Source organism: Macrotis lagotis, chromosome 7 (genome assembly GCF_037893015.1).
Source record: "Macrotis lagotis isolate mMagLag1 chromosome 7, bilby.v1.9.chrom.fasta, whole genome shotgun sequence".
In the NCBI taxonomy this organism is placed as follows: domain Eukaryota; kingdom Metazoa; phylum Chordata; class Mammalia; order Peramelemorphia; family Peramelidae; genus Macrotis; species Macrotis lagotis.
The window spans coordinates 118862188-118934276 of record NC_133664.1 but is presented as its reverse complement, the minus strand read 5'-3'; positions in this window follow the sequence as shown (position 1 = coordinate 118934276).

The following is a 72089-nucleotide window of genomic DNA, read 5'->3' as shown; positions in this document are numbered from 1 at the left end:
AGAGAGGTATTAGGTTTCAACTCTAGCTTCACTCTCAAAAGACAATTTTTTAAAAAATTCTTACCTGAATTAAATGCAGACACTGAGAAAGATGGAAGAGCATTCATATATGGAGGAACATATACACATATGCATACATATGCAATAATACAGCAACATGGTCATATAAGACATGCACATGTACATAGAAATCCTAGTCCATATACATACATCTGAGTAGGAAAGGAGGCAGAGGGACCTGGAATGTGTAATGGGTAATTCTACATCTTATCCACTTCCTTAATCAAAAACTCTGACTTTCCACTCTATCTGGACATAGCTGCCATATGACGATAGAATTTTATTATTCCCATAGAATTTTGTTATTCCCAATATCTTGTACTTTCCCTTTTCCTCCCTTCCCCTCCCCTCCCCTCTCTGTCCCCTCCTCTTCTCCTCCCCTTTCCCTTCCCCTTCCCCTCCTCTCCCTCTTTCCTTTTTCCTTTCCAGAGAGGAGGTTGAATTTAATGATTTTAGAAGCCAGACAAGAGAGAGTTAAGAAGAGAGTGAGAGGGAGGGAGATAAAGATACCTGCTATAAACAATTTTCTTTAAAAATGAATCATTATTCACTTAAAACATGGAGTTCCAAATTCTTTCCCTCTACCTCTTCCTCACCCATTGAGAAAGCAAACAATATTATATCATTGATATCATGCAAAACATACTTCCATATTAGCTATGCTGCAAAAAAAGCAAGAAAAAGAAATATAGTGAAAAGAATATACTTCATTTTTCACTCAGCATCCAACAGTGTCTTTTGAGAGGTAGCATTTTTCATCATGAGTCCTTTAGAATTCTCTTGGATCAGTGTCTTCTTCAGAGTAGCTAAATCTTTCACAGTTGATCATCATTACAATATTGTTACTGAGTCAATGATCTCCTGTTTCTGCTCACTTCACTCTGCATCAATTTATATATAGATTTTCCAAGGTTTTTCTGAAACCATTCTCATCATTTCTAATACTATAGTAGTATTCTATTGCAATCATGTTACAGCTTTTTCATCCATTTTCCAACTAATGGGCATTTCAATTTCCATTTATTTGCAACCACAAAAAGAGCTGCTATAATTATTCTTGTGCAAATAGGTTCTTTTTCTTTTTTAAAAAATTGTTTTGGGATATAGACCAAGTAATGGTAATGATGGGTCAAAGAGTATGCATAGTTTTATAGCCCTTTGGGTCTAGTTCCAAATTGTTCTCCAGAATGGTTGGATCAGTTTACAGCCCCAACAATACTATATTAATGTCCCTCTTTTTCCATATCCCCTCCAGAGTGTGTGTATAGAGAAATTTCTAAGGAAGTTTAGCTTCAAAAGGGCTTTATTTCTTTCTATACCTGTTTTTTTCTTCCATCACAAACTCTAATCATCCAGACTTTAGTACTATTTTTAGTTCATTAGTCCTATTTTGATTTCACTTCCTTCTCTCCCTAATCTTAACTATATAGTTAACTACTTCAGTGCCACAATGGCTTCTGCTCCAAGTCCTTTACCTTTTTGTCCTATCTCCATTTATCCCTTGCCACATTCTAATTCTTATTCCCATCCTCCATCTCTTCCACCTCTACTCAAATATTGTTGAAAAGAGCTGGGAGAAGTCACTCAATTTTGCTCCATGTGTTGAACCTCAACTCTAGCTTCACTCTCACAAGACAATTTTTTTTAATTCTTACCTGATTAATTCCCTTATCTCATTTCCCATGTCTAGAGAATAGGTTTGGAATCCAAATCTGTCTTGAATGACTTCCATGTCTCCTCTCCCTCAATCCTCTTAGCTGAGGATTTCACCTCTTACTTTACAGAGAAAATTGAGGTCATTCAATGTGAGATCCTTTGACTCTTCTTTCTTTCACCTTAAAATCCCTTGATATCATCATCTCTACTCCTATTTTTGGCCAGTCTATGATAAGGAGTTGGTCCTTCTTCTTTCCATGGCCAACCACTCTATATTCCCCCCGGCCTTGAAAAAAGAGACTAGATTTCCTCTTGCCTAGGTTGGAAGTGCAGTGACCTTTCATGGGCTTAATTCAATGGTTGCTCAGCATGGAAAATTATTAAATGTCTGAGACCAGATTTGAACTCAGGTTCTCCTGACTCCAGAGCTGGTGCTTTCTCCACTGCACCAAATAGATGCTGCCTCTTTATAATTTTTCACTTGGTAACCTCATCAATCCTCATGTGTTAAATGATTATCTCTGCAGATGACTCCAAGAGTTTTATGTCCAGACCTAGACTCTTTCCTGAGCTTCAGTTTCACATCATCAACTGTCATTGAATAATTCAAACTGGATATCCCATAGGCATCTCAAATTCAGCATATCTGAAACAGCAGAATTCATTAGCTTTTCCCTCTAAACTCGCTTCTCTTTTTAACTTCTCTTTTATTGTAAAGAGTGTCACCATCTCTCCATTCTTCCAGGTTTATATCTACAATATTTCACTCACTTCCTCACTTTCCTTACCCTACATAGCTAAACAATGATCAAATCTTGCTATTTTTTGCCTCTACAACTTCTAGCACAGGTCTTCCATTCATATAACCATTACGCCAGCTCAGGTTCTTACTACCTCTCACCTAGACTATGACAATGGTCTCCCAATTGTTTACCCAGTTTCAGGTTGATTCTCTCTATATATTTATCTAACTCCTGGCTATCAAAGTAACTTTCCTTAAACACCAAAATAACCATATCATTCCCTAACTCAATGAACTGTAGTGACTCTCTGTTAGCATTATGATAATATATAGACTTTAAAAACTTTCCCAACTTGACCCCAATCTTCCTTTCCAATCTTTTTCTTTATTACTCACCTTCCCACACTCCTTGTTCCAATAAAATTGGCCCTTCCTCCATTCCATTTCCTGTCTGTGTCTCTGTAGGTAGCTAAGAGGAATAGTGATAGAGTTCTGAGCCTGGAGTCAGAAAGACCTGACTTCAAATTCATACTTAAACATTTATTGTTATGTTAATCTTAAAAAATCACGTAACCTCTGTTTTCCTCAACTATAAAATGGTGATAATAGTATCTACCTTCTAAGTTTGTGAGGGCCAATGGTACACAGTGTCTGGTATATAGTAAGTGGTATATAAATAATAGTTATTATCAGCTATTATTATCATCTGTGCTTGCTATCCCCTGTTTGTGAAATGCATAGCCTCCTTACTACTACCTCTAACTTCAAGATGATACTTAAATATCATCTTCTACATCATCTTTCTTGATCTGCTAGTACCCTTCCTCTCAATCTACTTTGTATTTGTCTTGTATTTATTCTGTATAAACATATTTACATACCAGGACATCTCTTCCCTCTTGGAGCATTGTAGTTACTCTTGTGTAGGTGAGGTAAGATGGGGAGACTGGCATATTCATATTTGTACATGTTATCTCATCTGATAGAATGTCAACTTCTTGAGAGGAGAAATTAATTGTTTCATGATTTTTTGTGTGTGCATGTCAAAGTATATGCTTAATAAATTCTTACTAATTAATTGACTCCCCCTCCAACTATTGACTTGCTGAGTGACTTAGGGTGACTTACCAGTCTGTAATGGAAAGATCTCTGGTCTGGGGAATCTGGAGACAAAAGGTCTCATTGTGACTTTGCTACAATGACCTTGGGGAAGTCATGTCAATGATTGATGTTCAATGGTCTTATTTGGTTTTCACTGGATCATCTTTCATCTTCCTTCTATTCCCTAATATGTTGTGACTTTGTAAAATAACAAATTTTAGAATAAAAAAGTTTTTGCCAGTGTTTTTGAATTTCACATAGTCACCTGTCTTTGTAGTTAGATGTTGGAGTGGGAAGAGCAGTGCTGTTTTTTAGGGGGGATGCAGGCCAAAGGTCACAGCAGAACTCAGAGTATTTTCCTTGCTGTTTTTCTGACATTTTTGGGAATGCAAGTATGAAAACAGGATGGGAAAGATAGTATGGAGTTGTGAAAAAGAGAGGGGGACTTGTAGTCAGGAAGAACAGAATTCAAATCTCACTTCAGACACTAACTCAGTAAGTCATGGAACTATCCTCTGTCTCAGTTTTCTCATTAGTAAAATGAAAGACATTAAATTAAGATGACTTCTGAGGTTCCCCCCCCCACAACTTTAAATTTTTGATCCTATGATGTAGGCATCTGACCCCACCACCCTAACCCTTGTAGCTCAATACCCCAGAGTCAGAGAAGGAATTTGAGAGGGTTATAGAAAATTGTGCAGACTGAAAAACTAGAGTTCTGCCCTTGAGGGGCTACTGAGGCCCAGATTTGGGCCTCTCCTCTCTGAGCATGAGGTCCACCTTGTAGAAGACCTGGGGTGGGCATGAGCTCAGTGTCTAGACTGTAGCAGAGTACCACCCCTTCTTCCAGGAACAGGAACAGAGGGAGACAGCCCTGTTTTCCCTCCACTTCCCTCTTCCTAGTTGAACAAGGGAAATCAGATAATTAGGAAAAGAGGTGGAAAGTAGGCTGCTGGTAGTGAATGAAGAAGAGCAGGTGAAAGGGAGAAGGATTTGAATTTTAAGCAAAGGCTGCTTGAAAGGAGATTTCCCCTGGCACCTCTGTTGCTTTTTCCAGTCGGCACTAATTGGGCCCCATCAGCAGGCTCAGTAGAGGAGCAAGAAATGAATAGGCCACAGAATGAAAAGAGCTGTCTCTTTTTCTGAAACAGGTCTCCAGATCCAATCCGTGGCTTCGAAGGGGCCATTTCAGCAACTTTAGTAGCAGGAACAGGCCACGATAACAGCATTACTGGCAGAGGCAGTGGCAGTGGTGGTGGCGGCAGTGGCAGCGGCAGCGGCAGCGGCAGCAGCGGAGCAGGAGCAGTGGCAGCAGCAAATGGTTGGGCGGCTGCTGGGATTCTGGGGGAGAACTGAGGACAAAGAGAGAAGAATGGGGGGATGGAAGAGTGATGCATGGACTTATTCAGCAGTCTCTTCCTTCTTTCCTCAGGAGAGTGTTTCTCCAAAGCTTTTTGATTCAGAGAAGTTGAGAGGTGGGGAAGTCAGGGTCCTGATTTATACTATGACATACTACTTCTTGTTAGTCACCCCAACCTTGGTTTCTTGGAAAAGTGGTCAGCAGGAAGTCCTTGAGGCAACATTGAAGGCAATCAGTCAAATATTTATTTAGATAATAAGAACACTATGCTAAGTACTGGAAATACATATTCAAGCAAAAAGAAAGATAGTGTCTTTCCTCAAGGAGCTTACATGCTAATGGGGGAAGACCAATATGCTTTTGATGGACATTCTCAAGAACCACCAGGTTTTTATGGTTAGACTTCTTGATTGGGAGACCATGAGCCTTGATCTACATTGGTTCGAAATGACACACTTCCTTTCCAGAAATAGCAAGAGTGTAATGATTGGGATGCCCACTATTTATTTCTCCCAACAGATCTCCACCTCATAATCAGAAGATGGGGAATGGGGATGTCGAACTGGGTGGTGGGAAACCTATGAAACTGACTACTTCTAGGATTCAGTGTTTTCCTCTGGATAATGAAGGAATTAATTGATCTAAGTCATCTCTAAGATCTTATTGACTCTAAAATACTTGGGAGTGTAATTCATAGATTATTGGAATGGAGGGGAATTGAGAGATTTTCTTTATATCAAGACCCTCATTCTTTTTTTAAAATATAAATATTTTATTTGTAGCCATGTTAAACATAGATTGATATTGAATGTGTTGTGAGAGAAGAATCCGATTCAAAAGGAAAAAAAGAAAACATTAGAGATAACAAAAATGACATAATATATGACAACATTTAAAAATTAAAGATAATTAGCTTTGGTCTTTATTTAAATTCTACAGTTCCTTCTTTGAATACAGATGGTATTTTCCATTACAAGTCCCTTAAAATTGACTTTGATTATTGTACTGCTGAAATGAACATATCCATCATGCTTGATCATCACTCCATGTTGTTAATGTATATACTGTTTTTCTGGTTCTGCTCATTTTACTCAGCATCAATTCATGCTAGTCTTTCCAGGATTTTCTGAAATCTCATCCCTCATGATTTCTTACCAAACAATAGTACTCTATCACATACATACAATTTGGTCAGTCATTCCCCAATTGTTGGGCGTCCCCTCATTTTCCAATTCTTTGCCACTACAAAAAGAGCTGTTATGAATATTTTTGTACATGTGAGATTTTTACCCTTTTTCATGATCTCTTTCAGGATACAGACCCAGTAGGGGTATTGCTGGATCAAACGGTTTGCACAGTTTAACTGTCCTTTGGGCATAATTCCAAATTGCTCTCCAGAAAGGTTGAATCAGTTCACAACTCTACCAACAGTGCATTAAATGTCCCAGTTCCCCCACATCCCCTCAACACTGATCATTATCCTTTCTAGTTATACTATCCAATCCGAGAGGTGTGAGTCTAAGGATCCTGAGAGATACTTTAATTTGCATTTCTCTAATCAATAATTTAGAGTAATTTTTCATATGATTGTAGATAGCTTTGATTTCTTTGTCTGAGAATTGCCTTTCCATATCCTTTGATCATTTATCAATTGGGGAATGACTTTTTTTTCATAAATTTGACTCAGTTCTCTTTATATTTTAGAAATGATTCCTTTGTCAGAAACACTAGTTGTAAAAGTTGTTTTCTAATTTACTACATTCCTTCAATTTTGGTTGTAATTTGGTAATTTGTAATTTGGTTTTAATTTAATATAATCAAAAACAATTTTTAATGTCCTCTATCTCTTCTTTGGTCATAAACTGCTCCCCTTTTCATAGTTCCTGTTCTACTAATTGGCTTATAATAGTACCTTTTATATCAAGACACTCATCTTCCAGATTCAATTCAATTTGAATTGTATTTGGTAAAGAAAGAGTTTTAGTTTTGAAGAAAGACTTGTGCTCACTTCCCATCTTTGCCACTTACAATTTAATCTGACTGGGACCACTCATCAGCTTCTCTGAGTCTTATTTTCCTCATTTGCAAAATGAGAATGTTGAACTCTGTGGTACTTTCTAGTTCTAAATTTATGATCTTATGAAGCTATTAAACATCTGAAAACTGTACTAAGGTGGCAGTGAATAGAGCACTGTCTTGGAAGGTAGGAAGACCTGACTTAAAATCTGATCTCAGACACTAAGTGTGCTACCCTGGATAAATCATTGATTGCCTCTCCCCCCCCCCCAAAAAAGAAGAAATTGGGGAAACAAAGAGGGAAAAACAATCTCTGATATTGATGAACTTATATTCTTCTGGAGGATATGAAATATGAATTGATGAGTAAACATAAGATAAAATGAGGAATGGGAACACTAATAATTAGGGTATCAGAGAAGACTTCCTGTAGAAGATGGCATTTGGGAGACTCCTGAAAGAAGTAAAGGATTTAATAGGCACAGATGAAGCAGTGTATTCTAGGGTTGTGAGAATTTATGGAGGTGGGATCAGGAATGTTAAGTTTAGGGAACAGTCTGGCAGACTAGTTTGGCTGAAATGTAGAGTTTGTGAATGGTAAACATTTTATATGACTGTGGAAATATAGGTTGGAACCTTATTGTGAAGGGCTTTGAAAGGCAAAGTGAAGAATATTTTACCTTAGAGTCAATAGGGAACCATTGCAACTTCTAAAGGAAAATTATTTGTGGAAAGCAGGCTTAATAAAGTGAAGACTGAAAATAGTGAGACCAAGTAAGAAGCTATTGCAATAGTCCAGCAAGGAAGTGCTGAGAGCCTGAACTATGTTGGTGACCATAAGTGTAGAGAAAAGGGAACAGATGTTAGAGATGTGGAGGCAGAAATGACAAGACTCAGTAACTTATTCCATATATATAGGGGAAGGAGGGAGAGGATGGGAGAGACGAGAGAGAGAGAGAGAGAGAGAGAGAGATAAGATTGTGACTAACATGATGATGGTATCCTTCATAGAAATAGAGAAGTTTGAAAGAAAGTTCTACTTAGGATATGACTTAGACATGTGTTTGAGGTATCAGTGGGACCTCAGGAGAGAGATGAGTCCTGGATCTTTAGATTTGGGAGTGATATTCATAGAAGTGATAATTGAAGTAAAGATATCTTGAAGAATATGAGTTTGGTGTGTATATGTGTGTATGTGTATGTATGTGTGTATGTGTACATATATATCAAGGGAGAGGAAAGAGGAAGAGGAGAATGAAGAGAAGGGAAAAAGAGGAGATATGGAGGAGAAGGAGAAGGGTAAAATGGTGACTTAAGAGCAATAGTTGAGGTGCATAATCCCATGCTCACTGGGCAGAATATGAATGACAATAAAGGAGAAAAGTCTGAGGAATGATGAGAAGGGCAGGAAGGGATTCAGGACATTGTAGTGTCACGAAATTGAGGGGGAAAATATCTATTGAACCATGGCAGAGAGTTCAAGGTGGGCAAGGCGTAAGAAGAGGTCACTAGATTTAGCAATTAAAACATCTTTGGTAACTTGGGAGAGAGCAGGGTTAATCTCTTGGTAGGGATAGAAGCTCTATTTCAAGAAGCGAGTAGTGGTGAATTAGAGGCAATGAATATAGAATTAAAATGAACAAAATGTAGAATAATAGTTTGAAGAGGACGGCAAGATCAGGGGAAGGGTTTCTTTGGATATAAGAGGCCTGGGCGTGTTAGCAGTAAGCGTGAAAAGAAGCAATAAATATGGAAAGATCTAAGAGGTGCTGGAGAAAGGGAAACCTCTGGGAGGAGGATGACATAATTTTGGGAGGGGATATTATTAAGGATGTAAAATGGGGACTGGCCATGACAAGAAGGGCCATCACTTTTTCTGAGGAAATTACTGGAGGGGAGACAGGCTCAGAGATGTGAAATGTCTTACCCAAACATATAACTTACCTATAAGGTTTTCTTGTTTCCTTCTGCCTCCATCCCAGCCCTGCCCAGAGGTAGGGGTTGGGGTTAGGAAGTGAATTGAAGTTTCTCCTCCAAAGATAAGAAAGAGTAGAATATGATAGAACAGACTTTGGATTTGGAGTCAGGACCCATGGCTTAGGATATTGACTTGTGTGACCTTGGGCAAGTCAAATAACTGCTCCAAGTTTTCAGTTCTTCCTCAATAAAAATAAGGTTTGATGAGATGATTTCTAAAGTCCCTTCCAACTCTATGATCTGGCATGCCATCTGTCCAACTGCAGCTCGTCACAATGTGGTAGCTCACTACTCCTACTTCTCTTTTCCAGTGTTGGGGCAAGTAGGACTATGAGTATTCAGTAAATCTTCTTTTGGCATTTGGGAAAGTGCCCGGATGCATGTTCTGATGCTGTTGTTCAGCAGAAAGAAAGAAGAGAAGGAAAAGAAAAGGGAGAAGATATTGTTTGGGTACAATCTGTGTTTGCAATTTTCCACATCGGTTCTTTTTATGAACACTCCAAAAACAAGACAACAGCAGTGGCTGATTCAATATGCGCCATGCTGAAAAACAATAAGAAAAAAAAATAGGGGTTTTTAATAAGCACTTGGAAAGGCTGTAATTAAATCTCGGGCTCTGTTTGGAAAACAAGAATCTCATTTAGTGCTTTTGCCCTGGTGCTCCCTAACATCTGCACCCATGTTTTCTGTTGGGCAATTACGGAGTCCCCCGTGGGTTGATTAACAAATACAGGTGCAGGGACTAAGCTTAGGAGGGAGATCCCAGGATGAGGGAGGGACAGAAGGGGCTATTGTGGGGGAGAGGAGTAGGGATAGACTTGGCTCTTCCCCCATACAGGTGTGGAAGAGGCCTCTGGGAGCTGGGGAAGTCAGGGTTCTGCCTAGAACTAGGGAAGGAGTTTGTTTGTTTTTTAGGTTTTTGCAAGGCAAATGGGGTTAAGTGGCTTGCCCAAAGCCACACAGCTAGGTAATTATTAAGTGTCTGAGACTGGATTTGAACCCAGGTACTCCTGACTGCAAGGCCGGTGCTTTATCCACTACGCCACCTAGCTGCCCAGGGATGTGCTTTTGAAGAAGGATATTTTTTATGGTAAGACTTCAAAGGGACAGAGAAAAGGTCAGGATAACTGTGAGGGTACCTTCTAGTGTTAGGATTTAAGGACTTTCCAGGAGGTGAATTAAATTTTCTGGGAGAAAAAAGAGACAGTAGCCAAGATTCAAGAGCAAAATTGAAAGAATGATCTAGGTATCAGGGATTGCTCATAAGCCTGCTCCTTTGAAGCAAGGCTATCAACAGGTTAGTATGATGTCTTCCCACTTCATCCATCTCATAATCCAAGCTCTGGACTCATTGAAAGTCAATTTTCCTTCTTATTCCCCCTGCTTCAGTTTGTGTCATAGCTCTCATGGAGTCTCAGTTTTCTCCTTTCTTTGCCTCAGGGATGCAATCTGGAACTCATACTCCTATGAGTGTGTTCTTGTGTGTAGCTTCTCATTGGGAATAACTGGTGGGAGAAGTGAATGCTAATTATTAGCATGGAATATTGTTCTAGGATTGGGGATGACAGAAAGGGGTGGCAATTGAATACAAATTGACCACCCAGGGGCATTGGTGATGGGTAGATGTTTGGGGATTGATATGGTACAAAGAGACACTGGTATGTCTTGAGAGACTGAGTGACTAGGCTGTATTAGGAAGATGGAGTATGGAGGTAGATCTAGGGCACTTAGCAGTCTCTGAACTTGTGATGTCTATTTTGGGATGAATGACCATCTTGTCAGGAAGTTAATCCCCAGGTTGGGCTGGGAGGATCAATTACTCTGGTCCCCTTTGCCTGCTTGCTTACCAAGCCTTCACATTCCTATGATTCCAAACCATGGTAATCTGATTGGTTACTCTGGTTACACATTCCTAGGAAAGTGACTCTTACTCCTTGGGTCTCAAAGACAAGAAAGGTTGCTGTCTAATGTCCTGGAACTACCTTGTAGTTTTGAGATCCTCCTACTCCCCTTGTTGCATCTCTTCTTTCTAGCAGAAGCTGAATCCAACCTCTTCTCTACCTTCTATCTTTCCATGTTAAGGATGCTGAGGATGGATTTTCCCTGAGCCAGTTGGATGACTTATTGTTTGGTATACTCTTAGCAACTCCCAAGCCTGAATGCCAGGGTTTCTGTGGAAGTGCTTCAGCTTAATAGAACAGCCAGCTGCTTCACCTGCTACCCAGTGTAGGCTCCACTAGCTTCCTGAATTAAGGAGAGGACAACAAAACTTTTTCTTTCTTTCTTTCTTTCTTTCTTTCTTTCTTTCTTTCTTTCTTTCTTTCTTTCTTTCTTTCTTTCTTTCTTTCTTTCTTTCTTTCTTTCTTTCTTTCTTTCTTTCTTTCTTTCTTTCTTTCTTTCTTCTTTCTTTCTCTTTTCAGATAGTGGGAGGGAATTCTGGGGAAACCAGCCAGCCATGTTTCTCATTGCAATAGTACTTCTCTGAATACTGATCCAGCCAACACTGCTGCTGCTCCTGAGATTCAGCAGATATAGGAAGGATATTGTCTTCCTTCCTAAATCTCTGGAAGATGGAAAACAAGTAGAGGGAAAGAAGATGGCTTCCTCCTAAATTAATTTATATTCTTAGAGCACAGCTCACTTAGCGGTATATCCTGCTATCAGTAAGCCAATGCAAATAGTGATATGCCAGATGAAGTAGAAAGTAGGTCATGCCTATAATTCAGGGACAGCCTACTTGGCGCAGCCATATGCAGCAGAAACAGTTAACCATAAATCCTTTCCCCAACCTCCTCCAAGCTTTTGAAGGACCCTGAGAGGGCACTGAATAACATGATTGAGAACACATCTCCTCCTCAGTCTCCTGGGCAGCTTCAGTTGCTAAACAGGCACCATCTGCCACTCACTCTCTGTGTGACCCTGGGCAAGTCACTTCTCTTTATCTATAACATGATGGGGTTGGATTACATTATTTCTTAGTTTTGGTCTAGCTCTAGAAGTCTGCATGCAATTTTGCATTCTCATTTATTCTTACTAGGAGAAAGGAGGGAGGATACTGGTTAAGATATATACTGGCTGTGAAACCTTGGTAAGTCACTTAAGCCTCCAGTAAACTGGGTAACTTTCTATTTTTGTGCAAGGTAAAGGGGTTAAGTAACTTACCCAAGGTCACACAGTTAGGTAATCATTAATTGTCTGAGATTGAATTTGAACTCAGGTCCTCTTGACTCCAGGTTTGGTCCTCTATCTACTGTGCCACCTAGCTGCCCCTAACTTTCCAACACTATAATTACAGAGAAGGTATCAGCCTGACTTGGTCTTAGAGGAAGTATCCAGTCCCCATCTTAATCCTATCCAATGAGGAAAAGAGCAGAGATTGTTCTCCTTTTATAGAGTGGTTGTATCATACTCATGGTCAAAGCAGATTTCCCTATCTATGATCACTGTTTTGTTATCAAATCTAAAATTTAGGCTGTTCACATGAAACATTGTGTCATTAAAAACTGTGGAGATAAAAGGGAGCCAGGATCCTTGAACCTCAATCCATTGACTTTCTAGGTTTAGGGTATTGACAATGATTTCTATTTGTTTAAGTGGGTATGGTTGAAAAGATTAAGGATTAACCTCCCCTCCTTTTCATATTTCTGGGGTTCACAGTTAGAATTAACTGTTACCCTGGGTTAGTAAAACTTGCTGCTTAGGTTTTTGCAGGTTGAATTATCTTGGCATTGAATGCTAAGTGCTCTGCTGTTAAGTGCTCAGTTCAATGGGCATGATCTATGCCACCGTGGACTTATGTTATAATGAAGAAAACACATAGATATGGACCTCAAACACATATACCAAATGATGATATCTGTAGAAAGCTGAGGCTATACAAAAACCCATGATTAGGAGGTCTGGATTTAAATTAATTTCACTTTTCTACTTTCTTCCCCCTGTACTCCTCTCCCCTCCACCTCTTTCTCTGTTGACATCCATCATCATTGACAGAAACACACACAGAATTCTCCCAAGTTATTGTTTTGTGATGGCATCTTGGCTGGTAAGGGAATGAAAGGGTGAGAAGTGATGCAATAAGCCTAAAACTGACTCCCATCCAGAGTTATGACTATCCTTTGAGTAGAAGGAGATGAGGGGAGGGAAGAGAGGAGGGGAAAACTTTTTATTACATGCTGGCTATATGCCAGATGTTGGTCTTGTGCTCTACAAATATTACATTTGATCTCATTTGAGAATTTTGAAAGCCTTATTAGGAGACATAAAGGGCAAGAAGAATATTACTTGTTCTAAGGATATTTAAGGCCTAGGGCTTCATATACTAGGATATAAGGATATTCTGTGGAAGTGGGGCCATTTTAATAGCTATTACCATGACTATTGAAGTGCTTCCCACCCTTGCTATAGTTTCCATAGCAGGGGTTAATAACATTTGTACCTTGAGGACCACTATCAGGTCTAAATAATCCTGGTGAGTTATCAGAACAGGGAAGATGGGATAAAAAAGAAGGTGGAGAAAAAAAAAAACAAGAAATGGGCACAGATGGATATGGTGGTATTAATAGCTTGACATGATCCACAATACTATCAAGATGTCTAGTTGCTCCAGTGAGTACAATGGTAGGATTCCATCCTATCTATACCCATCTAGAAGCAAATTATCCTTAGAATGTCTGGAGCCAGGATAGTTCTGATTCTTCACTTGCTTGTCCCATTTTAAACAGTTGCTCCCCCTTCCCCTTCATTGTACGACTGAAGAAAATCCAATAACATTGTGTCCTGGTTTCCAATTTTACTATAGTGTTCAGAATTTTTCCTCAAGATTTTATCCCAAATTACAGATATTTCCTTTTAAATTCCAACTCATGTTTAACTTTCTGGTAACTTAGGAGTCACATGTTCCACTGGATCGTACTACTTAATGGGCATTTTAGTGGGAGTCTTTTTGGGTACTCTCTGGGTTTAGGGTCCTAATAAAAAATGTGAAAATTTGAAGATAATTTGGAGACCTACACCAATGCCCTTAATTTGCATATGAAGGAACTGAGGCTCAGAGAAGGAAAGTGACTCTTAGGTATTCCTTTTCTCTGCCTTAAGTCTCCTTATCTCTCCTCTTAATAGAATATTTGGGATAATGGAAAAAATCTGAGTCATTCAGGTTAACTTTTCCTGCCCCAATTTGGAAAGTTCTATCCACCCGCTAATCCCCTCTTAACTGGGGCAGAGACAACAAAGAGTATGCTTTAACCTTGCTCCATCCTGAGCTCAGACCTTTCAGCCTGTCAGGAGATCAGCCCAATTTCCCTCCCTCAACCCTAGCTCTGAGGCAAGCAATTACACTGAGGGGTTTGTGAATAGAAGTCTCAGGGCCATTCCAGAATCAAACCTCTGTGCAGGAGATTCGAATAATCCCTAGCCCATCACCTGCAAATTGACATTCTGGCAGCTGAGTGAGGAGGACAAGTCCCATAAGAGACACTGTATACTCTTATTTCAGAAATTGAGTCTATTTTGCTGCAAAGCACCCCTGGTTTCTCTATTCTGAGTCCTGAACAGTCCACTCTTCATCTTCCTCTGCAGGATACCATGTTCAGTTGACATTGACAGTGTAAGGAATTCTCTTACCCTTCATCTCCTCATTGCAAGTGAGACTCAGATCCATTTTGATCCCCCATAAGTAATATCAGGAGCAGCTCCAGCCCTTAAGTAGTTGTTTCAATATTTAGCTCCTTTCCTAATGGTGGAACTCCTTTGCTCAGATCCCTTTGTCTAACAACCTGATCTTTGATTGTTCAGACTATTGGATCAGAGGTCTAACTCTTGGTTCCCCATAGTTGAATCCTTGCTCTTCCCCATTTAAGAGGTCCCTCGGTGAACTGGCCGAACTTCCCAAACTTGACTCCTTACCAGATTGGATTCATGATTCTTATGTCTTACCTGACCTCTCAGTATGGTGAAGTAGAAAGCTTTTGATAAGGAGACACATGATCCAAACTGGCTTAGTTTGGATCCTGAATCTAGCACTTTTTGAGTGGATGACCTTGAATAAGTTAGTTCAACTTCAATATGCCTCAGTTACTCAAGGATAATACTTAAATGATCTACTTCATTGCAAGGATTTAAAGATAAGTATATAAATGAATGTAAGATATTATTAGTATTATTTTCATCTGCTTCAGTCCTTCTAGGATACATCACCATGGTATGGAGGTGGTCCCAAAGGCTATGCCAGTAGAATGGCAGTTCTGGCAAGTCTCACACAGATGGAGAAGTTTCAAGCATCGTTCTCACAACAGACTTTGTGCATGCTATCCAAGGAACAACTTAGTTAAGATTGGAGAGTCTCTTCACCAGAAGGTCGGCCACCAGGTGATGAAGTTTTTTGGCCCAGTTACTCATGAAACAATCTGCTAAGATAGAGAAGGGTTGCAGTTGTTCTCAATGGAATAAATACTCACACCTATTCATATCTGTGATTAAATCATGGATACTTTGAAGTTTTAAAATTTTATTATTAGTCTCCAGGGCACTTGACTTCTAGGGGTAAATGGGGGAGAAGCATAGGCATTTAAGTGCCTATGAGTCAAGGACTATCCTCAGCTCTTTACAAGGACCATCTCATTTCTTCCTCAACAACTCTCTTAGGTAGGTGTTATTCTTATCCCTACTTTACAGCTGAGCAAACTGAGTCAAGCGGAGTTTAAATGACTTAACTAAGGTCATGTAGCTAGTAAACGCCTCAAGCTGGATTTGAACTCAAGTCTTTAGAAGTCTAGAACAAGTGCTACCAGTTGATTTGGATGCCTTTAGTGTGATCAGGTAAAGAAGGTGAAGTTGTTTTCCCTTATATCCTTGTCTTGTTTGACTCTTGTTAGAGTGCCATACCTTTGATCACTGTGAAGCATCTTTTTCTTTTATGATCTATAAGTTGGGTTAGAATCAGAGAATGGGATAGATGCTGAATCAGGAAAACAGTTGTAGATTGTGACTTCTTTCTTTCTTCAGTCATCAAGGGCATGCTACAGAAGTCACTTCACCACTCTTTGCCTTAGTCTCACTGTTGGCATAGAACATAATCTATTGTATACCTTCCCAAGAGTCTGGAATATAATGTTGTTGAAAGGGGAAGGGATTACAAGGAAGGGGAAGGGATTACAAGGAAGGGGGAGGTGAATATGTGTTTCTGTACACCTTGGACTTTTCATGTAGAATCAACTTGATTTAGGATAATTAGCACTGTTCATCAACTTAGAAGATGAGTTAATTTCCTGGCATTGATGATTACCCTGGACAAGGAACTCAATCTTTCTAAGCCTCAGTTTCCTCTTCTAGTAAGATGGAAAAACAAAATTTATCATATAATGTGAGGAAAATGATTTTTTTCCTCCTATACACCTTAAAATGTTCTAGAAATATGACCTTTGAAGCCATCTAGCTTAATCCCCTCATTTTACAGAGCAGGAAACTGAGGCCCAGGAAAAGTTAAGTGACTTTGTTAAGGGCACACAAAAATGAGTGAGAGAGGTAGAATCTTAATCCAGGTCCCTTGACTCCAAATTCAATATTCTTATCTTCAAAAAATTTGAAATCTTCCTATGAAGACTGCTCTAAGGGCTTTGGAACATTTCCTTGAATTAAACCCCAAATCCTTCCTCAGATGACTTCTTTCTTCTTTTTTCTCTTCCTGAATTCTAGCTCTGAGGATCTAGGAAAAAGTTGAAATTTCCTTGGGAGTTAAGATGGGACTAGTGATAATGAGAAGATATAAATAGAAGAGATAGAGAGGCGAAGAAAACCTTCTAAAAAGGTACTATAAACTTCTGTAAAACCTATTTCTGGGTTCTCAGAGGTATTCCCCCCCCCAGCCTATTCTCTTTTTGAGTGATTTCTATGACAGAGATATAGAAAAAGAGGAAGGGGGGAGAGGGAGAGAGAGAAGAGATTGTGTGAGAGTATTGGAGGGTGGTCATTAATTTTGTGCTTCAGACTGGAAATGTTTTACGTAAATGCACATTTATAACCTATATCAGATTACTTACTGTCGCAGCAAGAATAAGATAGAATTTGGAAACTTTAAATAAAATTTTTTTAAAAATCTGTAGCTTCAGCTCCTCCTATTAGGAGTTCTGAATCCTTGGAAAATAGCTGGGAGCATTAGTATCTGTGGTCTTGGCTGGGAATTTGGAAGTGAGAGTAGTTTATAGAACATTCAAATTTTCTGTTCAGCTTCAGCTACAATTGGAGGCTTCTTTGTTCACTGGAGAGGTTATTTTTAGCTCCTTGCCTTGGTTGAGCTTTATCCTGAAGGAAGGGATATGTAGTTTCTTTGAGCAATGTCTCTGAGGGACCTTTTCCTGTGGTCATTGAGTACTGTCTAAAGATGTTATTCCATCATTACTTTGTAGGGGGCACAGAGGCAGGCAGGTTTCAGTTGAATTAAATTTAATAAACATTAATTACCTGTTACATACACAACATCATGAAAGATGTTGGGGATAAAAAGCATGTGAATTGGATTTGAGTGAGAGGGAGCTGTACTAAGTCCCCAGCCTCACTTTCTTCTCCACTGGGTCCAATGGTCAGATATGAATCAGATGGAGATGACCTTGAATGCCAGACAATCAGGGTTAAGTGATTTGTGGCAGCTAAAAATTGGAAATTGAGGGGATGTCCATCAATTGGGAATGGCTGAAGAAGTTGTGGTATATGAATGTAATGGGATATTGTTGCACTATAAAAATGAAAAGTGGGATGATTTCAGAAAAACCTGAAAAGGCTTATATGAACTGAGACAAAGTGAGGTGAGCAGAACCAGGAGATTGCTGTACATAGTAGCAGCAATATTGCATGATGAAGAACTTGAATGATGGTTATTTTCAGCAATACAATGATCCAAGACAATCCCAAAGGACTCATGATAGAACATGCTATCCACCTCTAGAGAAAGAACTTACTTTGTCTGCATACAGATTGGAGCATACTGTCTTTGCCTCCTTCCTTCCTTCCTTCCTTCCTTCCTTCCTTCCTTCCTTCCTTCCTTCCTTCCTTCCTTCCTTCCTTCCTTCCTTCTTTCCTTCCTCCCTCCCTCCCTCCTTTCTTTCTTTGTTCTTTTTGCTTGAGTCTTTTAGTATAAAATGAAAAGAATAGAAATGGTTTATATGTTTGCACATGCATAAGCTATATCAGATTGATTGCATCTCAGGGGTGAAGGGAAGGAGGAATGAAGGGATAGAATTTGGAACTCAAAGCTTAAAACCAATACATGTTAAAATTGTTTTAACATATAATTGAAGAAAAATAAAATATTATTAAAGCAGATCAATATATGGTCTACAGGAATCTTTATATATTATTTAATGATCCCTGTTTCTATTTGAATTTGACATTATTGCCATAGAACATTAAGAAATTGACTTACAAGTGATTGTATAGCCAGTTATGTTAGAGACAGGGTTGAACTCAAGTCGTCTTTGCTCTGAAGTCAGTTATACACAGTTCCTATTAAATACAAAATACATGTTAAGAAATACAAATTAATTTCAAGAGATAGAGAGCACTAATAGCTTGGGTTATCAGAAAGGTCTCATATAGAAGGTGGCACCTGATCTATGATCTGAAGGAAGCTTTATATTTTAAGAACTGGAGGTGAGAAGGGAGTAGATTATAGGTTTGAGAAATAACTTGGGTAAAAGTACAGAGTATGTATACTGAATAGCTAATAGACCAGTTTGCCTAGAACTTAGAACTCCTAAGTGGAAAGGATGAAGGAAAGTGGGTGGGAGCTAGATTGTGGAGGTCTTTAAAGATAAGATTATAAATTTTGTACTTTATCCTAGAAGTGGTAGGGAACCATTGAAGATTTTTATGTAGGGGATGGATATAGTCAGATTTATACTTCAGTCATAGGAATTTGGTAACTATATGGTATATAGATTAGAAAGGCAAAAGGGGTGGCACAGTGAATAAAAAACTGAACCTGGAGTCAGGAAAACCTGAGTTCATATCTGGCCTCAGACACTGATTAGCTATGAGACCCTGGCAAGTCCTTACCCTGTTTGTCTCAATTTCCTTATCTGTAGAAAATGAACTGGAGAAGGAAAAGGCAAACCACTCTTAATATCTTTGCCAAGAGAACCCCAAATAGATCATAAAGATTTGGACATGAGTGCAACAAGTGAACAGCAACAACAAAGTGAACAACAACCACAGCAGCTGCTGTAGCATAGAATGATCTAGGGGAGAAATGAAAAGAAAGACTTGGGCGGGGGTTTCACAGAAGACACAATGAGTTTTCAAATATTCTCTTGCTTTAGGACATAGTTGTCTAATAGCATAGCTGCTGCCAGAATGTTGGGATGTCCAGTTTAAAAGGATAAAATAACTTCCCTGGAGGTTAGGTGAGGCTACATCTGCTCATAGTGTTCTTTAAGTCTTCTTATAAGTATAAGAATACTGGTATTAGGCATTGTTGGAGAACTCAGGGTATACACAAAAATTTATTATGAATGGGAGAGTTAATTCTGTGATTCAGTACAGAGAGTCATGGTTTGTTCTCTATATTGTCAGATTAAGTGTTTGCAAGGAATTGTCTAGACTCAGGAATTCATTTTTTATAAAAGAATCAGTGCGTGTTTAGGGTGGAGTTTTATAGTTGTACAGTTTTGATCAGATGCAGTTTAACTAAGAGGGTGGGGGCAGGAACCTAAACTGTACCTGCAAAAAGTACCTGGGTCAGATTTGTAAAGGGGAGTTCCATCTTACACGGTAGTTAGCTTCTAAAGCCAGCACATAAAGTAAAAATAGTGCATATCAAAAATTACTCTGGAAAATTCTTCAACTTACTCTTAAAGTACAATGCATTGTTAACAGTTGTAGCTTGAAAGGGGTTCCAGTCTTTTAAAAGAAGGTATCTGTATTTATCAAAGTGCACTTGGATCTGAGATGGTTGCTATGGGAACAATTGAATGTAAATTTAATTTTCACAATACCCGGGCTAAACTTACTACAATACCCAGCTAAATGATCAGTAGAGAAGTGAGAAGCAAGACTTCTATTCAAATAGAAGAAAAATTTTAAAAAATGATAAACACTTACCTGGCAGGAAAACTTTCCATTAAGACAAAAGTACCCTTGAAACAACTCTACATAAGGCATGATTATATTAGGGGGTAATTGCACCATCAAATAGCCATTTCTTCTTCCTTCAGTGCAAGGCAGGTGAAGTCAAAAAGAAGTCAACTGGAACATTAACCCAGACTTTCTTTGGGATTGTACATCTGCTTTGTGTCGACTTGACAGGGAATGCTGGGAAAGCCAACTAAACATCTTCCTCTTGTAAACTCTACCAGTCTTAGCAGAATGGATAGATTATGGGTATGATGAAGAGGAGAAATAGGGGTGTGCTGAAATTAGATCAAACTGATTCTGGAAACAATTGTTAAATTTTCAGTGAGAAATCGGCAAAGACTACAACAAAAAGACTTCAACAAAAGACTTGATTTATTCTTTTGTTAAAATGTTAATAATGCAGATCAAACTACTCTGAAAAGATGGCTGTTAAACATTTACCAGTAAATCCCTGTTCTAGAACTTCATTGAGTGATCTACAGAAGTAAAAGACACAGATGGGAACTGAAATTAACTTGGGGAATAGCACACTCCTGTCTTTCCCCTTAGACTAATTCTATTGCAATACTTTTTTGGGGGAATGGTGAGTAGACTGGTTTGCACAACTTCCATTATATTTCTCTTTCCTACTAATTGAGTTCAGTTGAATTTGCATAAATGAAAGGGACTTGGGGTGGTAGGAACAAGCAGATCCAGGTCATGTCATGTGTTAAGTGATTTGAAAGTCACATAAGTCCACAATAACTGTAGGCTTAGTGCTATCACGGTAATTCCACCACATCCTCAGAATATTTTGGGATATTTTTATGACAGTTTTGATCTATACAAAGTGTGTGTGTGTGTGTGTGTGTGTGTGTGTGTGTGTGTGTGTTTACACATGTGTTTATAGTGTAGTGGAATAGGGAAATTCAGAAAAAATTTCTGAGCATTGACCTCAAATTTTCATTTAGCCCTTACCCCTCATTTTATAGATTGGGTCATATCCTGGTCATTCATATGGCCCCATAGCATTCAAAGGAAAAAACTTGGGGAGGGTGCAAATATTGTCAAAGATGCATAAAGCAAGGGCTCTGATGGCTTCTGAAATAAATGGTGGTAAGAATGAGGATGGTATCAAGACTGAGAATTTTTGGGGCCAGCAGTTTCATGAAGTCTTTTGTAAATATAAACGTTGACAGTCTATTTGCTGATTACTGTTTCTATTTTAGTCAGAAATGGCTAATATTTTATTGAATTCTATTTATTGAATTCTATTATTGAATTCTATTCTATAAGGAATTATCCATGGAAAAGACTGAAGTCAAAGGGCTTTTCCTTCCTGAAGGTTAGACTGATTGAAGAAATGGTTGTTGGTAAAAACAAAGGGGCAAAGTTATTCTAGTCTCCATTACATCTTCCATCAAAGGGGAGAGTGTACCTTCAAACCTGAAAACCTCCAGACCTGTTTAGAGGATCTATAAAGTATGAGATAGAATTAAAGGAACAATAAGGAAGAAAGATATGACTACTAATGGAATGCAACTAGAAATACAGCACTATGACAAAGAAGGTGAAGGTGGATTCCATTCTTCATTCTTCATTTTTATTTTTCTTTTCCCTTCCTCCCTCCCCCAACATCAGTTTCTCAGTGATGTGTTCCGAAAAAAAAATATTAGAGGATACACTCCATAGAGAAGGAAGATGAAGTGATGAGGAGACAGGACCCCTTTGTTCTCCCTTTTCTCTAATGATGCCTTTAAATTTGCCCTTTGTCATAAAGAGTTAAAGGTTGTATAAAGTGAGAAAAGCAGTAGATGGCAAGCACAGCCATTAAAGCTTAAGCTTCCAGACTTTATTTCATCTTTCTGTTTTTGTTTCTGTCTTTGAGCTTCCTTTTTCCTTTTCCTGTATGGTGTAGTTACTCTTAGGATCAAGGATTGGATAGATTCTCCCTTCTACCCCTATCTTCCTGATGCCCTTTAAGTTGATTGTTTTTTCATGGAAACTCTTTTTCTGAGCTGTCTTTGAAGGCAGATATGATCTTTCAGCAGCCTGTGGCCTTCAGGCTAAGGACTCCCAAGTGGACCCCCCTCACCCAGGCAAGTTTCAGGAATGGTTTAATAGGATTCTGGAAAAAAGTTATGATTTTCCATCTTCTTTCTATTAAGTTGTAATAGGCATGTGTTTATTTGGATTTTTGTATTGGGGCCAGAATTCCTCATACAAAGAAATCACTTGATGGCATGCATATTTCTTTGTGAGCTAAGACTTTCCCAAAGTAATCAAAATATATTTTAGTCCTAGTGGGCTTGGTAAATATAAACACACTATTAAAAGGAGAAATCTGTGGGTTCCATCTGCCAAAATGTTCTATTGCCAAGCCCAGAAGATTTCTTTATAGATAAAACTATTAATCCTGTAGAATCTTGGTGATTAGACCAAATCAAATAGAATTCTAGGGTTGGTTGGGCCTTATGATACCATATTTTCTAAATGTAAGCTTCTGGATTTGAACTTACCTTTTTAATTTCATTTTGCCTAGTGTGAAAAAGAGTGATTAATTTATTCAATCAACAAGCATTTATTAAAACCCATAGTAAATGGTAGATACAGTTCTAAGTACTAGGACTATAAAGCAAGAGGAAAAACAATTCCTGCCCTTGAAGAGTTTCCATTTGATTTGGGGAAGCAACACATGCATAAATAGGCCTACATAAATTATATACCATGTAGATGCAAGGAAAACTTGGAAGAAAAGGCCTTAGCACCTTGGGGAAGGTGGCCTGAGAAAGAGTTCCTTCAAAAATTAGAATTTGAATTCAGTCTCTAGGGAAGTCAGGGATTAATTATAAGAAGTGGCAATAAAGAAAGAGAGTTTCAAGTATAGCCACAAGCCAGTACAAAAGGTATAGAGAGAGAGCAGATAAAACATTGTTTCTGAACAGCAAGTATGTGCATATGGCTGAGGATGTACTTTGCTGAGGGGAATAAAGAAAAGATTGGAAGGGGAAAGAAAAGAATATAAAGAACTTTACATATTGAAAAAATAGTTTATGTTTGATTTTGGATATAATAGGAAGTTATGTTTATTTGATTTATTTGATAGGGGACATGGTCAGACTTGCATCTAGGAAAATTCCTTTGACCATTGTATAGATGTTGGTATGGAATGGGGAGAGACTTGAGTTGGAAGACTACTAGTTAGGAAGCTGTTACAGTGATTTAGGCAAGAGATGACGATATCCTAACTATGGTGGTAGCTGTATTAGTGTAGAGAAGGGAATGTAAATGAAATACTTTTTGGAGGAAAAAAGCTCAGCCACATGTAACTGCTTAGATTATGTGAAGTGAGTGAGAGTGAGGTGTTGAGAATGGCCCCCAGATTGGGATCCAGGTGATTGGAAGATGATGCTCTTGATAAAAATAGGGAATTTAGTTTGAAATGCCTATTGGAAACTGGCCATTGAAAATGCCCAGAGTTGGGAGATGGAATGTCTTGTTTGAGGAACTGCAATGTCGGTGTCACTGGATCTCAGAGTGTGTGTGGGTATGATTGAAAAAGACTAGAAAAGTAGGAAGAAGCCAGGTTATGAAGGGCTTTGAAAACCAGGAAATTTTGTATTTTATCCTAGTGGTGACAGAGAACCTCCCTGGAAGTGATAGGGAACCACTGGAGTTTATTGAATAGAGGAGTGATGTGGTCAGACAAGGTTAATTTGATAGTTAAGTGAAGGATGATCTGAAATGGGGAGAGATGAGGCAGGGAGACAAGCAAAAGATTATTGTAATAATCTAAGCATAAATTAATTAAAAACTCCTGTAAGATACCTCAGGCTAGAAACATAGCCAGGAAAATATGAGGAAAGTGAGAAGGTGGCCCTTAGTGGCAGGGAGTAATGTGAAATGGGGCAAGGGCTGATGGACAATGAACCATTAGAAGATTGAGTTTACTGTAAGGAAGGCTTCTACTGACAAAGTCAAGTTGCTTTCAAACAAGTCCCGGGGATGAAAACTTGAATCAGGATGGGCCATGATCTGTAGGGCTAAATGAAGGGGCTATCTCAAGTTTGGAGTAATTTTCTTACTTTCCTTGGATATAGAAGGTTAGGGGATTATGAGCTAAGGTTTCCCTTGGGTATATAGGTTTTTCTTTAAGGCTTTTCTGAAAAAGGTGGGGGTCAAGGCTTAGGCATTCTGCCATTGACTTGCCTTGTGGACCAGGTGCTTTTTTTGGACTTTTTTGTACCTCACTATGGACCTGTGAATATTATAGATCCTAAAATCTCTTCCTCAAAATGGCTGTGGAGATGAAAGAGTTCAAAATATCTACTTTGAACTTCTTATTCCCTGTCTTTGGAGAATATGCTCCTCTATACTTTGAGGAAAGAGATATATTATTTTGCATCGCTATATCCCTAATACACTTAATAGATTCCTGTTAATGTTTGTTGAATTGAATTAGATAAGATAATAATGCTAGCTCAGTAGTACTATATAGAAGTTTGACTTGGTTTCCTTTTCTTCTCTGCAAGCAAACCAGTGAAGAAACTGGAAATTTGTGATTATTTCTCTGGCAGTCCAGGGACATTGGCTGGAAGACTGGGGAAAAGGGACACTTGAAAAAGGATCCAAGAACCCTCCTGTGGCTAGCCAATGTGAGAATTATTTTCTTTTTTTTTTTCTTTGCTTCTTCAGGGTTGCTATTGAATTCTCCCTTCTGCTGCCTCAGGCACTGGCCATGGTGCTGAATGCTGATGATGTGCGGAAAGCAGGGTGTGGATGCAGCCCTCTGCGGCAGGTGATTTTTGCTGGTGCAGCAGCTAGCTGGAGGTATATAGGCTGGAGGAAGACTATTCCCATGGCCAGGTGGTGAGAGGTGTGAGGTGGAAGTAGTGACTGGGGATGATGATGTAGGGGTTAGCTGGTCCATCTTAGAGGCTTAAAGAAGCCCTATGTTACAGGGCAGCAGAATGATAGGGATATTCGGCAGGACTTTATCAGACTAACACATGGAAAATTTTGATGCTTAAGGGTAACTTCAGCTCTTTCTTACCATCAACTTGAATATTATATTCCCATAATATTAGTATCTTTCCTGTTTCCTTTGACACATGACATATTTATCCCCACCATCAGGCTTTTGATCAAACTGGACACACCAGAACAACCTTTCTTTTGATTTTTTTAAAAGATATTCACATCAACTTTATTGTTTTTATTTTTTTTCAATTATATAAATATTTTATTTGTTTTCCAATTATATACAATAGTAGTTTTTACCTATCATTTTTGTGTGAGATTTTGAATTTTACTATTTTCTCCTACCCTACCTTCCCTCCCCCCTCCTTCATCACAAAAGGCAGTCTGATAATCTTTACAGTTTCCATGTTAAGCATTGATCAAAATTGAATGTGTTGAGAGAAAAAACATATCCTTGAGGAAGAAATAAAATATTAGAGATAGCAAAATTATGTAGTACATAAGAGAACTTTTTCTTTAAAAATTGAAAGTAATAAAGTTTGGTTTTTGTTTAAGCTATACAGCTGTTTCTCTGGATACATATGTATTCTCCATCACAGATACCCTGATTATTGCACTGACAGAATGAGCAAGTCAATTAAAGTTGATCATTGCCTCCATGTTGCTGTTAGGATGTACAGTGGTCTTCTGGTTCTGCTCATTTTACTCAGCATCAATTCATGCAAGTTTTTCCAAGTTTCTCTGAAATTCCATCCCTCCTGATTTCTAATAGAACAACAGTGCTCCATAACATACATATATCACAATTTGTTTAGCCATTCCCCAATTGATAGATATCCCCTTGATTTCCATTCTTTGCCACCCCTAAATAGAGCTGCTATGAATATTTTTGTACAAGTGATGTTTTTACCCTTTTTTTTGTGATTTCTTTAGGCTATAGACCCAGTAGTGGTATTGCTGGATCAAAAGTTCTTCTGATTTTCTAAACCTTAAATATAATTTAGAGCTTGGTTCAATTTACTGTCCTTTATAAGCCCTTTCCTATGCTTCTTCCTACATGATGTGCAATTCAAAGAAAATTTATTTAGTACTTTGAGGTAGCTTAGCTCAATTTCTTAATTTTTTCAATTGAGTATAATGAAACACAATATGTTAAGTGACTTGTCCAAGGTCACATGCATAGTAAGTGGAAAAGATGAGATTTGAACTCAGATTCCCTGGTACTAGATCCACTATGTTTTTCACTCTACTATGTTTACTTATCTTTTGAATGATGGGATTGGGTTAGCTCACCTCTAGGATATCTTCTAACTCTAAAATCTTTTTTCTGGGTTCATAATAACCTTCACCACAAATCTGGTCTATATACTGGAGTTTTCTATAGCTACTTCTTGTAACTACTCAGTTAACTCCCAACTGACAGATTCTGGGTTTTAAATACCTAACTCCTTGCTAGTATATAATAGGTATCATTAAATATCCACTGACTCATTTTGAGTGGGAGTGCTTTTGAGTTTGATTTTTTTATCACTATAATGCAAAGGAAAGAATACTGAATTTGGGACCAGAGGGTCTGAATTTGAATTTCTACTCTCCTACTTATCAATTGTGCATCCCTGGACAAATCATTTGACCTTTTGGAGCTTCAGTTCCCTCATCTTTAAGATGAAGGGTTTGAATAGGATAATCTTAATATTATAATTCTATCATTCTGTATTTCCTTCTTATTGGAGGCATTATTGACTAGACATGCCAAGCCTTGGACTATGTTCAGTGTAAAAATTTTTGACCATATTAAAGAGACTGTTCTTAAAATGGACAATTTGCATTGGAATAGGGAAAATATGTTTCAGTTGGGGATGAGTATTATAAATGCATGTTGAAGGAAATGAGACTAGAGGTCAGAAATCAAAGAGACAATGTTTGAGTAAGGTTGGGGTCATCTCATTATTTTCAGAAGTGCACCATAAAAAATCAGAGTTATCTACCCTGCTGAGAAGCACAAACTGCTTGCAGTATAAAATGGAAACCTGCCAGAGGATAAGACTTTTGTGGATGCATGGAACGGGTGCTTGTGGTGTTGGCATTTGGCCATGTCCTCCTCAGAAGACGTTACCTCACTGTCCCAGTTCTTTGACCTGGATAGCTAAGCATAATCAGTAAGTGCTGTCCTTTGGAGAAATCCAGTTTCATTGTTTCCTGTAGGTGGGAAGGGTAGAGAAGGGGCTTCAAGACCAAACATGAATCCCTTGGGGTCAATTTCCATGTAAGGGTCCCCGGTTCATAACTGTGACTATTTTTCTTCAGCTATCTCTCCCAGGGTCTCAGAAGTGCTGCTATAATCACTAAATAGAAGAACGTTTTTTCATGGTTCCTGGAGGAACTTGCAAGTGTTTGATGTTTGTGGGGATAAAGAAGAAAAAATGCATCACAGTCTCCAACATGGCAGGGCCGAATATTAATCATCTGTCAGCCAGAAGTCTCAGAGAGCAGAAGGAAAGCCTGAGTGAATGAGCAAGACACTGAGAGATAGCACTCAAGGAGATAGAAAGGATGGGCTAGAGAGGAAAGGGAAAGGAGGAGGAGGTGGCACAATGAAACAGAGCAGAAGGGAATGTAAAACTAAAATAAAATACAAGGCAAGCTGGGGGAAAAAGGGAAAGGAAATTAAAGTGAATGAGAAAAAGATAGCGAACGAAAGACAATATGAACTAATGGATATGAAAATGCTTTGAATACTATAATCACAATATGAATGTTAGCTACTATTATTAGTAGTATTAAAGGGAGGCAGACAAGCAGAAGGAGAGAGAGAGAGCAAAAAGATTGAAAAATGGAGAGAGAAGAAAGAAAAAAGAAGAGGCAAAAGGACATGAGGGGAGGCAGGCAAAGGCATACATGCACATGAACTAAGAGAAAAAGACAAAGAGGAAATGAATATTCCAGGACCATAAGAAACTGGGGACTGGAGGCATTGTGGCATCAACAGAAGGCAGAGAATGTAAAACAAAAGACAACTTAAGCCATTTTCTGGTCTGTGAAGTCACCCACAGCAGCACAATGTGCTGGGAAATGATGTCTGCCTGTGATCATTGTTTACTCAGAAAGCTGGCTGACATGAGATGAAATTAACACAATAGGATGGAAAATTGCTAATAAAACAAAAATCCCTGCCGTTAGATTTTCATAGCCTAATTATTCAGCTCACTCACTAATGGCACGAGACATTACCATGCAAATTTGCAGCCTGCACATGTTGGAGAAAAAGGGATCAGGGGCACTTACATTCTTTTCAAAGGAGATGTTTCCCAGTCCGAAGTAGGGTGGATGCCAAAGAATGGGCAACTAGAGAAGTCAATTGGTCACATGCTTTATGAATCCTGAGTAAGAGTTAGAGCCCTTGGAAGTATTATTGAATCCTAATTAAAATTGCCATTTCTGGTCACAATAAGGGCCATTTTGAAGATAACATTACTTATAGTGATGACCTGTGGTCAAATCATGACAAACTCAATGTGTCCAAATAAGTATACTTTAGACTCATGGGATTCTGGGGTTTGTTGAGTCTTTTACTTACTAGTCTTCAGCACTGATAGGAGAATGTGATTTGTATTATATTAATTAGGACTTGTTGCTATGTTTCTTTGTAAATGTATCCTTAAAACATTGTCTCCGTGTGCATACAATTTCCCTATGACAACCTCTTAAGCTTTTTGAAGGTGGATGTAAGGTTCTCATTTTCTTAGTGTCCCTATTGCATTTAGAATAGGGCTATTAGCTCAATGCACAAGTGACTTTATTTTTTGAAGCTGGCTTCCCATACAGGATGAAAAAATTTGCAAGTTTAAGGGTGCTTAGATATCATTTGTCCAATTCCCTTATTTTTCAGATGAGGAACAGAGATACAGAGATTGTGACTTGCACAAGGTCACACAGGTTGCAGGCTGCTTTGCTCAGAATTTTTCTGCCATCCTACATTATCCTCATATAGAGGGCAAAATCATTACATTCTAGAATAAAATGAGAAAATACTTGCAAAGCACTTAGTATAGGTTCTGGAACATAGTAGATGCTCAAGAAATGCCCATGTCTATTTTCTTTTGTTCCTTCCTTCCCACCTTTCTGCCCTTTTCTGTTGCTTCATCCCTGCTTCCCTCCCTTCCTTCCAAAGGACTTAATACATCTTTTCTATTCCCTAGGATATTAACTACAAGCATTTATTTAATGCCTACTGTGTTATGATGATTAGTGTAGAATGAGGTTGGAAAGGTCAGTTGGGGTCAGGCTATTAAGAGCTTCAAATGCCAATAAAAGTATTTGTATTTGATGCTAGTGGCAATAGGAGGTACTGGAATTAACTGAGTAGGTAGTGACCATGGTTTGAAGAGTGCTTTTAGAAAGGTCACCGTGGTTGCTGTGTAGAGACTGGGTTTGAGAGAGTAAAGACTTGAGGGAGGAACTGAGTTGCAAGCTTATTTAGCTGGGCTATCTTAACACACATGGTGTCATGTAGGTATGTGTGTTTCTTTTCCACATTAGGATGAAACTTTAAAATTTATAAAGCACTTTATCCCTTATAGGGATATTGAGGCTCACACAGAAGTTAAACAACTTGTTCAGGGTTCCATAGCAAGTGTTAGGGCCAGGATTTGAACTCAGGTCTTTCCAGATTCTCCCACTTCAACTCTTCTCCATCATACTACCATTCTGTGCATTCTTACCCTGTGGTATTCAGGAATAGAACTTGTTTCTTACAAATTACATGACTGGCTTGTCAACATTATACTCCTGTGGCAACAAATGCAGGAGAGTGAATAACTTGTTGGGGTCACCAAGCAAAGTCAAAGTTAATTCTGAAATCCTCTGAAATCCACCTCATGAAGCCTTTTGAAGTGTGCTCTTTCTTCTCCTTTCTGCTTGTGTGACCTTTCGGATTTTCTCTACATGAAGTCAAGGGAATACTTCACAAAAGGAGTAGGTTCATAGGAGGGATTTGAAGGTAGAGAGGCAATTAAAGAGTTAGATTGCTTGTGCTGTAATGGTGACAATATGCCAGTTTCTCTCTAGAGGTCCTCTCCTCCAGAGAACCTGCATATTTCTGAGTCTAGTGGGAGAGAGTGACTAGAAGGGGAACACATCTTCCATCTTTCTTTTTATTCTTCTCCATCCCTATTTGTCCTTTTCTTTCTGCCTTAAGCACTCAGTCCTCTTTTGCTCCCTTTGGTCATTCAGGGTCTCATCCCAGAAGTATATACTGGTCTATCCCTGTCTCCTACTTAAGACTTTTCCCATCCTTTTCCTTCTCTCCCCATCAAAATATATCCTTCCATTGTTCCATTCTTCCAGGACCCTGGAAAATGATGAATTTGACATGTTGATCAGGGATGATGATGGTGAAGGAAAATAACTGATTAATAACTGTGGAGTTAATGAATGAATGAATGGAATGCTTGTCATTGCCTTCTCTATTATGTTTCTTGTTACCAAGTGGGGGGACTTGATTTCTTCCACAAATTGACTATTTTTTATTAAATACTTACTATGTGCCCAGCACTATGAGGATACAAAGACAAAAAGAAATAGTTTCCTTCTTCAAATACCTTAAATTATAATGGAAGAAATGGCATGATCACCTAGAACAAAAACCTCACCTCTCTTTCCCCTCCCAGCCCTCAGTAGTAAGGCATTGATAGCAGCATGCCACTGTCGATGAGTTATCTTGAGAGCATAAAAATGCCTTTTCTACTGGCGTAAGAATTTATAAGGTCATTAGCTTTATAGAGGAAGGCAATTACAGATACATAGTGTAGATTGAGGGTCTGGACTTGTCCATTCAAGGAGCGTTTTTATTAGAGAACCTTAATGTCCTAAATGTCTCTATTCAATTATTTCAGTCTAGATTCTCCTCTGCCTGACTCTTTTCCTAGAACTCTATGAAATTCATGTTCTCTTAAGTCTTCCTTCTTTCTACTTCAGTTAAGATTTTCCTAAACTCCTAGATCTCTATAGAAGCAGTTTATATCTTTTATTTGTTTTCTAGATCTTGTTTAGACAGAAGTGCACTTGATTTAGGTCTGTCATTAGTCTCCACATTAGATTCAATTCCATTTGCTTCAATTTAATTGTATTCATTTCAATTCAGATAATCAGAGAGTTAGAAGAAACTTCAAAGGTTGCCTAGCCCCTTCTATAGTCGTGATGGAAGAACCTATGAACTTTGGAAATATCTAATTTCTCTTTTGTACCTACATAATTATGAAGTTTTTTTTAAACCAAAGTCACATTCTACATCTCTGCAATTTTAGTCGATTTCTCTAAGCTCTGCCCTCTGGGATGAAGATATGTCTACATTTTTATTCCTATGACACTACTTCACATCTTTGAATTCAGTCAACATGAAATTTGATTTACTTTGTTTTTACATCACCTTAAATTCCAAATATATATATGTATTCTCTTTTACCTAGAGAGCCATCCCATGAAACAAAAGATAAAAAGTGAAAATGAATTCCTGGAAAACTCACCAAAATATCAACTGTGTCTAAGAGTGTACACAATGTTTTGTACCCATAGACCCACAGCACTGCAAACAAAGGAAAAAGATACATTTATCATCTTTTGTTCGGGGTCCAATTTGGTTATTATAAGTATCCGGCTTCCTTCCTTTTAAAAATTTTTATTTAGATTGTTGTAGGCATTGTATCTCTTTTTGTCTGGTTCTGCTCACTTTACTTTGTATCATTTAAGTTTTTCCATTCTTCTTTGTGTTCATATTTGTAGCACAGAAATAATATTCCTCATGACCTTAGGCAAGTTACTTTATCTTTATTTACCTTAATCCAATGGAGAAAGAAATGTCAAAACATTTCAGTATCTTTGCCAATAAAACTTGGTGGAATGAATAACTGAATAACAAGAATGTTTTGTTTCATTCATTCACCACAATTTATTTAGTCATTTCTCAATTGAGTGGTATCTTTTTTTGTTTTCTGTTTGCTACTTCAAAGATATTATAAGCATTTTGGTGTAAATGGTAGCTTTCTGTCATTCCAAATTGTTTTTTTGAACAGTAGAATCAATTCTTGATTTCATTAACAGTATTTCTAGTGTGCACATTTTCCTATTACTTCACCAATATTGATCTTATCCATTTAAAAATAATTTTCTGGGTATAAGGTGAAACCTTGGAATTTGTTCTTTTTTGATTTGCATTTCTCTTATTGTTGTGATGTGGAGCAATTTTATGTTATTATTAGCAATTTGAGATTCTTTTGAGAACTTTTTGTGGGTATCCTTTGACTACTTATTCATAAGGAAATGGCTTTTGTGTACTGGGTCAGTTTTCTATAAAACTTGGTTATTAGATCCTTCTCAGAGATATTTGATGCAAAGATTTTTTTTCAGTTCACTGTTTTCCTTCTTATTTTAGTTTAATTGATTTTGTTTGTGAAAAGTTTTTCAGTTTCACATAATTGAAATGATTTATTTTATATTTTGTGATCACTTCTATCCCCCTTGTTTGGTTAAGAATTCTAATCATTGTTATAAAAGGTACCCAATCTAGTTTTATTAAAATTAATATATTTTATGTTTGCAATTGAGTCCAACTATACATAGCCTATGGTCTACCTGCAGCCCTCAAAGTCTATACTTTATTACATTATTTATTACATTATTACTATACTCAGTGGTAATATGGGTCACAATGTTGTCATAAATAAATATTAAATTCTATATGAGTCCCTTGACAAGTTTTTGATGGGTGTTGCAATCGAGACCTGCTTAAAGGGAAATTCCCACTGTATTAATCCACTTATCTCCTGCCAGAGACTTATTCCTCAGGATAAAATATGAAGAAAGGAAGAAACACAAAAAATTCTACAAAACTGAACATCAAATAAATTTTATTTTTGACACCATTTGTAGAATCTTATACCTATGTTTCTCTGCTTCTGCAAAGGGAGAGGAAGTTGAAATATCATTACATATCTTTTCTTTGACCAAGTTATTATAATTGTGGAGCTTTCAATTTTTAAGAAATATATTTTATTGAATCTTTTGTTTTTATGGAAACCAGATTCCTCCCTGCCTATCTCCTCCTCTTCCTCTCATAAAGACAGCCCTTATACCAAAAGAAAGAAAAAAAGGGGAAAATAATTAGAGAAACAATTTAAAAAACCCTATTCTACACTATATTCTAGAGTTATGAATCCAAGCTTTGAAGATGAGGAGGGAAAGGTATTTTCTCATATTTCTTCTCTGGGACCAACTTAATTCTTTATAATTTTACAATCATTCAAAAATAATTGTCTTGTGCTTGTTTTACTTTTCATTTACACTGCTGTAGTCATGTATACTGTTTTCCTGGTCCTGCTGAATTCACCATCCATCACTTTGCCTGAGTGTTTCCATGCATGCTTCACTGTATTCATCATATTCAATCTTTCTCACTGCAAACAATATTCCATTACATTTTTATACTACAATTTGTTTGTTTATTACCCAATTGATGGACATCCACTATCCTTTACCCCTCAATTCTTTGCTATCATAAAAATATATGTAGTTGAATATTTCTTTTTGTTATTGACCTCCTTGGCCTATATGTTTCAGTGGAATCTCTGGGATGAGGGTATTTTATTGACTTTCTTTGTATAACTCATGGGTGCTTTTCTGGTTCTAATTTTTCATGGTTGTGGTCTTTGATACTCAGGCTGTATATCCATTTTGATTTAATTGTAGTATTTGGTATAAGAAAATGGTATGAACCTAATTTCTGTCAAACTTCTTTCATTTTTTTCTCAGCAACTCTTATCAAATAGATAGTTCTTCAAATAGGCAGTTCCAAGTAAGTTAGGTCCTTGGGTTTATTGAATACTGAGTCATTGAGTTTAATTGTTTCTGATTCTTCTTCATCTAGCCTGTTCCACTGATTTACATTTCTACCTTAAACCAGAGTCAAACAGTTTTGATGGTCTCTTCTTTATAGCATAATATGTGGTAGCAATTCACATTTATTGAGTAACAGATATGGATAGGACAGTAATGAGTTCTGGAGATAGAAAGATGGGAAAAAGTTAATCTTTACCTGTCCTCAAAATACTTAATTATATTTGTGTGTGAAATGAAATATATACACCAAAAACTATTAATATAGAAGAGAAATCAAATGGAGTGGTATGAGAAAGGTCAAGAAGAGATCCTTTCTAGCTCTAGCAATATGAAAAAGCTTTAACACACTCCTTTCTCCTTTTATGCACCATACCCTGTTCTCACACTACTAGATTCTTGTTGCCAAATGCCCATATAAATATGAGCCATTATTATTATTGTTGTTGTGGGTTATTTGGGCTCCTTTGGGTCCTAGTACACCTTACTATCTTACCATTTTACTCTTTTGCTTATGTTATTTGATGTCCTAACCTTCATTCTAAAAGAAGGTCATGATATCAGGGAGGTAATGCTATGAAAAGCAAATGAATTGAATTTGAGTGAGGGAGTAATCTGCTAAATCACCAACTTCATTTCTCCTCTGGAGTAATCTGGCTCCAGTGGCCAGAATCAGAATGATTGATTGGTGATGGCCCTGGATGCCAGGCAATCTGGATTAAACAACTTGTCCAAGGTCCCACAGCTAATAAGAGTCAAGTGTCAGGGGGCAAATTTGAACTCAGGTCTTCCTGACTCCAGGATTGTTGCTTTATCTACTGCACCACCTAGCTGACCAAGGCTGTTATTTAGTATTTATGAGTTGCATTTACTCTACCCAACCAACTAGAAAGGAAGTGACAACCTGACCCTGAGGTAGAGATATAGAAATAAGTGATGAGTGAGAGGAGAAGGAGTTTCTCTTACTGGTTCATAAAAGCTAGTACTACCTCTTCCAAATAATATTTGCATTGGAATACATTTTCTGATCTGTAAGTCAAAGTGAGAATAAGGGAAATTTCAGATCTCTTTTGACAACCTGAGCAGAGAATTTTTTTTAGGTTTTTTCAAGGCAAATGGGGTTAAGTGGCTTGCCCAAGGCCACACAGCTAGGTAATTATTAAGTGTCTGAGGCCAGATTTGAACTCAGGGACTCCTGACTTCAGGGCTGCTGATCTATCTACTGAGCCACCTAACCTCCCCAAGAATTTTTTAAAAAAAGAATGTTCCCTATAAGTCATCCCAGGAAGGTACATGCCTACCTTTCCAATTTGTAAGTCTAGCTTTATACCCAGGAATTGGTATTCTTACTCCAGGGTTTGTGCCTATTGACTCTGTCCAGGGTTTTGTTCCTGCATTACTATAGCTAAGTAGCTATTCACTATCCACAGGGCAGAACAGAACAGAACAAAAGGAAGGAATATTGAGTGATTCTTTGACTCTATTCTGCCACCCTACCCCACAGTACTGAAGTATGCTTGTGTCTAAAGGACCTTAGAATATCCAGATGAAAATGTCCTTGATTAAGAACTTTTAAAATAGCTAGATTATTGGCAACTTGTGGACAAAATAAAATAGTAATGATACTTTGAGGATTTTACATGTACTTAATATGTAATTATATGTGTGTGCATATGTAGGTATAGGACTGTCACATGTGTTATGAGAATTTGGTAGTAATTCAGTGATGTAAGAAAGGGAGGTCCTGCATACAGTTGAGCAAAATAAAGAGAGATAAGTGAAGTGACAGACCAAAAGTCATCCAGCTGGAAGACAGAAGGCAGAATGACTTCATGGTATGGAAGGCCAGTCCAGGGATAGGGTCTGGCAGGTTCTATGAATTTTCTAGGAAGCTGTGCATCTTTAACACAATCACTCAACCTTTCATCAATCTAAAATTTTTCATTTGCAAGATGAAGGCTTTGAAATAGATGATTTCTCAAGTGATTTTCTGAACTAATTCCCATGATCTTATGGATTTCCTTGATCTTTTCATCCAGATGTTCAACTAGCTGTGCACCACTGGGCTCCCCTGCTACTGCCAAGCAACAAAACTACATCTCACTGGTCAGTGAACAGAGAGTTCTATAATCCAGTCAAGCATCATGGCAGGTGTGTTGGAGTATATTGGAGAGAGAGGGAGAGGAGAGCAAGATTACAAGGGGGAAAACAGTTATTCTTTCAGCACCATAATGTAGGAAAAGTGATTATGATCACTTTTGTTGATGGAGAAAGGCACCATAATACTCTGTCACATTTATATGGTGTAATAAGGTTTACAAAGTGCTTTTCCCATGAAAAACCTTAAGAGACAGGTAGCAAAAACATTATTATCATTATCCCAATTTTATAGCTAGCTATCCTAGACTCAGAGGTATTAAGTATTGTGCCTTGATACAGTGACTGTCTATTGGAAGCAAGAAATATATGTAGGCTTGGTAATTCAAAGTCTAATGCTCTTTCCATTACACTTCTCTAATAATAACACTTAGCACAGTGCCTACTTAGCACATGGTAGTTACTTCCTAAATGTTTACTGTCTGACTTATGGCTTCTCATTCTGTGGAGCATTCAACTTTACAAAGCACTTCTCTCATACAATGACCTTATGAAATAGGTCTGAACTTTCTTATAGTCTTCTAACAAATTGGTGGTGGAGTTCCTACTGGCATCTTGGTCCTCTCCTCTTATGAAATTGATTTGGTTGCTTATAACTTGAATACATGAGGGTGCTGCTTTTAATATATTATTTGTGAGAATTGAACTTGTGTAAATCTGGGGAAGAAAATTCAAATTCAGGGTCCTGTGACCTTGGAGATGGACATATCAGAGAGAAGAGGGAAATACTTAAAAAGTTTGTTGAGGATACAGCCATCACTACCCAGCATCTTCATGTTCTCTGATCTCAAGCAGGTGAATAGACATCATTTTAGAGATTGTGCTTCTGTATTCTTTACCTGCTGTCTTCAGTCACCCTGGAGAATAACAGGTGAGCTGAAACTGTCCTTGAAGTTACTGCCCTCACAGTTGCTCTGTTCTAACTTTCTTAGTGGGATGGTATTTTAATGTAGAAACAATAAATTTTAAAATTGTATTAGCCTTAGTTGATATGTATTTTAAAATATTTGTTCCAGGGTCATACAGGTGGTGTGGTGCTTCCAGGGTCAGCCAGGTGATGTACTGGCTCTGGAGTCAGGAGGATCTGAATTCAAATCCAACTTCACACACTTAATATTTAGCCATGTGACCTTGGACAAGTCACTTAACCCCACTGCCTTGCAAAAACAAAAAAAAAATGTGTTCCAGTAAGGGGGAAAAGCATGGCCTCTTTAAAAATTAGATGTGAGCAGAAAGTCTGGTAGAACAGTTATTAAAGAGAGCAAATGCATGTAGTTGAAGATAATTAATCAATACCTAACATTCAAATGTCTGGTGAGTTGGGCAAGGTCTTCTCCTTTGAGGGGAAAAATTACACTTTTCTGATTGGAAAAAGACCATTATAGGGAATTTAGTGGCTGATGAACATGCTTATTTTATGTCAGAGGTCCCTAATTTCTGAAAGTTATGCTCTAGAGAATGGTGTTCAGAAATGCTTTCAGGGATATCTCTTTCACTGGCTCCCTGCAGCAGATTCAACATGGACCAATCCTCTGGTGATGCGTTACATGCCCAGACTTCAAGGTAGCTTTGACAACATGGTTACCAGTATGCAAGGCTTACTCAAGTGACATAGATGGTATCTGGCCTACTATTTTCTCTTCCCAGGGGAGGGAACCTAGTAGAGCATACTGAAACACACACACATGGATGCTGAAAAATGCTCCTGGGGATGAAGACTGGTGCAGCTGTTCCTCCTTCCCCCTGTGGGGTACAATTTGACTCTTTTTTCTCCCATCCCTCCCACTTTTGTCTTTTTGTTAGATCATAAGACTTAATCTAAATATCAAAGAATCAACATAACCAGTGATGATACCTCATCCTCCTAGGCTAAAATATTCAGACTACATTGGAGACTTAGCTTTGGAAACACACTAGGGCTCCCAAGATGCAATGGTCACACGTGCCTTCTTCCTCTGTGATTCAGCTACATTGCCTTTTGCCATACAAATGGTGTGACTGTAACCTCTCTAAGCAGAATGTGGCATAATGATTGTTCCTTCCTCATCATGCTAATAGAGAGAGGCAATCTGATGTAATGGGAGGATCTGGGAATCAGAAGAGCTGGGCTCCTAAGCAATGAACTCCTCATACAACAGAAAGTAAACAGTTAGCTATGAACTTCAGCAGCCTGGATCAGACACTTGTACTTTCTTGGTGGCAGGAAGTGTCAGAGGCAAATACTGTAACTATGGAGGCAGGGTTAGGTCTTGAGCCAGGTAGTTTCCTTAGCTGTTAAATGAAGGGATTGGAAGAAATAATTTTTTTTAATCTGAATAGTATTTTTCCCAATTACATATAAAAATGTTGAAGATTCAATATTCAGTTTTATAAAATTTTGAGCTCCAAATTTACATTTTTCTCCCTCTTAACTTTCCCCCCCGATGGCAAACAATCCAATATAGGTTATGCAAGCACAGTCATATTAAAGATACTTCCTTATTAGTTATGTTGTGAAAGAAGAATCAGAGAACAAAAGGGAAAAACCATGAGAAAGAAAAAAATGAACTTAAAAAAGTGAACATAGTATGCTTTGATCTGTATTCAAACTCCATAGTTCTTTCTCTGGATATGGATGGCATATTCCATCACAATGGTAATTTCAAAGATCCTGTCTAGCTTTGGCATTCTATAATTTAATGATTCTCTGAGCCTGAAGAAGGGAGAGAGGAAAGGACCCGAGCAATGAAAGTGGTAGGAGAAGGTAGGAGTAGATATCAAGTAGATATCAAGGCAGTGCTGCCAAGACAATATTCCTAAAAGACTAGTCAGACCATCCTGCCCCATTTCAAGAAACTCCAGGGGCTCCCTATTACCTTCAGGATAAATACACAAGCTATACAGAAATATAACATTTCGTGTCCTTCATTCTCTGGCACCAAGATATCTTGACTTTGGTTGGGTGGAAGGAAGTTGAGTGAGCCACCAGAAATGAATAATGAAATGGTAAACCAGAGTGGGAAACAATAGTCAGGAACTAGAGAACCAGCCAGTTGTGTATGAAACTCAAAGTGACAAAGGGCAAAGGGAAAAGATATTCATTGCTGAGTGGGAGGTAGGTGATTTCTTTTATAGGTAAGTTGAGGTTTGTTCCAACTTATTTGAACTTGCTGCTCAAGTTGTGGCCCCTCTTTTACTTGAAAGGGGTAGGTTGACTGGCAACAGGACAAATGAGCAGCATGAGGAAGTCCAAAGAAGTAAGGCATTTCACTTAAAGTTGACAGAAAAGAGGTTAAAAAGGGTTTTTAACAATAATTTTAGGGTTTTAAAATAAGAATAAAGGCTAATATTATATAGCTAGATTTTGCAAAGGACTTTATATAATTTAAAAATATTGATAACTTTTTTCTTGTGTCACCTTTATCCTACCCAGAGAGAACCATCCCTTGTAGCAAAAAATGAAAGTGAGAAAAAAAACATAAGTTTATCAAAACTAATCAATGTATCATTCGAGTTTGACAGTATAGGTAATATATCATGCTCACAGCCTTCTGCCTTTGGCAGAAAAGGGAGGCAAGTACATTGTCTCATCTTCAGGGTCAACTTTGCTTTTTAAAGTTATTTTTTTAAATATATTTTCTCCTCTGTTCCTTAACAACCCAGGTGTTATTATTATACATGTTTTATAGATGAGGAAATTGAGGTTGAAAAAGATTAAATAATGTGTGAGGCTAGCAATTAGATAATATTACGTTATTGTTACTGAGGGAATTGCCATATTGGGAGTTCCTTACATTGATAAAAATCATCAGTTTGAACTAAGTAAAAGGATTAGTTAGTTTTTCAGCATGTGATGTAATATTGATAATAAATTAAATTTATGCTTTACTAAACTACTCATCTTTTTTTATGTGAATTTGTCTAGTCACACCTCACCTATCTTTTGCTTATGAAGTTGATGTTTGAAATTCAAGTGTAGGATTTTAGTTATAGTTGTGCATTAACTTCTTAGCTTTAATTTGTCATTCTATCCCATTGAGATATATTGGATTCTGACCAACATATTTGTAAACTTTCCCCTATAAATATAATAAGAGTACCATCTATGGTATTCATTCATGATTTTGATCAAAGGGTTGAATAGCAGATGGTACAAGACCAAGGACAAAGGACATATCTCTGTGGTCCTCCTCTAGAAAACTTTCTTTTAGGTGGTCATTGATGTGTTTAATCATTACTTTTTGGGTCTAGTCATTCAACCTGTTCAGTATTTGCCTCACTGTACAGTCATCTAACCTTCATTTCTACCAAGGGACATTGCTGTGAAGGAATGTGACAGATAATTTCTGTCATAATTTCAAAAAATGTCCACTAGGTCTCCTTACCTTCCCTGGAATAGTGCTTTATGAAGCTAAAGAAACAGTTCAATATAGTGAAAAGAGCACTGGATTAGAAAACCAGAATTTGAAGTAGGTATTTTTTTCTTCTCTGGAACACATTTGCCTCATCTATAAGATGAGAAGTTTTGACTAAATCAATCCTATGGTGTCTTTTCTATCTCTAACACTTTATTGCTTTATGATGCCCTTTTTGAACATAGTCATTTGGGAGGGGGCTTAAGCAACCACTTGGGTTTAAATATCTCTAGTTCACTAGATTATGCTTCTTTAGAATATAGAAGAATGAAAGTAGAGGGAAACAGAGTCCAGAGTCCAGATACTACACCTGTGCAAGAGGGAGACCCTCAAAGCAACTCTTGTAGGGAAAAAAAACATTAAAAGTAATTTTGACTGAGCTGAGATCTCCCTGAACTCATGAGCACAGGTGTAGATAGATGAAAGTGAAAAAAATTATCTTGGTGGTATAGTAATAAGTTAATACAGTGTGCCTGACAATTCAGGGACTGGAAATTCATAAATATATTCATATTTTCCTCCTAGAAAGATTGATTAAATATCCTAGAACAAAATAAAAGTGTGTGTGTGTGTGTGTGTGTGTGTGTGTGTGTTAATGAGAGAGAGAGAGAGAGAGAGAGAGAGAGAGAGATGGACAAATGGACAGAAAGATGAATAAAGAAAGAGAAAGAAATTCTTGGTAAGTTCATCAACTATGAATAAAGAATGCTTCATCAAAGATGTAAACACCTCCTGCCTGGAAATAAATTAACCTGCCAAGAAACTTTGCTAAAGGTCATATTTAACATTAATCGGGCCTGGGAAGTGTATTTTCATGGCTAGCAGGGCTAGGGGGAGGAGAGGGAAGGAAAGACCTCTTTCTTTGCATTGTACTTTGAAGTTTGCCATCACATTATTTAGAAGGAAAAGGAAAAAATAATGTCTAGCTGATTTTAGGGACAGAGGGCTTTATTCTCTAATATCTTGGGCATCACTCATCCTTAGGAGCGTTGGAATCTAAAATGAAGCCCTCATTTGTATAACATTTCATTTGGTTTCCTATTGACTACTCTTCTCTGTTTTCTATGGCATAGCATATTTCTGCAAAAAGAAATCACCTTCTAGTAAATGCCACCTCTGTGAGTGATGAGACTTGCTAGGGAGAAACATGAGAACTACCCAGGTTGAATTGGGGTAGACGGTCAGAGAACGTGGAAGATGCTAAGAATGGAAGCAGGAAAGAGATAGTAACACTGTGACTGAAATGACCTTGAAAAATGGGCCATTTTTCTTTTTCAGACTGCATGGTTCTTGTGGATTAGGGCCTGGGTTTTTGAGTCAAAAGGACCCATTGAATAAGATTCTGACCTAATCAAGTTTTGGAGCTCATTTTCTCTGTCTATAGAATGGTTGTGATGGATCAGCAGTAGTTTAGGAAAGAAAAGGACATTCTTGCAAGAGAAGCACGTAGATTATATAGAAATAATGTTTATTGGCTGGGGCACCTGGGGAAGATGGTACAAATACAAACTAGGGAAGATGTTATAATCTGGGCTTTCTCTTGTTTGGGTGGGTGCATACGATAATCCAATTTTGATTTTTTAAAATAATGTTTTGATTATATTGATCTTTACAAATATCATGGCATATGAATATTTCCATATACCAAGAAGAATAGAAAAAGAAGATAGCATGTAAAACTATATCTCCATTGTATATAGTTTGTTATTTAAAAAAATTCAGATTACTCCAAAAACATGTGTTGTTCTGTGTTTTCATCTTAACATCTTTCTATTTCTTTCTGTGCATTTTTATGGCTTCATGGACATTCATAATTTTTCCTTTTTTTACATTGCTCATTAATTTTTTCTCTTTTTAAATTTTATTTTTGTAATTGTACTTTACTTTAAAATTCACTTTCATCTCTTCATCCCTCCCCATTTCCAGAGAAAGCAAAGAATATGATTTCAATTATACATGTGAAGTCTTTGCTTCATTATTATTACCCTTTTCTCACCCAATATTTTACTAAATGAAAACTAAGCCAAACCAAACAACCCCTTTTTAAACTCATAAACAAAGCCAAGCAAAACACATGAACACTTTGACCATTTCCAAAAATATGTGTCATTTTGTACATCTAAGATTCTACCATCTCACTGTCAAGAGAAGTCATTTGTCATTGCTCCCCTGTAGTCATGATTGATCACTGCATTGTTCAAAGATTTTAAGTCTTTCAAAGTGGTTATACTTTACAATGTTGTTGTCATTGTACAAATTATTCTTTTGGTTCTATTTACTTCACTCTGCATCATTTCTTTCAAGTCCTCCAAAGTCCATCAAAATTTGCCACTTTCATCATTTCTTACAGTTCAATGATTATATTACATTTTTACATTTTATTTTGTTTAATTGATGGAAATCTCCTTAATCTCTAATTCTTTGTTATAACCAAAAGTACTGTTAAGAATATTGTTCTGCATATGGGTTACTTCCCTCTTCCTTTTTCCTGTTTGGAGTGTCAGCCTCAAAGTCTGGTTTTGATTTCCTATGTTGCTATTTCCATTATCAGCATTATTAGCTGCCTTCTCTCATCCTAGTGTTTTTCTCCATCATTTATTTTTCCCCACTAGTGACTCCAATATGTCCCATAATAAAATTTCACTGATATGGGCACTTGAGGAGAAACATCATCACAGAACTACTTGAAACAAGTCTAATCAAAGAATATGAAACTAAAAGAAAAAAATTCATCTGACAAATATATAGATGCTGAAAGATTCCAGGTAAGAAAACACATTAGCAATCCAAACATGGACCAGACTCATAGTGAGAGTCATTCATTTATAAGGGTTTTTCTTTAAAGAAAATTTTATTTATGTCTTTTCTTTTTCCACATCATGGTCATTTCATAATTTGCTTGGTCCCTACATTGGGTGTGTGGGACAACCCTTTCTTGTAACAAAGAAAACAAGCCAAACCTATCTGCAATGTAACCAAATCTGACAGTATATAGGATCATAAATTTAGAGCTACAATGGATGTTAAAGGTTACCTAACCAGTTTCACTTATCTTACGCATGAGGAAATTGAGTTTTACAAGGGTCAGGTGACTTATTGAAGGTCATAGTGGCAGAGCCAGAATTTGAACCCAAATCTAATAATCTTTCTATTGCCAATGAGTTTTTGTCCTGAAGCCCTCAATGCCCTCTCTTCCAAGGGGAAGAAGGTTCATTTGATCTTCTGTTCTCTGGCTTATTCACATTTTTCTGGGTTCGGTTGCTTTTTAGTATTGTTTTACATTGCTGTAACTATTATGTGTAAGAGGCAGTGTGGCACAGGATTGTTGTTGGTTTGTATTTCTTCTTTTGAAAGCTGTTCATTCCCATTGGCTATATAACTATTGGGCACTATCTCTTAGACTTATATATTTATGCCAGTCCCATTCATTTCTTAGATATCAAACTTTTATTAGAGTTTTGATGTAAGAACTCTTTAGCAGTTGATAGAGTCTTTGAGGTCCTTTCTAGGGCTCTAATTCTTTGATTTTATTTTAAAATTCTATGTATTTATGATGTCCCTATCCAGAACAAAGCATGAGAGGGGGAGAGAAAGAAATTTAAGACACACCTCATCCCCAATTCATTCCTCTATTTCTATTTCCACACCATGGAATTTGTGGAGCTAACAATTAATTCTTGGGCTAATGAAATTAGAGTGAAACCATCTGATAAATAATTTTTGGAGTGAAGAACAGGAGTGGGGGGGACTCTATTCTTAAATTCGAAGCATTGAATCAGAGAATGTTAGAGCTGGAAGGAGGTCTTAAAAGTCATCTAATTTTGAAGGTGGAGAAACTGATACTGGACAGAGTGGTGAGTGACTTTCTCATTGAGTCAAATCACCAATTAGAGGTAGAATTGAGTTGTGATCCTAGGTCTCCTGATCCTAGGTTTCTTGCATTTTCCATTATAAAAGATTATATTTCCTTCCCTGCTAAATATCTCCTTTTGCTCAGACTTTGGTCTTCCTAAGTTGTAGATTAGCCTTTAACTCTTGATGTTGTCTTCACTATAGTTAACTACTTCAGATACATGCTCTTTATTCCTTCTTTCCCAGAGAGCAGCTGAGGGTCTAGGCTCAACCACAATCTTGGTATAATATTGGAAGGGTTAACTCCAGGAGATATGGAGAGAAGCTCTTTGCACCTGAACACTCAATGTCTTTTGGAGAACCTTCTGCTAGCAGCTGAGATGACTTACAGGCAGAGTCGTGTGATTGTTGCAGCAATCTGTCCACTGTGATGAGCAAGGAGGAACTGGATGCCAGCAGCAGCCTTCATTCACCAGGTGATAAAAAAACAACAAAATCAACTTTGCTGGGAAACCTCAGAGAGGTGGACTCCTGAGGAAATGTTAGGCACAAGTACCATGCTATGTAAATACATTTACAGGGACAGGACTATTTCTCATGCCTTGGAGGCTAATACCAAGACAGCAGCTGTCTGCCTAGGAACGATTGACAGGACATTGGGGAAGGCTAATTTGGATTGGATTTCTTGTCTTTCTTTGTCATGTTTCCTACTGAACAGAAATAATAGACTCAAGGGGACAGCCCAATAATAGAGGGCCCCCACATTCTAATTTCCATTTCACATCTCTCTGCACCATCAATTGCATGTCTGCATAGACAGGGGGTTCTTTGCATTTTTTTTTTTATGTCAAGGATCCTGCTGGCAGACTGAACCATCAACACCCAAACAATGAGCAAGTGAGACTTGGGCTGGGACCTATAATTGACCAATAAGGGAGACTCAGAATGATTTGGGTTTAAAGGTATAGTCAAGTTACCAACTCCATTTGAATTACAATGAACTTTATCAAAGACTTGTTTTTCCAGGGTTATATTTCAAGAAATCATAAATGAAAATTACATGAGACAAGAGTTAATCGTCCAGTTAAAAACAATGACAAAGACAGAATAAACAAATAGGGAAGAAAAAAAATCTATCTCCCAAACTCCAACAGACTGGAATCAGTCTCCATGAATAACATATACACTGTTGGAACCAAATTAGTTGGGTGCTGGAGGGGAGTCTAGATTGAAGCTTTCCCCTAAGGTCTAGCTAGTGTGGAATGGCAGTACCCTTATTGCTTAGTATTGTGAAAGAGTCCCTCCAAATGAGAAGTCTTCCTACTGAAGTTTTGACCTATGAAAATAAATATGATTTAACCTTCCCAGAGTTTGTCCTAATTAAGGATATATGTTACCAGAGTTTTGACTTTAAGAAAGGGCAAAATAGAATTAGGTTAACATACACTTTTTTTATCTTTCTCCTAAATTGTGGATTATGCAGGCATGCCTAGGAGGTATATGTCTAGCTAGGGAGTCAAACCTCACAAAATGGAGCCCTACAGTAGTTTTTCCTATCAGGAGGTGGCATCTGAGATATCACCTCCAGATTGTCTAATCAAAGAAGGGTATTTCCCTCTCTCTTCCCCCCCTTCCCCACACCACAACCCAGGAAGAGGTGGGGGCAACTCAGGAGGAAGCAGAGGGAACTCAGAGGGATGGAGTAGAAGAAACTCAGGACATCAGACATTTCAGTAAAAGGAATGTCCTATAATTATGCAAAAGACCTTTAAAGCAGGGACATATATGTAGGGGTGTTATCTTGATGGGATTAAGAAGGCAAGACTTTGTGTCTGTTTACAATTGAAGCTTTCTCAAAACATTTTTTTACAATTACTAAATTGTTCTACTAGCAAGTCTTTAGTATCTATATAAAAGTTGATCTCAACCATCAACTCTGCTCTTATATAAGGACAAAAATTCACATTGAACCAAATCCTAGATTGTTAAAGCTGGAAGAAAGGACCTTAGATATAGTTTAGTTCACCTTTTGCTGATGAAGACCCTGAGGGCCAGAAAGAATTCATTTATCTAAAGGTCTCTCAGCTAGCTAGTAGAAGTAGATAACAGGTCTCCAGCTTTCCAGGCCAGTATTCTATCCAGTGCATCAAAAAATCATGACAGTCCACAGCTTTGTGGTCATGTGGTCCATTGGTTCTCAACTGTAAACTTCTAGAGTTCCTTCTTCCTCATGCTAAACTGCCCTAGAACTCTAAATGAATTTTTAACTTAGCTTGGAATCTTACCCTATTAGGATTATAAAGAACTTGAGACATTGTGGGATCATATGATTGTAGATTTAGAACTAGAAGATACCTTAGACATTATCAGGTCAAACCCCTTCATTTTTTCATAGGCTTTTTCTTTTAGGTTTTTGCAAGGCCATAGGGTTAAGTGGCTTGCCCAAGGCCACACAGCTAGGTAATTATTAAGTGTCTGAGGCTGGATTTGAACTCAGGTACTCCTGACTCCAGGACCGGTGCTCTATCCACTGCAACATCTAGCCGCCCCTCAAACAAATTGAGGCACAGATTAAGTGATTTGTTTAGAGTCACATAACTAGTGAACCTGAGGCAGAATTTGAATTGAAGTCTTCCTGAAATCAAGTGCAGGCCTTTATCATTGCTTCACAATGCATCTATCATATTGATGCAGGGAAATCAAGTAGAGAATTATGAGTGTAGTAGAGACAGAATCTGTGATCTTAGATCCTGTTAAATCTTGTTGAATAGGTAGAGGTTCCCTGCTCTTGACATTCTGCCTCCCCAGGTCATTGTTGTTTGTATCTTGTCCCCTTTCACTTAATCCTGCCCTGCATGCTGGTTTGGTAGGAAATGACATGTTAAACTTGGAGATCAAGCACCTTGAGACAGGAAGGAGCAGTACATGGCTTGCCATTGAGGATACCTGGTGCAAGGTGTAAGATCATTCCCCAGGCACCACCTACCATAGAGGGATATATAACAGGAAGCACCACCCCTTCAAGCATTCTTGCTTCTTCCAACCTCCCATTCAGAAGGATAGGGGTTTCTCTGACTCTTCCTTAATCCATATGGAGCACTGTGGGCCCTCACCATGTGGCCAAGCCCCTTGGCTGCCTCTCTCTCTCTCTCTCTCTCTCTCTCTCTCTCTCTCTCTCTCTCTCTCTCTCCTTCACCTGGTCTATCCTCAGAGTGCTTGCTGCTTTTCTTACTAATTTTGGCCAATATATTTTGTAACAACATTTTGCCATAATCCTGAGCAGTTTTAACATCCTAGAAAGCTGTGAATTCCTTCACTTATTCAGCTGCCTTAAATCTTCTGTCTTTAATCTCTAAATCTCTAAAAATTGGCAGCAATCTAATTCATTCTCCTTTTCAGAAAAGGAATCTTGGTGAAAGAGTATGGTTTGACCATCAATAACTGAATGCACCATCACCCAAACCAAAATATTTTGGTGTTTCAGATGTAGAAAATTTATTTGGTGAGTGGTAGAAAACAGAATTTCAATATATGCTAAACTATCTTGATGAAGGAAGGGGAATCAGTAACCTTTGTGTCATGAAGGTCATGGAAAAACTACATGAACCTTAGTGGGCAGGATCCTGGAGAGAAAACAGCTGTTCATTCTTATATTGCTTGGCAATATTCTTGAGTTGTGACTTCTTTGTAGTGAATTTATTTTCTCCCCAGTCAGACATGAATTTGTTGAGGAAAAGAACTATGTCTTCAGTGTTTAAAAAAATTCCTCATTCTGGACACACTGGTCTTGTTTTAAATGCTTGTTGAGAGACTGATTGATGTGAGAAGATATAGATTAGAACCAATGTGTGTATGGACTAGCTGGGGAAAAAGGTGCTCTGTGTGTGTGTGAAGGGCTTTGTTTTTGTCATTATAGCTATTTTCCATGGACTTGAGCAATGTTCAGTTTCTTTCTGTTGGTATTCTTAAGGTAGGAGAAAATTTAGGGTTGAGATGTTATACAGCAAAAAAAAAAAAACAACCTCCTCAAGAGAAGCAACAGAAGTCCAGTCTTGAGTCATTAAAACTGGATTGGAGAAAACTCTGGAGGATTGATCAGAGGAAAGCTGTCCTGCATTAGGGACCTCCCTAGAGTAAGGAGTTGCCTGACCTCATGGGATTTTTTCCATCTCCAACTTCTACAATTCATCAGGTTGGTCTCTTGGGAAAGTATGAGGCTTGAGCACAGATTATGGAAGCTCTCCAGTACTTGTGATGTGTGTGTCTATGTCTGTATGTGTGTGAATATTATAGTATATATGACAGCCACCTTCTCCAGCTTCCTGAAAGTCTGTTATTTGACATCCTAATTCTACTCATTGTGACAAAACCCAAAAGGGAGCTGGCTTATAAAACTAAAGGGTGGTCATTTGTTGTTTCTCTGTTATTATTAGTTGCTGTTTTTTTCTTTTCTAACCTTAACTCAGTCTTGAATTTCTTGTATAAGAAAGGGGATTCAGATAGTTTGAAGGCCAACATTTTAAACTTTACATATGTTTCAGAGATTAATGGGGAAAATTTGAAAAATAAAAGAGAGAGACTTTTAATGGAAGTTGATTGTGGAGAAGAATAGGGAGGGTCAAATACCTTTAGATTTAAAATTGGAAGGGACCCTTAGAGCTCATCCAGGCCAACACTCCTTGTGGAAGAATAATTAGAGAATACAGAAAAGTTAAATGATTTATCTGTGGGTGGTTATAACACAGTCAAGATTCAAATATAAAGACACAGAATGTTAGAGTTGCAAGGGACCTGATAGGTGATTTAATCAGAATCTATAATTTTATAAATGAAGAAACTGAGACCCAGAGTGACTTGGGAAAGGTCATAGTTAGTGACAAAGTTAGGATTAGAGACAATAAAGAGGAAGCAAAACTAAGTTCTATTTGGCTTCTGCTTTCCTTGCTTAGAAGAATGACCTTCAGATTGAGAAAGCTAGAATAAGAAAGCGTGAACAAGGAATTGAAACCCAAAATAAAAGAGTTGGTGGCAAAGACTGCTTAGCTGCTCTCAGTGAATTCAGATCATTTGGTTTGTATGAATTACATCACAGGTATCTTAAAAAATAGGCAAAGTTACTATTTAGCTATTATTTTTGAAATATTATGAAAAAATAAATAACATGGTATTGGAGGCAGTGAAATGTTGTCCTATTTTTGAAAAAATGTGATAATGATGAAGTCCTTAAACTCTAGGATTGTTGGGAACCATTGTGTATGGGAGCATTGTGAATTATCTTCACCTGGTATCCTTGAACACCAGTCTTTCTTACTAAATGCCATGGGAGTGGGAGTGGATTAGAGACTGGAAAGGTATTTAAGCACTGGTGTTTTGGTGAATAAATGGAACACTTGGAGCTCTTGATGGAGTACTTGTCTCCTTTGTCATCCTTGTCTCCTGCCCCTCTAAAACTCACCTGGGGAAGATTGAGGGAGTCCAGAAATGGGACTCATCATAGGATAATGAGCTTATTTTGTCCTGTAGAACTCCCTCCCAGGTGGGCTTCTTGTAGTTCCTTTAGCATAGCTTTTGCTATGTCTAAGTAAAGAGCTGTGACTTTGAACTGGTGGAGAGACTTTGACAAAACTCTGGAGACAGTGGAGTGTGAGAGAGATAGTGAGGTTAAGATAAGGGACAGATTTTGAATAACTAATAGAAGCCCCTAGAGCTGCATACATATGAGTAAAGATGATACTGCAATATATTCCTTAATTCCAATCTTCCCTGATGCTTGCCAAGAGTGGTCTTCTCAGAAGAAACTTATTTCTCCTTGATTGAAATCATATTTCATCTTAGTATTAAGTTGCAGAGCCCTCTGACATCTGTATGTTCTGTCATCTAATCTAAATTGTACAACTCCTCTGATTACTGTTTTATTACTTGCTTTGATAAATATATTTGTTTCTTTTCCATTATTGTATTCTGTGTAATAAGCATCTGGTGGGAAGAAAACTGAATGAATAGAAAATTATCTAGCCCCCTGAAATGACCAAGGAATTATATTTTGAATTCCACAAAAAGAATTTCATCCCTAGTTGGCAAATATCTCAGATGTATTCTTTACCCACAATTTTAGCTCAAATTTTTTTCTGGAGATAAGAGAGTGAAAATGTCAGTGGTCAGTTATGACCCTCTTCCTATAGCCCATAGAAATGGAAATCACTGTCTTTCTGGGCCATATCCTATATCACAGCCATCTAAATAAATTGCTAAAACATTGGTCATCTTGAATTCATCTTTGTTAGAAAGGTTTATATTCTAGACTTAAAATCCTAGAAAATTCCAATTCATAATATTAGATTAGATCTATATCCCAAAGAAATCATAAAAAGGGGAAAGAACCCACATGTGCAAGAATTTATGGTAGTTATTTTTTGTTGTGACAAAGAATTAGAAATTGAGGGGGGTGCAGCTAGGTGGCACAGTGGACGGAGCACCGGCCCTGGAGTCAGGAGTCCCTGAGTTCAAATCAGGCCTCAGACACTTAATAATTACCTAGCTGTGTGGCCTTGGGCAAGGCACTTAACCCCATTGCCTTGCAAAAGCCTAAAAAAATTGAGGGAATTCCCATCAGTTGGGGAATGACTGACAGATTATGGTGTATGAATATAGTACAATACTATTGTATTATAAGAAATTATTTCATGTAGTAAACTGGGAAACAACCTTTACAATTAATGTTTCTGACAAAGGACTCATTTCTAAAATATCAATAGAATTGAGTCATATTTTTTAAAAAAAAGCCATTCCCCAATTGACAAATGATCAAAGGATATGCAAAGGCAAATTATGGATGAGGAGATCAAAGCAATCCATTGTCATATGAAAAATTGCTTATTAGAGAAATGCAAATTAAAGCTTCTCTGAGGTACTACCTCACACCTCTCAGACTGGCCAATATGACCAGAAAGGATAACTTCATTGTTGGAAGGGTTGTGGAAAATCTGGTACACTATTAGATTGCTGGTGGAGCTGTGAATTCATCCAACCTTTCTGGAGAGAAATTTGGAACTACACCCAAAGGGCAACAAAAATGTGCATACCCTTTGATCCAGCAATACCACTACTGGGTCTATACCCTGAAGAGATGATGAAAAAAGGGTAAAAACATCACTTGTACAAAAATATTCATAGCAACCCTGTTTGTGTTGGCAAAGAACTGGAAATCAAGTAAATGTCCTTCAACTGGGGAATGACTTAGCAAACTGTGGTATATGTATGTCATGGAACACTATTGTTCTATTAGAAACCAGGAGGGATAGGAATTCAGGGAAGCCTGGAGGGATTTGTATGAACTGATGCTGAACGAGATGAGCAGAACCAGAGAAACATTGTACACCCTAACAGCAATATGGGGGTGATGATCAAACTTGATGGATTTGCTCATTCCATCAGTGCAACAATCAGGCACAATTTTGGACTGTCTGCAGTGGAGAATACCATCTGTGTCCAGAGAAAGAGCCATGGAGTTTGAACAAAGTCCAAGGACTATTCCCTTTAATTTAGGAAAAAAACTGATATCTTATTGTCTGATCTTGTTATCTCTTATACTTTGTTTCTTCCTTAAGGATATGATTCTCTCATCACACTCAATTTGGATCAATGTATACCATGGAAACAATGTAAAGACTGACAAATTGCTTTTCTGTGGGGGGGTGGGGGGAGGGAAGTAAGATGGGGGAAAAATTGTAAAACTCAAAATAAATAAAATCCTTAATTAAAAAAAGAAATTATTTCAGAAAAACCTGTAAAGACTTGCATGAATTGTACTGAGTGAAGTGAGCAGAATCGGAAGAACATTGTACGAAGTAACAGCAACATTGTGAGGTTAGTAACTGTGATAGACTTAGCTCTTCTCAATTATAAAAGGCTCATGATGGAAAATGCTATTCACATTCAGAGAAAGATGATAGAGTCTGAATGCAGAGCAAAGCATGCTATTTTTACTTTTTTGTTTTTTACCTTTCTTGTGGTTTTTCTCTTTTGTTCTGATTATTCTTTCACAACATGACTAATACGGAAATATATTTAACATGATTGTACATGTATAACATATCAGATTGCTTGTTGCCTTGGGGAGTGAGGAGAGGGAGAAATTTGGCACTCAAAATCTTATAAAAAATGAAGTTGAAAAGAAAAATGAAAAGGATCTAGTAATTACCAAGATACAATATAGCTTTATCAAGAATAAGTTATGCTCTTCTATCTTGATAGAATTGAAAGATTGTTAGATCAGGTAATTTGCTTGGATTTCAGTGAGACATTTGATAGTTTCTCATATTTGTGACAAGATAAGGACACGGACTGAAGGGATATTTAGATGAATTCACATCTGGGTGAGCAAAGCTCAAATAATGGTGATGAATGAACCTATGACTTCTGAGATGGTCATCTTCAGTTGAATGCACAGTTGTTTTTCTGGTGTTATTATATACAGCATTTTTATAACTTATATAAAGTCATGGATAGTATGCACATCAAATTTATAGATGATATGAAGCTGGAAGGTACAGCTAACATGTAGAATGTCAGAATTGGACCAAAGATCTCAACAGATTGGAAGGACCAAATCTAATGTGATAAAATTTACTTTGATTAAAGGTAAAGTACTTACTATGTTTAAAAAAAATACTCATCTAGAAAGGAGGGGATATCAGAGAAAAATTTTCATTGACCCTTTTATACTATCATTTAGATCTTGTCAATATGATTTCTGACCTCTCTTCTAGCTCATAAAAAAATTCTATGATCCTTGTCTCTCTTCTCACCTCCTTTTGCAAGAAAAATACTTCTTAGATATCTTTCATGGACAACATCAATTCCCAAGGATGTAAATACTCAAACCTAATCCTACTCTCCCTATTCCAGTGATTTTGAACCCCTGGCCATTGTTTCATAAACCCTGTTCTCTGTTTCCCCACTGCCCATTCCTTGTTTCCATCCCTCTCTAAAGCTACCTAAAGATACCAAACTTGAGATTTCTTCTTAAATCTTTTCTCTTATTTCTCTATTTCTTGGCTTTCATTGAGAACTAGTTCTCATTTGATGACACAATCTCCCTGGCTAGCCCTTCCATCAACTGTATTTTCAGTCTTCCCCTCCTATCTGCATCATTGGTCTAGGTGAAGGATTTATAATAATTCTTATTACCCATTGTCATTTCTAGACTTTTGTTCAGCTTCCTCTCTTTGGAGGTTCACCCTACCCATAGGTACCACCCAATCAAAATGCTTGTAGCTGTTGTCTTCCAGTCTTTGCAACTCCCCTTCTTTCCTTGTTAAGTTCAATGCTTGACTATGTGATTTCAACATATATATTTATCCTACCAAAAGTATGCTTACCTTTCAGTTCCTCAACTTATTCATTTCACTTGACTTCTTCCTGTACCCGACCTCAGCTATAAACAGAGATGGTCATGCTTTTGATTTTGCAATAACCCATAAAATATCACTTCAATGTTTAGGAAGTCTGAAATTCCCATATCTGATCACAATCTGCTATCATTTCACATTTCTTTCTATCTTGCAACTCTAAATCTTTTTCTTTGTTCTTATCATTACTTCCAATCTCTTGACTCTTTAGTTATTTCTCAGTTCATTATCCCTGTATTGATTACTTCCTACCATTTAACATCATGATCCCTTGATAAACCAGTTCAACTCTACATTGTTCTTTTTTCTCAAGTGCCTTGCCTCTTGCTCTATCTCTGATCTTATTCAGCCAAGCCTTAGTCTTGATCACTCCCACAAGCTGCTTCCTTAGGTTCTATATGTATGCTATTGAATAAAGATGGGGATAATCATAAATCATGCTTACTGGGCTCACTATAAATAACTCAACTGGGCTCTCACTAATGCAAGGTAACTTTTTTATTTTTTTAAAAAATGTATTTATTTAAAGCAATGGAGTTGAGTGACTTGCCCAAGGTTACACAGCTTGGCAATTATTAAGTGTGTATGAAGTTGGATTTGAACTTAGGTCCTCCTGAGTCCAGGGCCAGTGCTCTATCCACTTTGCCACCTAGCTGCCTCTGCAAGGCAACTTTTTAAAAACTTTATTTATCTTTGAATTTTACAATTTCCCCCCAATCTTGCTTCCCTCCCCCCCAGAAAGCAGTCTGTTAGTCTTTACATTGTTTTCTTGCTATACATTGATCTAAATTGAATATGTTAAGAGAGAAATCATATCTTTAAGGAAAAAATAAAGTATAAGAGATAGCAAAATTATATAAGATAACAGTTTTTTAAAAAATTAAAGGAAATAGTCTTTGTTCAAACTCCACAATTTTTTCTCTGGATACAAATGGTATTCTCTATCATAGACACCCTAAAATTGTCCCTGATTGTTGCACTGATAGTATGAGCAAGTCCATTAAGACTGATCATCAACCCCATGTTGCTGTTATGGTATATCATGTTCTTCTGGTTCTGCTCATCCCACTCAGCATCAGTTCATACAGATCCTTCCAGACTTCTTTGAATTCCCATCCCTCCTGGTTTCTAATAGAACAATAGTGTTCTAGAATGCACATATGCCACAATTTGTTCAGTCATTCCCCAATTGATGGACATTCACTCGATTTCCAATTCTTTGCTACCACAAACAGGGCTGCTATGAATATTTTTGTACAAGTGATATTTTTACTTTTTCATGATCTCTTCAGGATATAGACCCAGTGGTGGTATTATTGGATCAAAGGGTATGCACATTTTTATTGCCCTTTATGCCTAATTCCAAATTGCTTTCCAGAAAGGTTGTAAGAGTTCACAGCTCCACTAACAATGCATTAGTGTCCCAGATTTCCTACATTCTTCCAACAGGCAAATTTTTTTTATGTCTCATTAATGAACTCACTATTCTGCTCACCATAATGACTCTCCATGACTTTTTTGTTGCTTTTCAAACCCTTTATAGGTTCCCTTCTCTCAACTCACTTAATTGAGAACTTTATCTCATATTTTACTGAAAAAAATTGAGATCATTTGCTGAGAACTCCTTTTCCTCTTCCCCTCTTATCACATAACCCATCTGTATTCTGCTTCTTTCACCTACCTTGCCAATGAGGGGATGAAGGGAGGAGAGTGAGTGAATTTTTTTTGTGTATTGAATCTGTATCAGCAATGTCAATTCATACTCCTTTTATGAATATGTGTTACCAGTTTTCCTATATCTTCTATGTGATATCCTAAGTATGGAGGGTAAAAAATAATTCAGTCATTTAGATTCATAGATTTGTAGAATTCTAGGAGTGAAAGGGAGGTTTTTGTAGCCCAGGGGAATAGAGTCAGTTTAGAATTAAATGCTCTCAGATCCCTTTAGACTCCAGATCTATGATCCTATAAAATAATATAACTGAATTATCATAGTTTTTATTTCCCCCCTCTATTTTGAGAAAGATAATCATTAGACTTTCTCCACTTCAAGGGAGAAATATCAGGGAAATGGCAACTTTAGTTAAGCTATATTCCACCCCATTGATTAAGTTTCTCTAACTGATTAGTATGTTAGTAGCAGGATATATTTGAAACATCTCAGGATTAGAAACACCTTGAAAGCACCTCATTTTGGTACTTGCTATGGAGAAGATTATTTTGGAAGAAATTCAGGATCACTATCATCCCTTCATTCCCTAACTGTGGGGACAAATTTTTGATCTTACTTAAACCCAGATCTGATCTGAGAGTGGATGTAATCTGGGATTGGGGCAGTCCCAAGCAGCCTGAATTGGTTCAGAGACCAAGGATGACTAATTGACTTCTGATCCTTCTTGGGTAGATGGGAGTGACTTCAGGACATCTGGAGTCTAGCTAAGTCTGATTTTTGGTCCTTTGATACCCCAATTAGAATTGTTATAATTGTTTCCCTTTTCTGTATCCCTTCCCACTGTTCTTCAGTCAGTGTTGGTAGGGTGGGAAACCCTGAAGAAGAAGGACAGCTAGGAAGCATTTAAGCTTTACCTTGTTTAAACCAGGGACAAATTGTAAGTGATCCATTCAGGGCAATCCTGGCAAAGGAGGAGGAGGATGAAAGGTCTTAAGCAGGAAACAGGAAATTTTTAAGTTAATAGATAATAATGTGATAATAGTAGTCTGTTACTAGATCCATGAAACACAGGCACCATTAGGTTGGTTTAGCAGAGAAGTTATCATGGGTTTAGGCACACTGAGGATGTGAAGCAGCTGTCACCTACAATTAATAGCCCTGCTACCCAGTGTCCATTAAGTACTTAGACTAACTTTCTTGAGTCTTTCTTCTCTGGAGAAAGAGCAGCCTTCCTAATATCCTCCCCAGTTCAGGGATAGCTTCTAGTTTGCCCAAATTCAAGTCTTATCTCATTCCATTCTCCTGAGAAAATTTCAGGGAATCTGTGTATATCATGTGAATGTGACTAATAGTTCCACCCACTCATTGTCCCTTCTCCCATGTCAGGAAAATTGAAACCCAACAACTTTGTAAGAAATATTCCTTTTTAGCTCCCCCCCACCTCAGTTCTCCAGACTGCCCATTAGGCTGTCATATTTAACAGTCTGACTCATAAAACAAAAATATTATAGTACAGTAGAGGCTATGGTATGTGCAAGAGCAAATGCAGTTCTGAGAAACAGAATTCTTTTCTTCCCGGACATATGTAGGTTCAAGTCTACAACCTTAAGGAGTCTGTTCCTATTTCCTACTCTGAGCAAATAAATTGACTCACCAGGTGTCCTTAGCTAATCCCTGAATCCTTTTGGGACCTAAGTTTCCTTTTTTATGAAATGGTATGAATAATCACTTCTTCTAGCTCATTTTAGAGGGATGTAGCAAGGATAAATTGAGGAATATCTTGTAGAATCCTTTGAGGCCCTTGGAGAAAGAAAGTGCTGTTTAAATGCAAAGTATGATGGGAATTTACATAAGAGAGTTTTGCAAATACATATATAATAAGCACAGTACATCCATGGCAAAAACCTTTCTGTCCATCAATTCAGAATATAAAGAGGACAATCAAATAATCATCTGCGTACATTATTCCATGAAAGCAAACTCCAGATCTCCATTAAGAGTGTGATTTCCTACCCCCCCCACCCCCTTTTATATTTTGGAGTTGCATACAAAGGGCTGTTCTGCTTCATTACAGCTGCCTGGCTTTATGACAGATCAGGAGTTCGTGGTGTGTACAAGGAGGAAATTTCTTAATAATATCAAGTGCTTCATACTCAGCCTCATTCAACATCTCCCTTCTCTATTCCCATTTCCTGACTCACATGAGTGATTCTCCTTAGGGAGAGAGCCCCTGTCACTCACTCAGTGACCCCTTCCTAAAATTTTTGATAACTGGGTGATTCCCTTGGAAAGGGAAAGTCGTCAGATCCAGGAGACTGAATAAAAGATTGTGGTTCTTGCTTTGATTTTTATTACTCTTGGAAGCAGTCAGAAGTTGTGGACTATCTCAGCCAACAGTCCCTAGAGCATACTCTTTTCCCCCTTAGCCCTTCCATAATGCTGCCAAAAGAAAAAAAACGTAAGCTTGATTTTGTAATGTCCTAGTAATGACTCTGAAGTATGGAGAGCTTGGGCTCCTGAGTGTCTGTAGCTTTCAGAAGCTTGGCTCTCTGCCTTTCTTTTAAGAGCATTCAGATGCTTATTCCATGGGATAAAGTCAGCTACTGTATTGATCCCAAGTCAAGAAGACTGTAATACTGTGCTTAACCCAAGGTCCTCTGAGGGTAGCACCCAAATGAAGGACACTTAGTGTTTTCTGGATTTGTGTCTGCTATTGATGACATCACCTCTGCCAATATCATATTGATCTTTCTCCAAGGAACTCCAAATACATTGTAGACATGATCTCATTTGTCCTCATAAAGTCCATAGGGGCAGAGGCATGGAAGGTCAGAACCTCCTTGATTTATACAAGGGGGAACTGAAATATTAGCTCAGAGTCCTGAGCAAACTGTAATGCAAGGTTACTGTGAGCAGTTCAATGGCGAGAGAATGGAAAACCTTAGTGTTTTTGTTAGAATGTGGTGCTTTGTGCTGTCTCATTTGTCATTTGGCTGTTTTTCTACGGCAGGGGCATATCCTGTTCTGGGATCTCGGCTACACTTCCCCTTACTCTACTTCCTCTACCTGGGAGTAGAATTATTTGTGTGTATTGTTAAAAAAAACTGTGACTCTTTGAAATCTTCATTCCAGCATTTGGAAATGTGTTCTGCTGATGAGTATATCAGTAGCATCACCTTTCATACCCAAAGGCTGCACTCATTTGTGATATCTGCTCTAGGTCAGAATCCTTGTAACTTTGATATCACAGAAGTTTTTTCATCAACAAATATAGAAAATTTTGATAAGGCTCAAATATATGAGAGACAAATGTAAAATTTGAGTTTCAAAAACCAAACTGCACATATATAATAAAGAGGAAATTTGTTGAATAGTAGTTCATTTAGGAAAAAAATCTGAGGGATTTAATTGACTACATGTTCAATATGGGTTAATTGTGTGATGTAAGCTAAAAAAGTTACCTTAAAATTATCTTAGGCTACCTTAAGAGAGGTAATGGTCTCCAGAGTCATGAAGGAAAGTCATTCAATACGTTTTGCACAGTCACATCTGGATTTGTATGTTCACTTCATGGTACTCAATATTGAGAAAGTATCCATAAGAAGGTGATTACCACCATAAAAAAGTCCAAGTTCATGTCTTGATAAGATTGAAATAATTGAGAGTGTTTGGGAGAAAAAAGGACCTATGGAAAACAGGATAAATATTTAACTATTGAAAAGGCATGAGCATAAGACTTAGTAGCGATAGAAACTACAGAGTAAGATTTAGGCTAACTGTGATAGTAATAATAATGGGGAACATTTATGTAGTAATTTAAGGCTTGCAAAGCATTTTATAAATATTATTGCATTTGATTCTCACAACAATCCTGGAAGGTAGATACAATTAATAACCCCATTTTATAGAGGAGAAAACTGAGGCAAATATAGCTGATCAGTGTCAATGCTAGATTTGAATGCAAGTTGTCCTGACTCCAATGCTCAATTTACTGTGCAATGTAGCTGCTTTTAAAGAAAAACTGTGTAATAATTAAAACTATCCCAAAATTTACTAGTGACTACTTGGAAAAAAATACTAAGAGTGAAGACTTCCTCAGAAATCTTTAGGTTAAGATTTATTGTGTCATCATTGCTTATTACCTAAACTATATATGTACTGTGTGAGGGGATTTGGTAGCAAATCATTAAAATTATCCAAATCAACACCAATACCATAAATATTGCCCTTTCCATGCATCTCTTCCCCCTCCTGCTCCCAATCCTATGGAATATTCAAAGAGAGGCAATTCAAGGCCAATACAATTTGGCAAACCTCTTTTTACATGTCTCTTGCTATGATGCTGTTAAAAATTCAGCATATCCTTTAAAATTTATTTAAGGCAATGGAGTTAAGTGACTTGCCCAAGGTCACACAGTTAGACAATTATTAATTGTTTGAGGCCAGATTTGAACTCAGGTCTTTCCAACTCCAGGGCCAGTGCTCTATCTACTGCACCAGCTAGCTGCACCCCAGCATATCCTCTTGATCTAGCTTCTCTCCCTATCACCTCAAACTGAATTCTTTGTAAAACTTGATTGATCTTTTTGTTGGCACAGAGAGAGAGAGTGGAATGTTGGTGGCCTGGTATCTGAGACTCATTGGTGGATTGGAAATGTGGGAACAGTAGTGTGTTACTTATCTTGAGAATGTCATATGCAAAGGTGTAAAGAATATTACTTGGTGTTGGACATTAAGAGATGAGCCTTAGGTACTCTACCCATATTCAGGAAGGCAGGAACTTTGTATTACCTTTAGTGCTGGCATACTTGGGTCAGACTGTCTGAATCTTTGTGTAAATTACAGTGAAGAGTATAGAAAGTGAGAAAATGGGTGGTATATGAGACTCTGAGAGGCTTACCAGTTTCTTTGTAAGTACTCCTGTTGTATTCCTTGCTTCCTTGTTGGTATTGTGCATGGACCTGGAATATTGGTGTTTCTCTGGAGATCTGTTGGATCTCATAATGCTGAGAAATTATGACAAAGATGGGCTAGGGAATAGTTAATATTTAGTATATAGTAAATCAAAATGGACTCATAAAACAAAAGTCCAAAAGGGGATTTGATCAGTGATAACACAATCTGCAACGTCAACTATATAGTTGATTCTTTATAACTAAACTCAATCCCTCTTCTCTGAGAGACATTGCTTTAGGTGGGGGGGGGGCCCTCGTAACAGATGGCAATACAGTGTAGTACTGAAAAACTGAAGTGTATCTTCTGACCTTGTTCTTCTCCTCCACACCCTGAATTATAATCAAATTGGTCTACTGGTTGTTTTTTGTAGATCACATGCCATCTCCCATCACTATCAGATCCTGCATGGAACCTTTCATGAATCCCCTCAGCTCTTCTAGAATATGTTTCTATATGCACATATTGTTTTCCTTGATAGAATGAAATCAGGGACTATTTTGTGTTTGCTTTTGTATCTTCAGCACCTAACACTGTGACTGGCAGATCCTGGGTCAAAAGTTAGTCAGGAAAGGCCTAGGAGGTCTTGGATGAGGACTGAAGATGAAAGATTTGAAAGGGAGAAGTGTAACTGTCTTCAGAAAAATTAAATATCTTCTTCCATATCTTCTTACCTAACTTCACTTCCTTCCATTCATTGTGGCAATAAACAGTTTATGAACAGGGCTGGCATACACATTGGTATAGTTGGAAGCTGCCTTAATGATATGATCATAAGAGAGTAAGATTAGACTAGATGTATTACAACATCTTACCTATCCAAAAACATCTCCTGCAATAGTCTTTTCAACCTTCTTCCTTCTTAGCCTGAAATTCTCACTTCTTCTTAGACTCATTAGCAATGAGTCTAAAAATTATTACACTCTACTCTGGGTTAGATGACAAAGGTAGGGGAGTTTTTTTCCAGATAGTCCCTGTTAGAATGCATATAATGTCATCTGGGAGGAAAAGAATATCTGGTTGTGCCTAGTTCCAACTCTATTCTAAGGCACATTAGCATTTTACTTTTCATTAGACACCTCAAAATAAATATAGAGTCTGTTCCCACCTTGCACCAGTGACACAATGAACTACTAAATTTCAGTAGAAGGTAGAGACAATGCAGTATTTATCCTGAAAAACAATAGGACATGGAAGATTTTTATGGAAGATCCAAAGAGTCTCTAGACAGAAGAAAAATGAGAGAGGGGTCAACTCTAGGTAATGAGATAATCAGTTTACTTTCAAGAAATAAAAGTGGTGGATATTAATATTCCCAAAATTATTAATTTGGACCTATAAGGGACTTAAGAGATCATTCAATCTACCCTTCCCACCATTTTTTATAGAAGAAGCAGAGAGGAGAAAGTGACTTGCTGCAAGTCACACATATATAGTAAATAGCAGAAAGAACTTTGAACTCAAGTCTTTTAATTCCAAAATCAGTGGTCTTTCTTCTACATAACATGTTGTATCTCCATCAGTGGTCCTATACCACTTTTATACTTTTCATAGTATTTTCTCATTTTCCCATATTTATACATAACTTATCATGTAGGATATGTGATTTTATGTATAGATATACATAAGTATGATTTAAATGGTTTAAATTCATCAATTTTAGGCTTGTAATGATTTTTTGAAAAATCCTGTGATCCTCTCAATCTAAGATGGCAATATTATTTTTTTTATTGTATGCCTTTCTAAACTACCAGAAATGTAGATTGGGCAGGTAGTATGTTGTTGTCATTGTTGTTATTATCATTTAAGTTTTATTGATGCCTCTTAGTTTTATAGCAATCATTTCCAGGTGGTCTTTTGGATAGGCATTCTTATTCCCATTATACAAATGAAGAAACTGAGGTCCAGAGAGATTTAAAACTTCATTAAATATCATGCAACATATTTTTGAGGGAATAAAATCTAGAACTTAGGTTGACTGGGATCTTTCACTACACTATGTTATCCCTTTATATTACTGTGTTGGTTGGTCCTCTTTGTAAATAGGGACTGAAAGCTAGAGGTTATTCCTTGACTTTCATTGGGAACTCTTTATTTCTTGGTCTTTTCTTTCCTTGAACAAAGATAAGAACTCTTTTCCCCCTACATAGACTTCAAAGTTGGATTTGTTTTTTATGCTTATTAAGGAATTAATTGAAACTGTTGATAATAGCAAATGTTTATTAAAGTACTTCCATCAGCTAATCCTCATGGAGACACAGAGATATAAAGGTCGCATAGCAAGGAAACAAAAGACTTGACACTGGAAGCAAGAAATTCTTGCCAGGAGAGGAGTACCATGCTGAGCCAGCTGGAGAGGAGGGCACCCCTAATCACTTCATCCCACCTCTGACATTTTTCTTCTTAAGTTGGTTCTTTTTAATGCTCTCTCTCCTCACAGTGGTAGTGGAGGTCCTCTGGTATGAAAATTATGGCAGATGTGAGTAATTCTTTGAGTTATTTCTTAAGCAATTCATCTTTTTTACAGTCATATCTGGAGATTTTGTGTCCTCAGGTGTAATGATGATCTTTTGAAATTTTGAAAAGTTTAAGGAAGAGGTTAGTGCCACCCCCAAATTTATACACTTTTCCCAATCTAAAGATAAAGAGAGAGGGAAAACTCCTCAATTTCCCACTGACAGTAAACAGAATTTAAAACTCGGGCAGATACAACATTTTATTCTTCAATTCTTGGAAGATATTCAATGAGTTGCTTTTATTCTTTTGAAGGTGATTCTTTGGAGGAAGGAATCCTGTATAGAACTAGACAAAGGAAATTATTATTCTGTTTTTTTTTTTTTGGTAGATCAGGGCTGTGTTACTACGATAGAGTAAATATAGTGTAATGTAGCCTATTGTTGTGACAAGGCAGGATCTCTCTATATTCCTAGATGGGCTACTAAAGTCATGAGTTAGCCCTTTATCCTGTTCTTGAAACCGCTGAACAGAATCATAAGTAGCAAAAAGTCAAGTATACAGGGGCAGCACAAGGGGCAAAAACACCACAAGTACACCCTAATCAACATTTCAAGACAGATTTACTGCATGTGGTGGTGGGTAATGGAATACCTCAGAAAGAGATTTTGAAATGTCTGAACCCCCTGGTAGAATAGATAGACACACCAGGACATCAAATTGCCTCTGAAGAAAGAAGATAGGAATTCAAATCTCACCTCTGATGTTGCCAAGGTATGACCTTAGATGAGTCAATGAACCTCTTCAGACCTTAGTTTTCTCATTTGGAAAATGAATGGGCTTGATCAAATGACCTTTTTAGTCTTGCTCTTTTTCTGTGATCTTCTGCCTGAGCAAAGCTAGGAAGAAGATCATTGGGTTATGCTTGCTAGAGGAGAAAGAAAGCCATGTAATAACTTACATTGTTACTCTTGTTGACTGGGTGCTGTTTATTTCTATCTGCTGAAGGAATAAATAGACTGTCAGGGTCCTCTAAACTTTACCATTCTGGTGCAAACCCAGATTGTCCTAAATTAGATACAGCTCTTATGTTGATGATTCCCCTTCTTACCCTTATCAGTTAATCTTTCCAAACAGCCCAACCCAAGGTTTGGCTTATATCCTAGTGGTATGTAACTCCTTTTTCTTTCATTTTTGCAAGTGACTTGTTCAAGCTAGGTAACTCTTAAGTATCTGAGGTCACATTTGAACTCGGGTCCTTCTGACTCCAGGGCAGCACGAAATCCACTGTGCTGTCTAGCTACCCCTTGTATGTAACTCCTAAACTAAGTTCTGCAATGCCAGAAAAGTTCCTGCTATTTTTGAGTTCTGAGGTGTATCTCTTCCTTTTTTTAAATTTCTTAATCAAGTATATTATTTTGAAAATTCTGCTTCTATCTCCACTGTCACAATCTCTACTTATTTGCCCATTTTTACTGGTAGGTGCCAGGCAGGCCCCAAGCTGTGTTGTCGCAAATGGAGAAATCTAGACAAGTTTGGAAACAAAAAAAATTGGAAAATGACTTAACAGAAGTTCATGTGCAAAAAAAATTCCATGATATATTTTTTACTCATACTAAACTCACTAAAGCCTAAAAAAAAGCCTAAAGGAACTTTAGTGAGTTTAGTATAAGTAAAAAATATGTCATGGAAGCCAGAACTCCACAATGTCATCCAAGGCTGCATTAATAGAATCTAATATGTAGAATGAGAGAGGTAAGAGGTATCAGGCCATAAATGGAGATTGGTTATCTCTTTAGAGGCATACTATAGCAGGGACTATGACAAATTTGAGAGTATTCAGAAGATCTTGATCAGGATGGTGAATGAAGTGGAAGCCACATCATATGAAAATATAAAGAATAAAGAATAATTTATTGAAGAAAAGATTTGGAGGGTGGAGGAGAGACTTAATTGCCAATAATTGAAGAGTTGTCATGTGGGAGACTCATCAGATACTGTGTAACTACAGATGGGCAGAACCTAGTTGAAGAGGAGGCAGATTTTGGTTCAACATGAGGAAAAACAATAATTAGTATTATCAAAAAAGTAGAAAGGGCTGCCTTTGCGAGTCTAAGTATTTAAGGAGAGAGAGTAGGCTAAAGGATCTCTAATGTTCCTGCTAACTCCAAATCCTATAATCCTATGCTGTTTGAGAGATGTTTTAGAAGGGGTTCATACATTATGCAGGAAGTTGCACCAGACAACTGCTTAGGTTTTTTCCAACTAAAAGATTCTGAGTCTCTGGGAAGCACTGGATTAGGTATTGTGAGGTCTGGTTTCCTTTTTCTTTCTTTCTTTCTTTTTTGTCAATAATCTACCACATGATGAGACAAATCTCTTTCTCTGCCACACTTGTTTCAACTCCTAAAATGAATAATGGGAGGCATGTAGGTATATAAAGAAGGTCCAAATGACTATTTAAGAAAAAAGGGGAAACTATTCAATTGGGATGTGATTCCTTGTAGTCTTCCCTCCTCTTGCTGCTTTCCAGACTCAAAATACCCCCTATTCCTGACTGCTATTGACTGGGATTAGTGCATAGGATATTCACTACTACTTTCTCATTTTACAGATGAGGAAATTGAGATCTAGAGAACGTAAATGACTTGCCCAATGTCACATAGGTCTAAGGAGTGATTGTAGAGTTTGAACCTAGATTCTTTAACTTTAAAGCACTTGTCCTTTCTATTGGGTCATATAATCACTGTAACATCTGAGGCACAAGTAAAGAGACTGTTTAGTATTTGTTGAGAACCCATGATGAATTATGCATTTGAGAGTTAATAGAGGAACTATTTTAGGGAATTCCAACACCTTAACATTCACTGAAGAAAGAAATATGTTTCATTTACTTTTTTAAAAATTTTAACCAGAACTGAAAGTGATTCAGAGATATTCAGCTTTCATTATGAATTGATTTCATCTATCCTTCATTTCCTCACCAGGAGAGGTCTTCTAAGGGAGATAGGCCATGGATAAAGGGTGGACAAGCAAGGATAGGTGGGTGCACTGTTAAAGTATTAGAAATGAGTGTAAACGCAAAGCTATATTTATAAAACACAAAAGCTAGGTGGTTTAAAAACTAAATCAATCAACTAATATTTTGCTCAGTGATGCTTGTCTGACAGTTGGTTTTCTGGCTTTTTGACTGAAATGAATGAATCAGTTGCCTGTTTGATTTTTGCAAAGCACATTCTTGTCTGAGGTCAGAAAATAAATTCAAATTAAGGCATCCTAAATCTCAGTGCAATGTGTAGCATGTTTCCTTGATGATCTGATCACTTCTTAGCTACTCTGGTAGCTTAAATTTTCTACTTAAATTCGTGGCTCTGAGCCCCCACCAATGTGTCTTTATACCAGACCAAGCTAGCAGACATTAATTCAAGTAAAGCCATTGAATTAAGACAGAATGACATGGTAATAATAACTAGGAATTGGATTAAACATTAAACACAATTGAAACTTATTCCCAAATGACTACCATCTTCAAATGTCCCTAAGTAGTTCTAGTTGATTTCCAATTAACCCTTCTATCTCTCCTATATATCAACATATAAAGCAGGTACTACTTGGTCACTCTATTTCCGTCTTAGTATAGTGGCATTCTAGCTTCTTAGCATTCATAGCTTCTTAGGACAGAAATTAGAGCCTCTAAAAAGAGTCTAGTCATGAAACCTAGAGTTGAACCTTTTGGTGTTAATTCTTATACCTGTGCTGTAAACTTACAGAGTAAAGATCATTAGAACCCTAATCTAACAGCCCAATGGATTAAATTTGTGGCAAGCACATTGTCACACTGATAAATAGAAAAGCCTTTTGGGATTGATGGACAATGGCTCCTCATAAGTGACCACATGGATCTGGAAGTGAGTTATTGATCTAGTGTAGACTCAGCTTAACATGGTGTATTGGTTTTGGCTTTCATCCTCTTGAGAATAACTACTTCTAGGGCCCCTTTAGCTGTTGTTTATTCATGCCTGGAGGGAATTCTTGTAATTTTATGTGTCACCTTATTTTTCTTAGGGTTATTTGTGTGGGCTGGGAGGTGGGGTACAAAGGGTATTGTTTGGGTTCTTTTTTTCTAATTAGATAGAAAGAGATGGAACCTCAGCTGTGACTCTGCAGCCCATTCCTCATTCTCCCTAGTGCTCCCAGTAATGGTACTTACCGGAAAGACAAAGCCATTTATCTTCCCAGCTTTCCAGCCAAGAGCTGGGGGAAACTGCTGCATTGCTGTCAGAAGAGATATTAGGGACTATAAAAAGCCACCTGATTCCCTCCCCTTCTTGCTCTGAGCTTGCGACCCTCTTTCCTAGGGAGATTGGCCTAGTGATTGCTGACTCTTTGTCACCTGGAAGTTATAGGACTTGAAGGCATTTTATTGGAATTTGGCTGCCTTGACCATTCCATTCTTCTTCCTTCCATCTCTCAGCTTCATCCTTTCTCTTCCAGGGACTCTCCAGGGATTTTACCTCTCCAGTTTATTTTCTAGACTTTGAGAAAGCAGGTTTGCATAAAGAGGATATGAAAAATTCACTCTGGTATTAGGAAGGACAAGATCAACCCCTCTGAGACATGCAGCAGTAGAGAAGATACTCAGAGTTGCTTAGGAAAGAATAATTCAATTCAATTCAACAAGCATGAACATTCTTATAAGACATTGTGCTAGGCCCTGGAAAAGATACAAAGTTTATATAAAACAAAATCTCTGACCTTATTGAAGTTTTAGTCTAGTAGAATTATATGACAACCATAAACATATATGTTTATCTCTTTATATGCATATGTGGATATATGTACATATAACTATATCTCAATATATCTATTTTTAAAATTTTTATGGTTTAGAAATTAGCTCTTGTTTCACTACCTCAGCCTGATTCCACACACACATATAATACAACACAACATGATATTACATAAAAGTCCAAACAAACTCATTTGCAAAAGACAAATGGGGCTTAAAACTTGGATTTTAATTTCATCTTTGTCCTTAATTGCATGACTTTGAACAAATCATTTGAACTCTTTCTGACTTGTGGCATCCCTAAATGTCAACTACTTCAAAGTTTTTTAGGCTTTGCAATTTTGGGAAAGGTATTTATCATCTCAGTCTCAACTTTTTCATCTGTAAAATGGAAATACTAGAGTTTTTTTAAATTTTTTTTTAGCCTTAACTTTAGAAGGTTGGCCTACATTTTCTTTCAACTCTAAATCTGATTGTATGTGAAAGAAAGAAACTTGCACAGAAGTTCTGTGATTACATCAGTGTGGGTATTCCTTTCTCCACTGTAAGTCACAGTTCTTTTATACTTTAGCAGATGGTTTTTGTGAAAAAAATCATCATTAGATGATCAATGTTTTGGTGATGATTCCCTTTCAACTTAGCTTGTTTTCATATCAGAGACATGAAGTCTATCATGAGGTCTGTTCTCAAAGCTTTTCTTTTCTTTTCTTTTTTTTTTGCAAGGCAATGGGGTTAAGTGGCTTGGCCAAGGCCACACAGCTAGGTAATTATTAAGTGTCTGAGGTTGGATTTGAACTCAGGTCCTCCTGACTACAGGACTGGTGCTCTATTCACTGTGCCATCTAGTCACCCCTATCTCAAACTTTTCAATCCTGGAAGAACCTTTAGGAATTGCCACTCTATAGGCATAAAGTTTGTGATGATTAAATCACTTCTATGCCATGAATGATGAACCTTCATTGGGAGAGCACATTCACAGAAAATTATAATACTACTCCCCCCAAAACCCCAAAACCATATGATAAATTCCCAAGAGAGGAGGTAAAACAGAATTGTACACGAAGTTGGATTTGGGAAAGGTCTTTGTAAACTGAGGACATTAGGGAAGACTTCATGGATGAAGTAACATTTGAGTTGGACTTTAAAGGATTTTCTGAACTCAGTAGATGAATAAGAGGAACACTCAGCAAAGGGAACATTCAATAGTTTCTGTTCTTGCAGGGTTTTATAATTATAAAGTGCTTTATACTCTATCTCTTTTGGTCCTTGCAACAGCTCTCTGAACTATCTCTGGTAGCTATTATTATTTCTAGTTTATAGAAAAAGAAACAGATTTTAGAGAAATAAAGTGATTTTCAAGGTTGCATAAGTAGTAAATAAGAAAGGATCCAGGCAAGACTTGAAACTCCCTGTTGCCTCTAGGACAAAATGCAGAGTCTTCTATTTGGCATTTGAAGTCCTTCACAGTCTGGCTCCAGCCAACTTTCCAGGCTTCTTACACATTGCTCCCCTTCCATACTCTATGGTCTAATCAAACCATTCTGATTACTTTTCCCCATACACAAACAAGATTACGTCTCTCACCTTTCTTGCCTTTGCACAGTCTGTCTGACATGTCTGGAATGCCTTCCTTCCTCACCTCTGCTATTTAGAATCCCTTGCTTCCTTCAAAGCTCAGCTCAGCTGACACCTCTTATCCAAGGTATTTTTTGATAACTTCCCTTAGTTGCTGGTGTCTCTCTCCTCCCTGCATTTCATCACCTGTGTTAACTTTGTAAACATTTTCTATTTATTTAAGTATGTATATGTTATTTCCCTCCTAGGGGGAAGAATGTTTTCAATTTTATCTTTGTATTCCTAATATCCATCACAGCATCTGGTATATAGTAGGTGCTTAATAAATGATTATTGGTTAATTGGTTAGAACACAGATCTTTCTCATTACACTCATCTTCCTTCCTCTGACACCCAGATCCTCTGTTATTCTGTAATGTCACGGCACTGAAAAGAAAGATCTCTTTTATATCCTCATGGCTTCCTCCCTACCCCACCAAAGCCATTGCTTTTAAAAGTAAATCTTTCCAAACAACCTCATAGAAATTGGGCTGGATGAATTTTGGAAAGTCTGTCACAAGGTATGTTCAGACTGGTTTCCTTTGGGAAGAAGAGTTGTAAAATCACAGTCTTCTAGCATTTTCACAGCAACTTTGGCAATATAAACTTACTGCTTGTTATGTACACATGGACTGCCTGGGGGAGTCTTGTAAACTTCTCTGTATTTTCTACTCCCTATTGACAGACTGTTGATTGCTCACAGGAAATATGCTCTAGAAAACAAACTCATGGGGGGAGGGGTTGGATTAAAAATACCCATGTTGTCTTTTGACTCTTTAGTGAAGGGAATGTAAGTTGTTTAGTTGCTCAGAATCCCAAGTTATTTGTCTATGAGTTGTGTGTGTGTGTGTGTGTGTGTGTGTGTGTGTGTGTGTGCTTTTTCTCTAGCTATGGAAATTATTTTTTGCTTAGGATCATAGGGTCATGAATTTAGAACTTGGAAGGAACCTTACAAATTACTGTGTTCAGTCTCATTATTTTATAAATAAGAAAATTGAAGAATTTTCTTCCAAGAAAAGTTTAGCAGGGCAGCATGGTATTGTGGGAAAAGTATCTTATCTGGAGTCACAATTTTAGAGCTTAAAAGGGCCATTATTTCAACCCTTTGATTTTACAGGTGGGATAACCAAGGACCTAGAAGGTTAAGTGATCTGCCCAAAACTATATGGTTGTAAAGCATCAAAAGTGGAATTAGAACTCAGATCTTCTGAATCTAGAGATGTTTTGGTTTCAGACCACTTCAAACACTTTGTATAGCTTTGGGCATCTGTAAAATGAAGAGCTTCACTAGATGACACCTCTACCATTTCTTTTACCTCTAAATCTATAATTGTACCTTGACTTCTAGAAGGTCACATGGTTAGTAAGTGGCACAAGTAAGATTCTCCAGGCATTCTGACTCCAAATCCAGTGTTCTTTCTACTGGATTACTCAAGGAAGTAAGGAAACATGTACTTGCCTACTGTATGCCAGGTATGTCAGGGCAATTAGGCATCCTAGTTGATAGTGTACTAGGCCTGGAGTCAGGAAGACTGAACTTCTTGAATTCAAATTTGGTCTCAGACACTTACTATTTTGCCTCAGTTTCCTCATCTGTAAAATTAACTGGAGAAGAAAATAGAAAGCTATTCTAGTATCTTTGTCAAGAAAACACCAAGGGGTCACAAATAGCTGGATACAATTGAATAACAAAAATAAAATGTGCCAGATACTATGCTAATCCCTGTATAAATGTCATCTCATTTGATCCTCACAATAACATTGGCTAGTACTGTTATCTCCATTTTAGAGTTGAATGAAGTGAAGAAGAAGTAGTCAGAACTCTGAGAATGGATTTAAATTCATTTTCCTGACTCCAGGCCTATTACACCAACTAGTAATTTTACGGGGTAAGCTCATTTTTATTGTTGTTGTTGTTGCTCAATTGTATCTGACTCGTTTTGTTTTACTCTTGGGACCATGGTATGCCACTACTGTCCATGGGGTTTTCTTGGCAAAGATACTGAAATAATTTGACATTTCCTTCTCCAGTGGATTAAGGCAAACAGAGGTTAAGTGACTTTTTAAGGGTCACACAGTTAGAGTCTGAGTCTGCATTTGAATTCAGATCTTCCTAACTCCAGGTTCTAACTGCTGAGTTGTGACTACCTCAAAGTACAGAAATTTCTCCCCCTCTCTCTATATAAAAAAATTCAGCCTATCCAGTTTCTATCCATCATTTGATGCTTATAGTCTATACCTTTCCTTTTGTAATTTTGTTTCTGCATTTTTATATTATGCCTTATATATAATAAAGCTATAATACCCCTTCCCACTGAATTATAAGCTCTCTTCATATCTAAATATTCTTCAAGACCTAGATCTTGGCATCTTTTGACTGGTCGGCATTCATCAAATGTTTGTTGAATAAATAAATGAATAGTTCATATTAGTAGTGAGAGGCAGTCAAGCCCAAGAAGTAGTATGCTCTGTGACTTTAGATAAGTCCACTTTCTCCCTCTATTCTAAGTGTCTTAGTGTTCCCCTTGATTTCCTGGTGAAAATAATACATCTCAACTCAAAATAGATTCTTGAAGATAAATAGAACCTGAACTCTAGGGAGAAATGTGTTCATTTGAATCTGTTCCTTTTTCATATTCTAATTCTATAATTTGGTGGTATAATGAAACTGGAGACATTAACTCACTTTCCAGACTGAAAGAAGGGCAGAAAAGAGCAGTTGGCTATAGAATTAACCATGGAAACTTTTATGTCTTATATTTGATTTCATGCCACAGGGACATGCCAATTAGTGAAAGTAGGCAAGTCTTGTATCCTTTTTTGTAATGTTGATGTATTAGGATGGGACCTTACAGGATGTGTTAAAGCTGGCTGTTACTGTGTGATGGGGTGCACAGAGGGAGTGGA